Source organism: Pantherophis guttatus, chromosome 13 (genome assembly GCF_059756535.1).
Source record: "Pantherophis guttatus breed Tessera chromosome 13, ASM5975653v1, whole genome shotgun sequence".
NCBI lineage: Eukaryota > Metazoa > Chordata > Lepidosauria > Squamata > Colubridae > Pantherophis > Pantherophis guttatus.
The window spans coordinates 15,086,914-15,159,002 of record NC_142075.1 but is presented as its reverse complement, the minus strand read 5'-3'; the positions used below and the strand labels follow the sequence as shown (position 1 = coordinate 15,159,002).

The following is a 72,089-nucleotide window of genomic DNA, read 5'->3' as shown; positions in this document are numbered from 1 at the left end:
GCTTTCTGGAGAGACCAATAGATTTCTATACAGCAGCAAGCGCACTGAAAGCTCCCAGTGAGAGGGCCATAATCTCTAAATTGCCTTGAGAGCGGATCTGAACGGATGATAGGATCAGCCTTCTTCTGATTCACACTCTTCACAAAGGTTTATTCTCCGATGCATCCCGTCCTGTTGCCACAGGAAATGTGCACGTTTCCTTTGGGGGGAGGAATAACCTGCTCCCAAATATATCAGCACCAGTGGTAGGTTGCCCCTGGTTCGGACCGGTTCGCAAGTACTGGTAGTAAAACCGGTGGGAGGCCCCGCCCACCGCCCCAGATGTCGTCATCGGCAATCTGCTCATGTGCAGAAGGCGCGGCCATGAGCAAAGTGAGCTTGTGTGTGCGATCCCGTTGCGAACCAGTAGTAAAGGTAAGTAGAACGCACCCCTGATGAGCACCTGTGTGTGTGTGTGTGTGTGTGTGTGTGTGTGTAAGGGGTGGTATTCATTTACCTTCACTACTGGTTTGCAAATGTGAGCCCGCACATGAGCACGCTTGCATCACTCGCAGAACCTTCCACGCATACGCAGACGATGTCCGAGTGGGTGGGTGGAGCCTCCCACAGCTGCGGCTACCGATTCGCCCGAACCGGATAGAACCGGCTGAATACCACCACTGGTGTATGCGTGTGTGTACATTGGAGGCAGGCAAAAATGACTTTCTCAACATTCTCCTCTGACTCTTAAGAATGGGGTGGTGGATCATTCTTTCCCAATTCTACAAGGGAAGGAGAAATGATCCCTTCCCTTGTCAAGGATTTGATAAGGACGCTGAGCTTGTCAGCTGGAAAACTGAGAGCCCAGGTTCGAGACCCCAGCGCTGCGCAACGGGGTGAGAGCTCCCGTTACTTGCTCCAGCTCCTGCCCACCTTTTGAAAGCATGCAAAATGCGAGTAGATAAATGGGTACCACTTCAGTGAGAAAGTAACAGCGTTTTGTGCACCTTTGATTATATAACCATGCTGGCCACACGGCCACGGAAAATGTCTTTGGACAATGCTGGCTCCCTTGGCCAAGAAACGGAGCTCAGTATCACATTCTACAGTCAGACACAACTGGACAGGGAAACCTTTACCTTTAGTGCAGAGGGAATTGCCAGTATGGAAAATGTGGCATGGGGAAAAAATATTCTTAGCTGATCTTCCTTTCAGATTGAATGGAAATGTACAAAACCCTTGGAAAAAGGATTGCATGTTTAGACAGAGAATGGATGCATATTTGCACATAGGCAGCTGGGTCATCTTATTACTAAGAGCAGGGTTGGGCTGCTGGGGGTTCGGAGGGGTTCGGGAGAACCTCTTGCTAAAATTCTGTGCCGTTCGGAGAACTCCCAAATCCCACTCCTGGCTGGTCCAACCCACCTCACCCCACCTCTCCCAGGAGCCCCCACACAGCCTGTTTTGGATGCAGGCAAGTGCAGGTCACGCGCGGAGGCTCAGGGAGGGCAAAAAACAGGCATACCGGAAGTTTGGGAAGGCCGGAATTTAATTTAATTTAATTTAATTAATTCAATTTATATGCCGCCCGTCTCTCAAGACTCAGGGCAGCTCACAATACATTTTAAAAAATCATTATAACAAACATTTAAAAATTAAAAACATTAAAAACATTAAAAACTCATTCACGCCATTCATGGCCGGATCTCGCCAGATCACAAGAGCGAGATCAACGGCCCCAGGCCTGCTGGAAAAGCCAGGTCTTCATTGCTTTTTGGAAGGCCAATAGGGTGGGGATGGTCCAGACCTCAGGAGGTAACTGGTTCCAGAGAGCTGGGGCAGCCACAGAGAAGGCCCTTCCCCGTGGCTCATTTCCGGCCTCCAGAGGGCCTCTGGAGCCTGAGGAGGCTGTTTTTCACCCTCCCGGAGGCTCAAAAGAAAACCTCTGGAGCCTGGGGAGGGCAAAAATGCCCCCTCCTCTGGTGCAGGAAGCCGATTAGGCCACTCCCACCATGGTCACGCCCACCCAGCAACTGGGCAGAGAACCCCTTGCTAAAATTTTTGAAGCATTTCTCCAGAAAATCTTTCTCCTTGGAGACTGGGATTGCTGTATAATTACTCTCATTAATCAAGCCCTTTGTGAATCAGAGAAAGATGATCAAAATAAATAGGTAACAATTATACGGAAGGAAGGGAAGGTGCGTTGTTCATCATAGACTTGAATGTCCATAATAGTCCATTAAGCATTGTTTCATTTTCCTAACATTTTATTTATATATATATATATATATATATATATATATATATATATATATATATATATATATATATATATATATATATATATATATATATATATATATATATATATATATATATATATATATACATACATTATATATATATATGTCAATAAAGAAACTATCAGTATAAAGTTTTCTTGGCAATGGAGGTGCATTAAGAGAATGTCTGGCCAAAGCAGTGACTCATTTGTTGTTGTTAGTTGCGAAGTCGTGTCCAACCCATGGACAACGTTCCTCCAGGCCTTCCTGTCCTCTGCCATCCTCTGGAGTCCATTTAAGCTCATGCCGACTGCTTCAGTGACTCCATCCAGCCGCCTCGTTCTCTGTCGTCCCCTTCTTCTTTTGCCCTCAATCTTTCCCAACATTAGGCTCTTCTCCAGTGAGTCCTTCCTTCTCATTAGATGGCCAAAGTACTTGAGTTTCCTCTTCAGGATCTGGCCTTCTAAAGAGCAGTCAGGGTTGACCTCCTCTAGGACTGACCAGTTGGATCGCCTTGCAGTCCAAGGGACTCGCAGGAGTCTTCTCCAGCACCAGTTCAAAGGCCTCAATTCTTTGGCTCTCAGCCTTTCTTATGGTCCAACTTTCACAGCCATACATTGCAACTGGGAAAACCATCGCCTTGACTATATGCACTTTTGTTGGCAGAGTGATGCCTCTGCTTTTTAGTATGCTCAGTGACTCATACAGAGTTACAAAAGGAGCCTCCTTTAAGAATTGCTGCTTCAGATTCACAAGAGCCTTTCCCTTGATGCTCGTAGGAAAAAGTTGTGCATCCATACCAGCATAGCCAGACTTTTACGGAGGCTGTCACACAATTATCAAGAGTGGAGGGCTGTCCTAGGCTATTTATTTAACCGTTCGTGCTACTGCCGAAACCTGCACTTCACATGGCAATTTTAAATACAGATTTACAGCTCCTGGCATGCAAATTTATCATCTTTAATGAGAGGAGTAAGTAGATCAGGCATGCAAATTGTGCATCAAAATCACGAAACGGGTTACAAACACAGTTATACGAAGGCATTCAAAAGCTGAACAAATGGAAAGAACTTTAAAAAGAAACAAATGCTCCTTGCCTTGGGTACAAACAAACAAATGTGGTTTGATGAAGCATTTTTACTGCTGCTTTTCGGCTAGAAAGTTTTCCAGAACAGGTTACATGTGTTAAGAATAAACCATGCCTCTGACCATAAGATACAGCTTAAAGGAAACCACTAAATGAGAAAGGGAGGGAGAGGGAAAAGGAACTCCTTGGTGATCTCTGAGCTTGGTTGTTTTCTTGCAGATGTTTCATTATCCAACTAGGTAGTATCATCAGTGCTAGATGGGAATGGGGTTTGCTCTTATTTTTATATATTTGTGGTTTGCCCTGTCAATGTTGGTGGAGATGTTCTTGCTGGTTCCTTGATTAAGGAACAGAGCAGAATAGAATAGAATGAAAGAAATAATAGGAATAGAATAGAATAGAATAGAATAGAATAGAATAGAATAGAATAGAATAGAATAGAATAGAATGAAAGAAATAATAGGAATAGAATAGAATAGAATAGAATAGAATAGAATAGAATAGAATAGAATAGAATAGAACAGAACAGAACAGAATAGAATAGAATAGAATAGAATAGAATAGAAGAATAGAATAAAATAGAATGAAAGAAATAATAGGAATAGAATAGAATAGAATGAAAGAAATAATAGGAATAGAATAGAGGAATAGAATAAAATAGAATGAAAGAAATAATAGGAATAGAATAGAATAGAATAGAATAAATAGAATAGAATGAAAGAAATAATAGGAATAGAACAGAACAGAACAGAACAGAATAGAATAGAATAACAGAGTTGGAAGGGATCTTGGAGGTCTTCTAGTCCAACCTCCTGCTTAGGCAGGAAACCCTACACCACTTCAGACAAATGGTTATCCAACCTCTTCTTCAAAACTTCCAGTGTTGGAGCCTTCACAACTTCTGGAGGCAAGTTGTTCCACTGATTAATTGTTCTCACTGTCAGGAAATTTCTTCTTAGTTCTAGGCTGCTTCTCTCCTTGATTGGTTTCCACCCATTGCTTCTTGTCCTGCCCTCAGGTGCTTTGGGGAATAGCTGGACTCCCTCTTCTTTGTGGCAGCCCCTGAGATATTGGAAGACTGCTATCATGTCTCCCCTAGTTCTTCTTTTCATTAAACTAGACATACCCAGTTCCTGCAACCGTTCTTCATATGTTTTAGCCGCCAGTTAGACTGCTATTTATTATTATTATTGTCCATCTGTGTTGATAGTTACTTGATTGGGGTATGGTTTACATGATTGTTGGTCTAGTGTTAATCTTGGTGTTAATCTCTGCTCATGGGAGGCATTGACTGCTGGTGAGGTGGTGTTTTGGCTTTTGGACTGTCTTGTTTGGTCTCTCAAAAGAGACAGTAGATTTCCTCAAGGATGGGCAACCCTAGGTTTCTCAGATCCCAACTCAAGATTTCTTGAAAAGCCAATAACCATAGTTGGCAGATCCTTGGTCAATCCTGCTGGGCAGGACTGTGGTTTTCTCTTTTTTCCTGTTTATGGAAGGTTTGGGAGTGCTTTCAATCTCCAGATGACACAGTTTTTTGTTTTTTTTTAAAGATAGTTAAAACATGTGCCATGTCGCTCCTTTCTCCTCTTTCCCCCAACCTTCCAAATTATGCAAATTATGGCAAAAGAGGAAAGAAAATTACTTTGATTGGAATACTCTGTAACAGCACCTTGATTTGCTGTGAACGGTTAAAAAGAAGATGCAGAAGACTATAATAATCTTAACAGCTGGTTGTCTCTCTCTAGATTGTTCAGACCACAACAAAATTCCATGTGAGATATATATAATATCAGAGCGAGCGAGCAAGACAGCATACATTGTATACATACGCACACACATATATACAATGCACACATAATATGTTGTAAATATATAAGTGGATAGATAGATAGATGGGAGGGAGGGAGGGAAGGAGAGATTATGTACTATACAAAATGGTACAGCCCTACCAATGGGTGGGCGGAATCTTCAATATTTTAATCTGACTTTTTGGGTTTTAAGTTTTCCTGTGAAATAGATTGCGTCAGCTTGAATTCTGCAACCTTCCAAAGCTGGAATGTAAAGCGATGTGACTTGACAGGACTTATTTTAGTAGCATACACTGAAGTTCTGAGCTTCAGACACCTGACAACCTCAGCAACTTATAGCTGTGAGTTTATTTGCAGACCCAGAGGGATTCTTTCTTTCTTTTTCTTTTTTTGGTTAAACCTGCTGAAATAATTGCTCAAAGCTGCCTCATTCCTACTATTGTGATAATTGCAATGTATGACCTATCTTGGGCTCAACACTGTCAAACTACATCCTCATGACTATTACTATTAATCTTCTCATCGTTCCTATCACCCATCTCCTCCCACTTATGACTGCATGACTGTAACTTTGTTGCTTGTATCCTTACGATTTATACCGATTGTTTCCTAGTATGATTTGATTGCTTATTTGTATCCTATGACTATCATTAAGTGTTGTGCCTTATGATTCTTGATGAATGTATCTTGTATTTTTATGTACACTGAGAGCCTATGCACCAAAGACAAATTCCTTGTGTAAGGATAAGGAATCAAATCATATTAGGAAACAATCTATATAAATCGTAAGGATATCAGCAACAAGGTTACAGTCATACAGTCATAACCATTGTCCTACTTTTCCTATCAAAACATCCACAAATACAGCTCGATAAGGCTGGATCCTTTTGGTATTCTGCTTTTTACGGGAGGCGCCTTTTGCTAGAAAGTTGGTTTACCGCTTGCTATGTCTTGATTATGAAAAGTAAATAAAGGAAGGCGATTCAAGCGCAGCTAAGGAATTTTACCCCATGCAATTTTCTTAAGGGACTTCATTAATTCTATAGCTTTTGATTCAACTCTCTAAGTTCCTTTTTGATACATCATTTATGTAGCCAATGGTTACACGCAAGCTTCCTTGATGAATTATGTTTTATAGATCAGATCATAAGGAACCCAAACGCTCGCCTGCTTTTCTTCCTCCCCCCACCCCCCACATTTTCAATGTATAATTTACTATTTGTAACATTAAATATAGCTTTTTGAATTGGGTTAATAGCACTCAAACTTTGGCTGGAGGAATTAATTAGGCGGACGTCATAAATACATCTCCATTGCCAACCATCTGTACTTTGATCACATGACTGCCCCAGTCATAAGTGTGAAAAATGGTCATAAGTCACTTTTTTCAGTGCTGTCATAACTTTGAACGGTCACTGAACGAAGGATTGTAAATTGGGTTAACCCTACCCTATAAAATTGTATTTTATTCCAATTTCATTTTAAATCGTATTTTATTCCAATTTCATTTTAAATCGTATTTTATTCCAATTCCATTTTAAATTGTTTTTATCAGATTTTAATAATAATTTGTGTCTGTAACTCTGCCCTTTGATATGGCCCAAGGGCTAATCAATAAAGTAAAAGTAAAGTAAAGATTGTAAGTTGAAAACTACCTGTAATTTCTTCCTGCAGTATGTAAGATCCAAAAGGCTCTTCCTCTTACTGACACCTGCAATTGTTTTCAATTCTTGACAGACTTCTAGTCTCTCTTTCATCCCTCTAGTTGTGGCTGGTAGACCTCTAAAAATAAAAAAATTGCATCCCATTGAGTTTCGAAGATTAAATTCTGTCCCCCACCCCCACTCAGTCTCTCTCTGCAAAAGAAAATTTGTCCCTTCCATGCCCTTCCCTCCCTCTTGTATTACAATGGCTCACTTGTGATGTAGCAACCCACATCAAGAGCAGAGGTCTTTCCCCACCCCTGTTTTAGTTTCTCCCTTGCTTTTTCACCAGCTGCTCCCCAAATGTACCCTCTGGCTTTTCCATTTCCCCCATCATCTCAAGTTCAAAGATGGAAAGAACTTTCACTCTCCTTTGGGATTTCAGAGTCAGCTGTTGGCTTGCAAACCTTCGCTCCCTTCACTCCATAGATGCAAGCTGTCAAGGACACAACTCTAGTTGACAGCCCTGGGTGTGGGAGATAGCAAGGAGCTGCAGTGAATAATAAATTGCCTTTCTGCCACAAATTAACATCCCTGACGGCTCATGAGATGCCATAACCGGCCATGCTCTCCCCCATCCCCAATTCTATTTCTTGATGGGAATCTGAGAGGGAGAGTCAGGCCAGCTGCTGTTCATCCTTGAATATCTGGCTCACAGGAATTCAGTAAAATGAGAACATTAGCATTTAGAAGGGTGTGGTGCAGTGGTGAAATTCATTTTTTTTTTTACTACCGGTTCTGTGGCCGTGGTTTGCTGGGTGTGGTGTGGCTTGGTGGGCGTGGCAGCGGAAGGATACTGCAAAATCCCCATTCCCACCCCACTCCTGGGGGAAGGATACTGCAAAATCTCTATTCCCACCCCACTTGGGGGCCAGCCAGAGGTGGTTTTTGCCGGTTCTTCAAACTACTCAAAATTTCTGCTACCAGTTCTCCAGAACCTGCTGAATTTCACCCCTGGTGTGGTGTCTGAGTACAATGTGCATATTGGACCCTCACCCCAGTTAAAGTACTTTGGCTTCTGCACTAAAGAGAGGGCAACACACACAGCCCCGTGGTGCCACGCCCACCATGGCCACACCCACCCAGCAACCGGGCAGAGAACCCCTTGCTAAAATTTTTGAAGCCCACCCCTGTATATCTTCGATGGATACTTTCATTTAATTATATATTTATAGCTGTTGAGGCATCGGCTATTCTCTGCACATGAAAGAGTCTTTTTGTGTTTTAATTTCTTGCCTGTTGTACGTATGCGTCTTTGTGTTATAGAAAATACTAGGAAGGGGCAAAAAAAGAAAGTTGCAACAGAAAGAAAATGATATATCGCTAAATGTGGCAGTTGAGATACAATCTTACATTGCATCATATTCCAACAGGCTTCGCCAATCACATTTTATTTTAGGAAGCCGGTTAATGATCCAAGATAAGAGGCAAAAACGGAATAAAATTGTCACTAAAAAAAGAAAAGAGGAACACACTCACACATCCTAAATTATGCTGTTCCTTAAGGCAGGAAATGAGAGTTCAGGGAAGCGGGAAATACAAGCAGACTTGGAGAAATCCATTGGAGGTTTGCCATGTCTATCCTTAGATGCTCCTTGTCAGTGGTGGGTTCCTCCCGGTTCGGCCCGGTTCTGCCGAGCCGGTAGCGATGATGATATGACGAATGGATACCTCTAGGCACTAGGCAAGGACAGAACCCATCACTTATAAAAGACAGTCTTCTTTAAAAAAAAAAAAATAGAAATTGTGTTCTCTATATTTCTGGGACAGGAAATTTGGGAGGTGATAAAAGCTTTGAGAAAGTCAAAGGCCTTAAAGAATATTGGAACAAAAGACAGAAAGTACAGATGAGCGAGATAAATAAAACCCTGAAATTTGTTTACTGACCGAAAATGGACAAGGAATCTGGTTTTCTGATAAATCTGCAGATGCTTCAAGGTTAGAGGGCAATATTTCAAACCACTCTTTAAAATCTGCTTTTTTTCTTTTTCTTTTTTTTCATGTTGCCCTTCCCTAGCTATTAATGCTCTTTAAAAAAATAATAATAATAATGGGTTGTTTTTTACTCAGTTTTCACCTGGAGAAAGACAATGATTACTGAAAACTGCTTTGGGGCTTTTCCGTAATGAGAAGTGGAATAGAGGCACTTTTTATACATATATCAACAACGTGATTTCAGATTCCTCAAATGCTTAACAGTAGCAAACCAAGAATAAAACAAAATAAATGGACAACGGTGTTACCATGTTTCCCCAAAAATAAGGCCCTGTCTTATACTTTTTTGAACCCTGAAATAAGCGCTTGGCCTTATTGCCATGCGCTCAAAAGCCCGATTGGGTTTATTATCAGGGGATGTCTTATTTTAGGGGAAACAGGGTAGTTTACTGAAGGAAGAAATCAGAGGAAGAGTAAAACCCAAGCTGGAATCCTCAATGAAGCAACTGAATTACCGTATTTTTCAGAATATAAGACACATTTTTCCCCTCCTAAAAGAGGCTGAAAATTTGGGTGCGAGCCCCAACTAGCCCCAACCTCGAAACCAGCGAGCAAACTAATATGCTAGAGCTGACCAGGCTAAGGACTACTCAGATTAATATCTGGTAGCAGTGATGAAATCCAAATTTTTAACTACCGGTCTGTGGGCATGATGAGGCTTGGTGGGCATGGCAGGGGAAGGATACTGCAAAATCTCCATTTCCACCCCACTCCAGGGGAAGAACACTGCAAAATCCCCATTTGCCCCCCACTCCTGGGGGAAAGATATTGCAAAATCTCCATTACCACCCCACTCTGGGGCCAGCCAGAGGTGGCATTTGCTGGTTCTCCAAACTACTCAAAATTTCCACTACCAGTTCTCCAGAACCTATCAGAACCTGCTGGATTTCACCCCTGCCTGGTAGGCAGAATTTTTCTCCCCGTATTTTCCTCCCCAAAAACTAAGGTGCGTCTTATATGCCGAAAAATACGGTAGCTTTAGGGAACACAGCCAGTTTGCTCTCTCACTACATAAAAAGCCCAACTGAGAAATTTGTAGGAATCATCCTGTCCTAGTGCATATTTAATAAGGGTGCATGAATAACCTCTTATCTGAATTGTTGGTTTGGAGCATCAATCAGAGGCTTCAAATGAAATGATAAAAGTGACTGAATTTTGGAAGCTGATTTTCCTGAGCACGCACACACACACAAAACAGCTTTTCTGAATCCTCACATTGATTCAGGAGCATGCAATTCAATAATTTGTACCAAAACATTGGTCCAAGTCAGAGACCGATTTAAACACGATTTAGAATAGAATAGAATAGAATAGAATAGAATAGAATAGAATAGAATAGAATAGAATAGAATAGAATAGAATAGAATAGAATAGAATAGAATAGAATAGAATAGAATAACAGAGTTGGAAGGGACCTTGGAGGTCTTCTAGTCCAACCCCCTGCTTAGGCAGGAAACCCTACACCACTTCAGACAAATGGTTATCCAACATCTTAAAAACTTCTAGTGTTGGAGCATTCGCAACTTCTGGAGGCAAGTTGTTCCACTGATTAATTGTTCTAACTGTCAGGAAATTTCTTCTTAGTTCTAGGCTGCTTCTCTCCTTGATTGGTTTCCACCCATTGCTTCTTGTCCTGCCCTCAGGTGCTTTGGAGAAGAGCTTGACTCCCTCTCCTTTGTGGCAGCCCCTGAGATATTGGAACCCTGCTATCATGTCTCCCCTGGTCCTTCTTTTCATCAAACTAGACATACCCAGTTCCTGCAACCGTTCTTTGTACGCTTTAGTCTCCACTCCAAATTTGATTGAATTGCTTCCAAATCGAGTCTCCATATTTCAGCTTTGTAACATTGAGGGCTTTATTCAGAAATTGTATCTTAGAATTCTCTATTATTGGCAGAGAAACGGGGAGGGGGATCTTTTTATTGGCTATGTTTGCTCAGGAGTTCACAGGTTCAGTGGCCAAATAAATCCTCCCTCTCACAAGGCTTACACAAACAGGCTTCAGCAGTCGGAGTTGAGTGACAGCCTGTTGGCTACTTTGAGGTCCCCATCTTGCCAAAACTCAGCTGTTCCTTTCCTAAAAACAGCCTGTCACCTTGACCTTCCTTCTGTGCCCTTGCAGAAACCATATTTTGCAGGGCAAGAAGGCAGAATGCAAATGGCAGATGAATGGATGCCACAGAAGAAAAGGGAGAAAGGTGCGCACGCAAACCCACGGGAAGGTAAATAAATAAATAAATAAATGGAGAAAAAAAGCAGAAGGCTATTATGAAGAAGTGCTTAGACCAGGCTGTTCTTAAAGGCATAAGAAGAACCTGTGATCAGACTGATCTACTAAATAGCAGCTCCATATTTTTAATTTTTTTAAAAAAATATCTATGATTCTTGATGAACGTATCTTTTCTTTTATGTACACTGAGAGCCTATGCACCAAGACAAATTCCTTGTGTGTCCAATCACACTTGGCCAATAAATAATTCTGTTCCGTTCCGTTCCATTCCGTTCCGTTCCGTTCCATTCCATTCCATTCCATTCCATTCCATTCCATTCCATTCCATTCTATTCTATTCTATTCTATTCTATTCTATTCTATTCTATTCTATAAGGATAAGGATAAGGATAAGGATAAGGATAAGGATAAGGATAAGGATAAGGATAAGGATATGGATAAAAGGATAAGGATAGGACCAGGGGGAGGAGAAGGAAGAGGAAGAGGAAGAGGAAGAGGAGGAGATGTAGTTAAAAGGGCTAAAATGCCTCGGGGAGCAGAACTTGAGGTTCCATGAGCTTCTTCTTCTTCTGCCTGCTTTGCAGAAATCAGATCTCCAAAAAGCATTCTGTTTCAAGAGCTGCCACCCTACCTCCCTTCCAGGTCCCTGCCCCAGCTAACATTGCTTTTGAGACATTAAACTATTTTAACCACATTTAAAGTGATCTTCATCGAAGAGGGTAAACAGGAAGTTTTTATTTTATTTTTTAAAAAATTTATTTTGTCGAGTACATATTAGATAATATATATAAGTATAAGCATGAATACATAAAATGAATACAATTAACGGAAACATTAGGACAGGGACGGAAGGCACTCTGGTGCTCTTATGCACGCCCTTACAGACCTCTTAGGAATGGGGTGAGGTCAACAGTAGAAGTCTAAGGTTAAAGTTTTGGGGGTTTTGGGATAAGACCACAGAGTCTGATAGTCCATTCCGGGCATTAACAACTCTTGTTACTGAAGTCATATTTTCTGCAATCGAGTTTGGAGCGGTTCACTTTAAGTTTGTATCTATTGTGTGCTCGTGTATTGTTATGGTTGAAGCTGAAGTAGTCATTGACAGGTAGGACATTGTAGCAGATGATTTTGTGAGCTATGCGTAGGTCATACCGAAGGCGGCGTAGTTCTAAATTTTCTAAACCCAGAATTTCAAGTCTGGAGAAGCTGAGTGCTGGTTCCTTGCACTGTTGTTGTTGTTGTTTTTACTTCCAAGCCTGCTTCTGTAGCTCACATCGGTATTCTTCTATCGTAAAAGGGCAGATGATCAGAGCCCAGAGCTTTCCCTTGGAGCAGCCATCCAGCACAGATGAGGTACAAAGCCACCTAGGGAGCTCCAAGGGATGGTGGCACACAAATTTCCCGCACCGCCTTTGGCTTTTTGTTGAGCGCTCTGTGACCGGCTGTGGCCATTGTGGCAGATATTGATGTATAGATAAGCTCCCTACCATGACAGATGTTCAGCGAGAGCTTTCGCCACACACGCTCCACGTTTTTGATGCGTTCACTGAACCAAACATTTCGCTCTCCTCACTATTTCTGAAAGGCTGCTTAAGAGAAATTTGTCTTAAGTAGGAAGAACCAGTAGAAGAGAGAAATACTCTCTTTCCATAGGTAAAGGTAAAGGTTCCCCTCGCACATATGTGCTAGTCGTTCTCGACTCTAGGGGGCTCAAAGCCAAAGAGCCAGCACTGTCTGAAGACGTCTCCATGGTCATGTGGCCGGCATGACTCAACGCCAAAGGCGCACAGAACGCTGTTCCCTTCTCACCAAAGGCGGTCCCTATTTTTCTACTTGCATTTTTTACATGCTTTCGAACTGCTAGGTTGGCAGAAGCTGGGACAAGTCACGGGAGCTCACCCCATTATGTGGCACTAGGGATTCGAACTGCTCAACTTGCCGACCTTTTGATCGACAAGTTCAGCGTCTTAGCCATTGAGCCACCATGTCCCTCTGACAGGGTATACTAAGCATTATATGTGCTGGGCTGGAAATTTCTTGAGGGCGTCTAATGGCAAAACAGAGGCTGGGAGTGATGCATGCAAGCAGTGACAAGCAGCCATAGAAGCTTCAAGGTTTTGGTTACCACTTTTAGAGCGCTCCATGGCTTAGGACCTGGTTATTTACGGGTCCGCCTACTACCACAAACAGCCTCCCACCGGCTGGTATGCTCTCATAGAGAGGGGCTCCTCTGGGTGCCGTCAACCAAGCAGTGTCGACTGGCGGCACCCACGGGGAGGGCCTTCTCTGTGAGGGCACCCACTATCTGGAACGAGCTCCCCCCGGAGATACGGAGGATCCCGGATCTGCGCACTTTCCACCATGCTCTTAAGACCCTCCTATTCCAGCAAGCCGGCCTGGCTTAATTTTCTCCCCTTTCTTTTAAATTTTTAAATTGGAATTTTAATTTGTTTTAAATTATTGGGATTTTTAATTGTCTTGGGCTAAATTATTTAATTTGGTTTTAATTATGTTTCTAACTTTTGTATTTATGTATTTTATTCTGTGCCTGTTCACCGTCCTGAGTCCTTCGGGAGTAGGGCGGTATATAAATTTAATAAAACAAACAAACAAACAAACAAATGAGCTGGCAGTGAGCTCTTGCTGGACAGGGCTGTGGGTGCTGCCATTGTGAGGTGAGTCAGTGGAAGACGTCCCCCCAAAATAAGACCTGGTGCCTTTTTTGGTGGCCAAAAATACAAATAAGACTGGGTCTTATTTTCAGGGAAACATGGTATTTATGAACTTAATATCACTTCCATTTGGCTTTCAGCAGAGCAATCGCCAAATGAAAGGTAAAAATCTAAGGGCATCAAAATGTCAACTGAATAATCCTAAAAAGTGGAATTGAAAGATCAACTTTTGGCAGTAGAAGAAGCTGTGCACTATGGGGAAAATGGGATTATTTTATACTGGAGAAGGTGTTGATTGCAAAAGCAAAAGGCAGAAGCAAGAATCATTTTGCCTGCTGACTGTTTTGCTGTTGGGCTGCCAAGAAAGCGTATTAGCAAAAGGCGTTACTTAGTAAAGCCTTTGGTGAATGAAGTCTTTATGGAAACAAGATGAAGGATCAGCAAATGAATTTAGATGAGTTTGTCAACACTCCTGACAGAGCATCAGCTATCGCACCATCCAGAGCTCTGTGTCTGTCACAACTAAGACATGAGATCAGGGGTGAAATCCAGCAGGTTTTGACAGGTTCTGGAAAACCTTGGAGAGCCTTGGTAGTACAGTGGTCTAAAGCACCGTGTTATTAAGACCAGCTGCCTGCAATTACTGCAGGTTCGAATCTCGCCAGGCTCAAGGTTGACTCAGCCTTCCATCCTTTCTAAGGTAGGTAAATTGAGGGCCCAGTTTGTGGGGGCAATAAACTGACTTTGTATAAATATACAAAAGAATGAAGGCTATTGCTTAATGCATTGTAAGCCGCCCTGAGTCTCCGGAGAAGGACGGCATATAAATCAAATTAAAAAAAAAAACGGTAGCGGAAATTTTGAGTAGTTCGGAGAAACAGCAAATACCACCTCTGGTTGGCCCCAGGAGTGGGAAGAGAATGGGGATTTTGCAGTATCCTTCCCCTGAAGTGCAGTAGGAATGGAAATTTTGCAATATCCTTCTTCCAGGAGTGGGGTGGGAATGGAGATTTTGCAACATCCTTCCCCTGGAATGGGGAGGGAATGGAGATTTTGCAATATCCTTTCCCCCAGGAGTGGGGTGGGAATGGGAATTTTGCAGCATCCTTTGCCCAGGTGTGGAGAGGGAATGGAGATTTTGCAGTATCCTTCCCTTGCCACGCCCACCAAGCCACACCACGCCCACCAAGCCACGCCCACAGAACCGGTAATAAAAACATTTGAATTTCACCATTGCATGAGATACATCAAATGTTCCTTAGTTGGCACATTTTGGTCTTCAGCCTTCAATCATGTAACAGGTGCAGATTAATGTAGAGGCTCTCGTGTCCATTTGAGAAGGAGCTGAGTTCATATCTTCTCATCCAAGGACATCCAAGAATTTTGAAGAGTCTACAGTACGTCCTCTTGGTTTCCTCGCAAAACAAAGCAAGAACCAGAAAAGAAGGTCCTACTCTAGGGATGCCCAGGGAGCACATTAAAAAAAAAAAGAAAGGGTAACCTTACAATCGAGGGGCAACAATCGAAGATCATTCACAAGGTCTACAATGGAATGCATCGGGGCCAAGCAAGGTCTGGAGCTCAAAGATCAGAGATCTCAACCCATGTGAGCTCAGACATTGGATCGACATGAGTGGCTCTTGGAAACTGGAGATGTGCATAACAGGTGCAACCCAAGCTCCATCTACATTCTGTCTAAATATCAATCATCATCTTCTTTTAATGGCCCCATAATCCCTTGCGGGATGGAGTCTGGGCAAGTGAATGGAGCTAGCAGAGTGTTTACTGGCTGGATGCCTTTCCTGTCACCAATGCGGAGTTTTGTCCAGCAGATACGTTCTCATTGTGCCCAGAGAGAGAACTATCTGCCTCTACCTAGGATCGAACTCACAGCCTTCTGATTGTGAGGTGAGAGCTCCACCTCTAGGCCACCACACCACTCCTCCCATCTTGATAGAAATGTCATAAACTATTTCCTCTGCTGATGTTTGACTGTGTTACGCAGTTCAACATGGGCTATTTTCAAGGCAGATCATCTCCTTTTCCAGTGAAAGCAATACATTAGAAGCCTCTGTCATTGTTAAAGGCACTGAGGAATCTGGTAAGAAAATATCTCTGAAATGATGAGTCATGGGGCACAGGTTGTCTTGTTGTAATTAAAAAATAATAGGTTCAAGTAATTAATGGAAATTTATGGGATGACTTTTTCATACAGCACAATAAAAACGCAAAAGGGAATCCAGAGAAGACACATGAACATAATAACCAGATTAAATAAGTGATCCAAATGTTACCATATACAATATGAATATTAATACCAAGACCCTGGGAGGGAAATCTTCATTAATGGACTGCAAATGAGAACTGTTACGTTTCCTAGGCAAGTCAGCTTATTTTAGTCTCTTTTTTTTTGGGTTTGTGTGTGGGTGGGTATGTGTGTCCAGCAAAACTGTGAGCTCCTGCTGAGCAAGCCAGAAGGTGAGAGACTGGTGGGAAGATGCTACAAGCAATTAGCAAGTGTGTCACGTCAGATCAGCGAAAATGGGCTTAAGCAGTACTTTGGACAGTTCCCAGTATAATTTCCCAGGAGAGATGGCTATGACTTCAACAATAGTCTAATTGCAACCAAATCCTTAAATAAGGTCTAAAACAAGGCTAGGCAACGTTGTGCTCCTAGGCAACAGTGCATCTAGGGATCCCATTCTTGGAGTTCTTCTTGCCCCACTGATTGATCTGTCTGTCTGTCTGGCTGGCTGGCTGGCTGGCTGTCTATCTATCTATCTATTTAGCTATCTATCTATCTATCTATCTATCTATCTATCTATCTATCTATCTATCTATCTATCTATCTATCATCTGTCTATCTGTCTGTCTGTCCGTCCGTCCTTCCGTCCATCCATATCTATCTATCTATCTATCTATCTATCTATCTATCTATCTATCTATCTATCTATCTATCTATCATTTGTCTGTCTATCTATGTATCATCTATCTATCTATCTATCTATCTATCTATCTATCTATCTATCTTCTGTCTATCGTCTGTCTGTCTATCTGTCTATCTGTCTGTTTGTCTATCTATAGTTATCTATCTATCTATCTATCTATCTATCTATCTATCTATCTATCATTTGTCTGTCTATCTATGTATCATCTATCTATCTATCTATCTATCATCTATCTATCATCTGTCTATCTGTCTGTCTGTCCGTCCGTCCTTCCATCCATCCATATCTATCTATCTATCTATCTATCTATCTATCTATCTATCTATCTATCTATCTATCATTTGTCTGTCTATCTATGTATCATCTATCTATCTATCTATCTATCTATCTATCTATCTATCTATCTATCTATCTTCTGTCTATCGTCTGTCTGTCTGTCTGTCTGTCTGTCTGTCTGTTTGTCTATCTATAGTTATCTATCTATCTATCTATCTATCTATCTATCTATCTATCTATCTATCATTTGTCTGTCTATCTATGTATCATCTATCTATCTATCTATCTATCTATCTATCTATCTATCGTCTGTCTGTCTATCTATCTCTACCTATCTCTATCTATCTATCTATCTATCTATCTATCTATCTATCTATCTATCTATCTGTCTATCTCTATCTCTATCTATCTATCTATCTATCTATCTATCTATTTATCTATCTATCTATCTATCTATCTATTTATCTATCTATCTATCTGTCTATCTCTATCTCTATCTATCGTCTGACTGTATATCTGTCTGTCTATCTATCTGTCTATCTATCTGTGTATCTATCTATTGTTTATATATATTCCCTAAACAATTCCCCTGGAGGAAATGCAAGGTATAAATTTTCATAATTGAAAACTTCTGGCTTCCCCAGGAGACCAGAGCAATATAAACATAAAAATAATGATGGTGGGGCTGATGTTTGTTTATTCATCTCAGAAGCATCACCATTAAAATAAGCCATACTATGTGACATAAAATTTAAAATACAAAATACAAGATTAAAATACGTACAAATTAAACAGACCTTAATTGTGTTCTTTTGTGCTGCCATGAGGTATTCAAATATACACTGATCTGGGCACAAAGGGCAGGTATATACATATGTGTTGTTGCCTGCATGCCACCACAATCACAAAGAGCAGAGGCAGCCGAATAGCTCCATTTGTTCAGAGTGTCTCTGGATCTTCAAAAGTCATCCTTGAAGAACTTCAGACGAGTAACTTTTGAACACATGCATGAACATTTGGAAACATATAGATTATTGCTGCCATCTTGAGAATACATGGCTATCCAATCCAAGTTGTTTTAGCAGTGGTATCTCTTGAATACATTAGGATTGGCAATAGCCATTACACTTACATACCACTTCATAGTGTTTTACAGTCCTCTTTAAGAGATTTACAGAGTCAGCCTCTTGCCCCCAACAATTTGTGTCCTCATTTTACCGATCTCGGAAGGATGGAAGGCTGAGTCAACCTTCAGCCGGTCAGGATCGAACTGCTGGCAGTGTGCAGAGTTAGCCTGCAGTACTAATCACTAGGAGGGAAGGAAGGAAGGAAGGGAAGGAGGGAGGGAGGGAGGGAGGGAGGGAGGGTAGTAGCACAAAGACCTATATACCGCTTCACAATGTTTTATAGCCCACTCTAAGCTATTTACAGGGTCAGACTATGGCCCCCAAACAATTTGGGTCCTCCTTTCACCAACCTTGGAAGGATGGAAGGCTGAGTCAACCATGAGCCTGTCAGGATCGAACTGCTGGCAGTCGGCAGAATTAGCCTGCAATACTGCATTCTAACCACTGCGCCACCATGGAATGATGTCATGTTGGGACAATATTTTAGAACTATATGTTTTATTTTCTCTCAGAGTACCCATTAGCAGCGCTGTGGAAATGTTTTAACATAATGAGAAGATTTATCCTTTTCAGCCCCTGATCAAGCAGAATGGAATTCTTTTGTTGGCCTCATTGTATTGCAGATTTTTCCAATCCATCTAATAGTAATACCCCGTAGTTTGCACTCATTTGACATTTCCTGCACAGGGCTATTTGCTATATTAATAAAGAAAAAAGAAAAGAAAAGAAAGCAAGACAATTCCAGTAGCATAGCAACTAGAAATGCTAGTCATGAATTATTCCATTATGCTGAACAAAAGATCAGTGGGATAATTTACAAAGCCAACTGCCTCCTATTTTTTAATTACACCCAGTCACACCAACAGCAAAGATACCTGCCTGTCATTTTGAGATGGACTTGGCAGACTCTTTGAAACAGCTAGAAGATAATAGCTCATTGGCTAATTGGAGGGGTTGTGTTAGTATAAGAGTGTGTAAGTGTCTTTGGCCTAAGGCCAAACCCAGTCAAAAGAAAGTCTTTTCTTGGCAAAGGTTGTCAGGTTATACCTTACAAAGATCTTTTCTAGAAGGGCATAGTTAAGGCATTGATGATGTCATCTAATCTTGTATTTATTCATTCATTCATTCATTCATTCATTCATTCATTCATTCATTCATTCATTCAATTTATATGCCGCCCTTCTCCGGAGACTCAGGGCGGCTTACAATGCGTTAAGCAATAGCCTTCATACTTTTGTATATACCTGCTTAGTAGGGCTTTCGCCCCGCACCCCCACCCCCAAGCGGTGTTCTTTTTTTATACAAAGTCAGCTTATTGCCCCCACAATCCGGGTCCTCATTTTACCTACCTTGAAAGGATGGAAGCCTGAGTCAACCTTGAGCCTGGTGAGATTCGAACTTGCAGTAATTGCAGGCAGCTGGTGCTAGTTAACAGCACTTTAGTCTGCTGCGCCACCAAGGCTCTTTTTAAAACATCTGCAAGAAAACATCGAAGCACAGAGAAACAAGAACCCCAAAGTTCTTGATCCTGAGCTACATATATTGTTTATTATGTTAATGTAATCTTGCACTATTTTTGTTAGCCTTCACTTTAATGCAGAATAATTTTGGAGGAAATTCTAAGACTATTTCCAAATCAATCCAGATAAAGTTTTGTAACACAGAAAAAAATCTCCCTCCCTCCCTCCCTCCCTCCCTCTCTCTTTCTCTTTCTCTTTCTCTTTCTCTTTCTCTTTCTCTTTCTCTTTCTCTTTCTTTCTCTTGCATTCTTCTAACTGACCTGATGCAGCTAAATCATTCTGAAAATTAATTTGTGGGAAACCTTGAAAAATCCTTGTTCAATCATTACTTCTTGGATGTCGCATTTTCCATCCTTTAAAAAGAAGGAATAACTATTTAACTACTTGTCAGAAATAGAGATAATTCGATGGCCACAAAATCTATTGAAACTTTTTTTTTTGAAAGAGACAGAGAGAAAGAACAGACCCTGAATCTTAAGCACAGTGCAATCTTTCTTCTAGGAAAATGTTTTATATTTATGTCTGCCTATTTCTATTTTTATTTCCCGTGAATCAAACCATGTCATTATGATAACAGGTTCACAGACCTAATTTCTGAAGTAAAAAAAGAGAGCATGCAAGAAGGAAGGGAGGGATGGATGGAGGGAGGGAGGAAGGAAGGAAGGAAGGAAGGAAGGAAGGAAGGAAGGAAGAAAGAAAGGAGAAAGAAGAGAAAAGAGAAGAACCATCCAAATTGTTGCTTCCATGTAATAAACAGCTGAGCAAAGCAAAAGACAAAGTAGTTTCTATAATGTCAAGGACCTGGATATTAATTGGAAACACCTGTGTACAGGTGTACAATTGAAGCCCAGTCCTTGGTTAGCTCAGCGGGGACCATTCCATCAGAAATGATTATGAGCCCAAGAAATTTATTATGTCAGTAGCTGAGCTGTGGTTTGTATCCACAGCTGTGAGCTGTGGAAAGTATTCAAACCCTGGCATCTGGGTGACCTAGAAGGGTAGTTTGTGTGTTTATATATGAGTGGGGGCACAATGACTCAGCCATTAAGAAGGTGGGTTTGAGACCCAAGCGTTATAAGATGGGGTGAGACCCTCTGCTTTGAATAGTTTGAAACATGCGCATGTGAGTAGATAAATAGGTACTTCAGTGGGAAAGTAACAGTGTTCTGTGTTTTGTCGCATGCTCTGTGCTGTGGTGTGATATTATGCTGGTCACATGACCACAGAAATGTTTTCAGACAATGCTGGCTCCCTTGGCTAAGAAACAGAGGTGAGTGCACCGGCCTCTTAATTCAGACATGACTGGATAGGGAAAATCTTTACCTTTTTCTATACTGTATATGAGACAAAGACTCAAAATACACTAGGAGGGGTGCACCAGTTCTTTTGCAACGAGTAAATCATTGCTGAAATAAATAGAAATAATTCCAAATGCCTTTGGGTTTCCCAAAATGCGATTTACAAAACTAACAAATAATACGCCCATTTTCAGCACTTGCAACGGGAGTTACAGTAGGTGCAGGTGTCCAGGATTGCACTTAGTCTAATAAGTGGATGATGATGATATATGGCTGAGTTAATTTTATCCATTTAGAGGTAATGGCTGAAGACAGGTAATCATCTACACTGAATGGAGCTCCTATAAGACCTTTCAGATGCAAGAGGACTGCACCTTGGCGAATGTAAATATTGAGCGATTCCTCAACAGCTAGTGTAGATCATCCTCATGGTTAATTCATGAAGCATTACTCTAACATTCAAATGATTTATTTACTACAACTGAGATAATCACACGGGCAAATCTCATATCCTTCAAATCGCATCCAGTCTTTGATGTCTCTATGGACCAACTTTCTCCAGCCTGGTACCTTCCACTATGCTATGGAGGCTCCAATTCCAATAATCCCTGTAGGAGACAAGCAGGCAGAGCTGGAGTGGCGGAGTTAAACACGTCATCAGTTCAGAATCTTTGCACGGCCACAATAAATCAAAGTCCAGGAGGCCCCTTTGAATTCCATTGTCTTTTGCATAGTGCCAATTTAGTGCTGATTATTAGTTGACCTGAAAGTTGGACCATAACAAAGGCTGAGCACCAAAGAATTGAGGCCTTTGAACTCTGGTGCTGGAGAAGACTCCTGCGAGTCCCTTGGACTGCAAGGCCATCAAACCGGTCAGTCGAAGAGGAGATCAACCCTGATTTCTCTTTAGAAGGCCAGATCCTGAAGATAAAACTCAAATACTTTGGCCACATAATGAGAAGGAAGGACTCACTGGAGAAGAGCCTAATGCTGGGAAAGATTGAGGGCAAAAGAAGAACGGGATGGCAGAGAACGAGGTGGCTGGATGGAGTCACCGAAGCAGTCGGCGTGATCTTAAATGGACTTCAGAGGGTGGCAGAGGACAGGAAGGCCTGGAGGAACGTTGTCCATGGGGTTGTAATGGGTCGGACATGACCCATTTGCAACTAACAACAACAACATTAGTTGACCAAATTCTTGTATATAGATTTCAATAAACCATTTATGTTGCAATGTACATGAATGACCTTCTTTCTTCTGGACAATCCCTATCTGATCAACCGAGGAGCTGTAATCTAGCATATCTGAAGAAAACCTAGTTCAAATATCTACTGGACAAACTACTGATTCCGGATCCCATGAACTAACCACAGAAGCATGTTCAAATGAGGAGTTGAGGTAACTTAAAACATTAGAGAAAGAGGCACGTTGTGTTAGTTTTTAATGTCATGCATTTGATATATTTGAGAATGATTTCTTTTGGCCAATCCATTTATATTTAGACCAAGAGATTCCTGGATAACTTTTGAAACCAACCAGTCTTAAAATAATCAGTCTACTGAAATATTCTCATGCTGTTCTGTTCAGCAGCCTCTCCAGGAGCTCTGAATCCCCTTGCAAGCACCTATTATTATAAATCCATCTTTCATCAGCTTCAGCTTTCTGATTATCTCCTTGACGCAAGTCCCATGAAAAAAATCCTGCCAAGTCAAGACAGAGTATGCCTTTATCTGGACTATTGTAATGCTCTCTACATGGGGCTCCCCTTGAAGAGCACTCGGAGGCTCCAACTGGTTCAGAATGCGGCTGCGCGGGTGGTTATGGGTGCACCTCGTTACGCCCATGTAACACCTCTCCTGCGTGAGCTGCACTGGCTCCCAGTGGTCTTCCGAGTGCAATTCAAGGTGTTGGTCACCACCTTTAAAGTGCTCCATGGCATAGGACCAGGATATCTACGGGACCGCCTTCTGCCACCAGTAGTCTCCCACCGGCCAGTTCGCTCCCACAGAGAGGGACTCCTCAGGGTACCGTCGGCCAAGTTATGTCGGCTGGCGACACCCAGGAGGAGAGCCTTCTCTGTCGGAGCTCCTGCCCTTTGGAATGAATTGCCCGCAGATATTCGTAACATCTCTGACCTCTGGGTCTTTCGCTGTGCCCTCAAGACCCTACTGTTCTGACAGGCGGGGCTGTCCAACTGAATGATTTTAAATTGGGTTTTAATTCTGGGTTTTAAAATTCGGCCAAAACTATTTAATTATTTTAATTAATTTTAACTATGATATTGTATATTTATATTTTAATTCTGGCTGTACACCGCCCTGAGTCCTTCGGGAGGAGGGCGGTATATAAATAAAATTATTATTACTATTATTGGTTAATCTTTAGTGAGATTCACAGCCTTTGAGGCTGGTTAATAGCTCAGCAGCTCGAGTCCTAACCAAGGACCTAGGAACTATTAAGGTATCATCGGAGGATGTAAGCTGTTCCGAGTAAGGTGGTTTTTTGTAGAGTCAAAATGTCCAAGTCTGGCAAATTTAGAATTTCTAAATAGCGGGGTAGCCCTTTGGGTATTGCTCCAAGGGCTCCAATTACAATCGGGATAACACATGATTTCTTTTTCCACAGTTGCTCAACTTCAATTTGCAAGTCCCGGTACTTTGTGATTTTTTCTTGCTGCTTATCTTCAATCCGTGCATGACCAGGTATTGCAATGTCAATGAACCATACTTTTTTTCTTACTTTCATATTTATTATTATTATTATTATTATTATTATTATTATTATTATTATTATTATCATCATCATCATCATCATCATCATCATCATCATCATCCAACCTTCCCTACCATTCACACCTGCAGCTTTGTGTCTTGATGTCCCTGGAAACATTATCAGGTGATAGGGTGATAAATGAATTGTTCTGTTTCATTAGGCGGACTTCAAAGGACGCATACAATTCTTCAAGTTTATTTGATACTGTATTTTTCATGAACTAAAAGGCCACGCTGTACAGTAGCTTTATAAAACAAAGGCATCATTGCATCTGACAAGTAACCCAATGCCCCAGTCCAACAAACAAACAAACAAACAAATAAAATAATCTCAAACTGGGGTGTGTGTGGGGGGTAAATCAACGTATTCCTGTTTCCTGGCTCTCACAAGCAAAGTGAACAAATGGATCTAGCGAGACTTTGGTGCAATTGTCCCATTGAAAGGAATAAACAGAGGTGAATGCAATGGGTTTTCCACTGAACTTCACTGGGATTACATGCATTCATTGCGACTCTAACCATAAAGGAGGATCGTATGCAGTATGTCAGTCTTTCACAGCTTGGACTTCAATTTCCACAATGCCTAGTGACTGAAGTTATGCCAGCTGGGATAATGGGCATCCACCATATTTGGAGGTCATCAGGTTAGAAAAGGCTGCTATATCGATTCACTCAGAAGTAAGTCCTCTTCATGTCAATAGCACATAATTCCAGAAGTGGCAAGGGTCCCAATTTTTTTTTTATATGACTTGATTAACTTTTCATGTTACCTTTTTATTCTGTGTTTTATTCATAAGGCATATATACAAAAAAAGAAAAAAAATATGAATATGCTTGGCATTATTGTCTTGAGTAATATTGTCTACTACATTTTTCTTTCTATTACACTATGGATTATAAAGTATTTATAGCTGTATTATTACTGTTGTTGCTGATATTATTGTTATTCACGTCATACAAAAGTCTATTTATAGAAATTATATATATATATTATAATACATTATATATATGTATATATGTATTATATAATACATATATATATATAGTATATAGTATATTTGTTTATATATATATATATGTATATATATATAGCAAATGGTACATAATACTAAACACAATGTATGAAAGGCAAGCTACTGCTGCCAAATACTTTTACTATGCAAAAATCAAATAAAAAAAATCAAGATCCACCTTTCCTGAATTTCAAATCATGGTGGAAAGGTGAATTTTTAGACATCCTACTACGGTATGTTGCCACCTTGATCTGGATGTGGCCCAACGCAAAGTCATCATTTTAGATTTGAATTGTCCAAAGGTACATCGACTGAGTAGCAGGGACTGAGTGGGACAGCCTCTCCAAACTAAAAACATTTCTTAAAAGTTGTTGAGATGACAAGAATATGGATTATGTTTTGTTGGGAATTGTGGAAAAACCTGAAAGTCATCAGGTCAATTTGAAAGTATCCCCACAAGAGTTGTGGTACACCCCCCTTTTTTTTAGTTGTCATGACATTGCACACCTCCCAAACAGGCAGGTATGATTTATAGCAGGGGTCAGCAACCTGAGGCTCTGGAGCCACATGTGGCTCTTTCACCCTTCTGTTGCGGCTCCCTGTCATTCAAAATATGCGTCACAACAGCCAATGTGTGACGCCCGCTGGCACATGATTTATTGAGCTTCTCAACCCCCAGTAGGCCAACCATGGATAAATCCAATTCAGAAGAAAATGGAACATTTAATTCAACTACATTTGCTAGTTTTGTGGCCGCTCAAGAAATAGTCAGGCACTGGAAGGGTTTTGTGGCTCCCGGTGTTTTTTTTTCTGTGGGAAACTGGTCCAAATGGCTCTTTGAGTGTTTAAGGTTGCAGACCCCTGCTTTATGGTATGACAATGCCCTGCTGCTTTGGTCATTTTGATAAAAGCATTAGGAATTCGCAGATGACTATGTTTTCTTCTCTTTAGAAGAGGCAAAGGAAAATAACTCTTTAAAAAATGTAACACTCGACGAGGACTAATAACATGCAGATCTTTCCTGCGCAGCATTAATTCCTAATGAAGTGTGTACCGTATGAATATCAACATTTCCCATTTGTGCTTGAAACTTGGGTCATTAATATAAGCAACCAGCAACTTATGCATTTCTGTGGGAACAGATAGCAGAAATTAGAACACTTCGCAGGATGAGCAGGCCGTGTGTGCGACAACGGTGGAATAAAAGCAAATCTCCTTGAAAGCAAATATCTCCTTCCCCGTTAACCTCTTCCACCTTCTAGTATATATGGTACCTCAATAGTAGTAACTGTGAGAGGGATATTGGAGTCCTAGTGGACAACCATTTAAATATGAGCCAGCCGTGTGCAGAGCTGCCAAAAAAGCCAACACAGTTTTGGGCTGCATTAACAGAGGGATAGAATCAAGATCACATGAAGTGTTAATACCACTTTATAATGCCTTGGTAAGGCCACACTTGGAATACTTCATCCAGTTTTGGTTGCCACGATGTAAAAAGGATGTGGAGACTCTAGAAAGAGTGCAGAGAAGAGCAACAAAGATGATTAGGGGACTGGAGGCTCAACCATATGAAGAATGGTTGCAGGAACTGGGTATGTCTAGTTTAATGAAAAGGAGAACTAGGGGAGACATGATAGCAGTCTTCCAATATCTCAGGGGCTGCCACAAGGGAGAGTCAAGCTATTCTTCAAAGCACCTGAGGGTAGAATAAGAAGCAATGGGTGGAAACTAATCAAGGAGAGAAGCAACTTAGAACTAAGGAGAAATTTCCTGACAGTTAGAACAATTAATCAGTGGAACAACTTGCCTCCAGAAGTTGTGAATGCTCCAACACTGGAAGTTTTTAAGATGTTGAATAACCATTTGTCTGAAGTAGTGTAGGGTTTCCTGCCTAAGCAGGGGGTTGGACTAGAAGACCTCCAAGGTCCCTTCCAACTCTGTTATTCTATTCTATTCTATTCTATTCTATTCTATTCTATTCTATTCTATTCTATTCTATTCTATTCTATTCTATTCTATTCTATTTCTAGAGTCTTGTAACTCTTTCTCTGCTGTGCATAGTTATGGCTATAAAACATCCCAATCCCTACATTGATTCAATGGAAAAGACTCAAGCTAAAGCTGGTATGGAACCAAAAAAAAATGATAGTTAGACTGCAGGTAATGTTGTTTTCTGGTATAAGCTGTACCCGGGAAATGTAATATGTTAAATCCAAATGTGCAAACTTTTCCATGCTACCACCACTTATGCCTGGGATGAAAATTGGCTGGATTGTTAGCTGCATTTCCACAACTCAAACCTAGTTTGCTAACAATGACTTTCCAAAGCACCAGAAGGCAAGGCAAGAAACAATGGATGGAAACTAAATAAGGAGAGACGCAACCTGAAATTAAGGAGAAATTTCCTAAGAATGAGAACAATGAACCGACGGAACGACTTGCCTTCAGAAGTTGTGGATGCTCCATCACTGGAGGCTTTTAAGAAGAGATTGGAGAGCCACTTGTCTGGAATGGTGTAGTTTCTCCTGCTTGAGCAGAGGGTTGAAGACTTCCAAGGCCCCTTCCAGCTCTATACTGATTGATTGATATTGAATGAATTACAGCTGGTTGACGTCTCCCCAAAACACTAAGCCATGAATCATGGTTTTTGAGCCACCTCCAGTCTGCACAAGACTCTAAGGCCAAAGTAAACAAATGTGCTTCCCATATCAGAGAAACTCAGCCATAAGTGGGAAGGGATACACTGCACATAAGAAGAGCTTGATGGCAACTACAGCATGTTTTAAATATTCCAGCTGGACTTTGACGAATCAGGATTAAAAAAAAAATAAAGGGAAATTTTCAATTAAGAAACACGGTGCACGATCCCCAATCTTGGTTCTGACTCATGGGCATTCACATGGGAAGTGGGGATGACAACACAAGAACCTGTGTTGTCCCTTTGATGTCATCATGGCTGTTCTCATTGGTGCCCTCAAGCATGCTTGGAATCTGCAACCAAATGAAAACACGGGTTCTGCACACCGGTGCAATCAAAAGAAATAAACAATGAATAACCAAGAGGGCAGAAACTGTTTGTCCACCGATTTGAGTTCATTTAGGAACAGCCTTGGAAAACGTGGTATTTGGATACCGTTTGAGGTCCATGGAGTATTTGGTTGATTTATTCTTGGTTTATTATACATAGATCTTGAACTAATGTACAGTAGCCTCTGGAATCAGGCTTTCAATATCATGTTTCCCTGAAAATAAGACCCTGTCTTATATTTTTTTTGAACCCTGAAATAAGCGCTTGGCCTTATTTTTGGGGAGGTCTTATTATTTTGGGGTACATGGAGCAAGATGGGGCTCCTCTTGTCGTTTTACCTGATTTCCAGCTCTGTCTCCCTAACCCTAACCAGAGGAAATGGCGGGGACCGGCTGCACATGTGTTTAAATATTTTCAGGGAGGGCTTATTTTAGGGGTGGGGGCTTATTTTAGCGCATGCGTTCAAAAGCCCAATTGGGCTTATTATTCAGAGAGGTCTTATTTTCAGGGAAACAGGGTATTTTGGCAAGGAACCATATGAACAACAACAAAAATATATTGCTTGGCAGAAATTGCCTAATATTTCAGACAAAAATTCTCTTTGGAGATCCTTGGGGAAAATGTACCACTGTTTCAAGCCTTTGTCTGCACAACTGCCAAGCCATCCATTACAAATTTCACTGCCAGCTAGCAGAGAACATAGATTCCATCCTAACAGCTATAGACTGAAGTTACCTCTACTGCTTCCACTGAGGAAGGTCATAGTCTTAAGCCTTTCCTAAGTATTAAAAGAACTGGGCACACGCATCAAGAAAACGTCTAGGCGACAATAGCTATTTCTGTATCTCTCTGCTGTGATTTAGAGTCCATCTGGGTTTTTGCAGCCAGATCTTGGTGGTCTTGGCCTGACCAATAACCAGGGCTAACCAAATACTGGGCAGTTCCTGGAGAAAATGATTGGGGACTCTATTCCCAGATGATGGGTTTGGATCTAGTTACAGTGATTGTTGCAAGAACTATACTATGCACCAAGTGTTTTGACGTGGTCAAATGTATGGTGTGAACACTTCCAGTAAGAAGGACAGTCTTGGAATTTAGTCTGCCCTCACATATGGTACTTTGATCATTAATGGTTCACATAGGTATAAAAGAACTCAGATGGTGGTTATACTGGAATTAAGGAATGAGACACCTGTTTTTCAATGGTGGTTCCACTGGAATAAATCAATTGGATGTTGACATGCATTCGAATTCACATTATTCCCTTTGTTTACCACTTCCACGGGCATCCCCTAAAAAGAGGTAGTAGATGACACTCTATGTATTATGACATCATGGTGTGGAGTAGGCCTTTTGCATAATGATGTGGCTAACACAAATGACATAATTTGCGTGGTTGGTTGATGACCCCATAATGCACACCATGTCTTTTTTATGGTTTCTATCACACCTCCGTGCAACCAGAACAATTTGCACAACCAAGCAGGCTACAATGGTTTGTGTTGCTCCACTCTGAACCCGGTTCAGGGTTTCAGAGTGAGCTAAAAGCTAGCCTTGCCTCAAATCCTAATTGAAACAATAGAACTTCTCATTCCTAATTTCGCTGGGGTGCAGCAAAGAAAAGTTGAGAAGTAGGGAGTGTTAACACACTGAAGATAGCAGTTCTATTGGCCAGATTTCCATTGCTCCATAACTAAGCAGGCTGAAATGGCAGTCACTTCACAAATTGTTTGCAATTAATCCTAGTTGGCCATCAAGTTTACAATCAACCAAAAAAAAATTGCAAAGAATCTAACAAGCATCTCTCTGCAGATTCATCTTCCCAAAATAAGTGGTCTACTAAGGTGCATTTTGTTTAAAAAAAAAATCAAATTCATCTAAGAGTATAAAGAATACAAAATATGCTAGTTGGCTCCCAAGGGGGTCGTATTGCTAATCTGATCCTGGCCTGCATTTGCCTGTACATGCTTAACCTGGTGACTGGCTTAACCCATTTTTGGGGACTGACGCAGTTACCTTAGCCATTAAGGTGAACTTGGTTAGCTGTGTTGTGTCAATATCAGTGGTGGGTTGCTACCGGTTCACCCCGCATCGGGTGAAACGGTAGAGGCAGTGGCGGGAGGCTCCGCCCACCTGCCCGGACGTTTCTGCATGCCCACAAGCGAACTGGTAGCAACGGGTTTTGAAACGCAAGTTTTGTTATTTTTGTTTTTTAAAAAATGAAAACCTGGTGGCCAAATGCACGCAGACACCACTACAATCCTATTGGTTCACATTTCAAAAGGCACAAGTTGTTTCTTACAGAAGAGGGATTCAAATGAACATGTTCAAAAAAACGCATTGGAGAAGCACCCCTTTATGCCCAGCTGCAGAATACCTTGCCAACCTACTCATAGCCAGGTGTTATACATATCTGAATCAGGGCTTAATATACATATTTTCAAAAATGGTCCAAAATGAGCTTCGTATAGACTCTTATGACAGATGACCTGCTCCTCTGTACTAAGGTGCGAATTATGACTGTTTGTTTCCATTGTGTACATACACAATGGTGCTACAGGATAAAATCTGGGTCGGTCATCGGGACTAGAGGTTTTGTCTTCCGAACTTTCGGACTCGTGCTGAAGTGCGCTGGCCTCTCTGCTAGAGAGAAGTACCCCAAGGATGGGCTCCAGCACAAGTCCGATTCAGAAGCCGAAACCTCTGGTCCCAGTGACTGACCCAAATTGATCCTGCAACATTATCCCGGGACACGTATATTCGCCTTCACGATGGTGCTACTTTAAACGGCCTCTTTCGACACGTAAAAGGAGCGAGGGTGGATTTTTGTAACTTTGCTGCTTATAGTTCCAAGAATGCATCAAACCCAGTGGTGGGATTCAAATAATTTAAAAACCGGTTCTGTGTCATAATGAACAGCTGGGTAGGCATGGCTTGGTGGTCATGTGACCATGTGGGCGTGGCCAACTCAACATCACTCAGGTCGACTGGTGCTTCGCCTTAGCTGTTACAATGTGATAAGGGTTAACCCGAGAGGCAGTTTCTGTAAGCAGGGCAATAAAGATTAGGCTAGAAACACCACCAGAATGTTTCCTTCCTGCCTTCCTTACAGGATTAGCCCTGCAAAGTGGAAAAAAAACAAAATAAGATTTCTTCCAACAACCGGTTCTCCGAACTGTTTAGAAAGTTAACAACCTGTTCTCCCGAATAGGTGCAAACTGGCTGAATCCCACCACTGATCAAACACCCCCCCCAAAAAAGCCACTTCTTGGAAGTCATTCGATTTCGAGATGGCCGAAGCAGGACATTTAGGTACCATTTGTGGAGGTGAAAAAAAAAAGTCAAAGGACTGCGGAGCACATGCCAGGTTCGTTTTGGAAATGTGACATTTATGCAAATGTTCCCTTTCTGAAAGGGCTTGTTCAACACAACCTCTTTTTTTGGTCTACAGCAGATGGCACTTGACCTCCATACCCTGGGATGATCTCAAAGGAACTTTGTAGGGCGAGATCAGATTACAAACAGCCCTTATTAATTCCAAGGGTAGGAACACACAATTTCTCTCCAAGGTCACACAATCTGTTTTCGAAACTTAACCCATAAGGAACGTGTAGCAAAAAATGGGATGCACAATACATTCAGATTGTTTACATTTCGGGGAAACGCTAAGGGTCGCTCTCTGCCTGGTAAATGCATATTGTACAAGAATTAAGAGTCATCTATATATAATTCAATATAAAAGTACAGGAAGGGAAAAAACACACACCACTTTTTGCTCTTCATCCATTTCCAGTTACAGGGAGAGGGGAAAATCCACTTGTAAAAATTTAAACCGAGGCGCCTTTAAGTCTGCTAGGCATGTTGCTGCTTTAAAAGGACGTTGTACTTTTTTTTCTCTTTAAAATAAATACATTTTTTTTTTAAAAAAAAACAACACCTAAAATTCTTTGCATGCTTGCTTGTTGGGATCGTCCGACGTATCCTTCCCAATTAGTGGAACGTTTTTGTTTTTATTTTTATTTTTTTGCCCTATGGTGGTAGGTTAAACATCAGTGGAGTATCCAAAGCAAAAGTTCTGTACAAGGCAGGTGTTGATTCGACCATTATGGGATTCACGATTTCATAGTACATATTGGAACCACGATGACCAAAATAACTGTGCAGGCCGCTGCTGCAATTAGAGCAGATATTTTACACACTTTCGCTCTTCGGAATTCAGCCTCCTTACGCTTTATTAATGAATCGTATCCTGGGGTGTAGATATCCTCCATCCAATATTCTAAATTGTTGGGATTCAAAGATTCTTGAGTCTGAAATTAAAAACCAAAGAAAAAGGGGAGGAGCATTAAAAGACAGTTTCTCCATCTGTTAGATTTCCTCTCTATAAATCATCCACTGCATACCTCATTAGCTGGCTGAGCAAAATATGCTAACTTCACAATCTGGATAGATCTGATCCCAGCATGCTAGGCTGAAATATAGTTTGTGTGGTCCTCGGTGCTCTCTGAGCTTGGTTGTTTCTTGGTTTTTTTCATTACCCAACTAGGTAACATCATCTTTCATGACAGTTAAAACTACTAATCAGTGGAACAACTTGCCTCCGGAAGTCATGAATGCTCCAACTCTGGAAGTTTTTAAGGACAACCATTTGTCTGAAAGGGTATAGGGTTTCTTGCCTGAGCTAGAATACAAGTATATCGCAGTAAATGCATTGCCAGAACTGAGAATCATGCAGCAAAATCCCTAAATTCTTTTCCCTCCTTTAACAGCCTTCAATCACTGACACCCCACCCCCCAATGACCAACCAGGTTCAAGCAAGATGTTTTCAGAACGGACATTTCAAACATAATACATGTGCAGCTGCATTCTTCTCCCAGTAGGTTGACCTTGAAGCAGCATCTCAGGGAGATACAGCAGTTACTACTTTCGCTTTCCCCCAAGCATTCTCCCCTCCCTAGAGTTCAGGGCAGTGAAGCACACAAGTAAGTGTAAGGTGGCAGTTGACAGGGATGTTTGCTGATGATGTTATCTAGTTGGATAATGAAACATCTGCAGAAAAGCAACCACACTCAGAGAGCACCAAGGACATCATAGTCCGACCCTAAACTACAAATATTCTCTTGCGTTGTTGGTTTTTTTTACTGGTTTTTGTTGGTTTTCTTTTCTTTTGTTATTAAAATGTTATTGTTTTTTTTTCTTTTGTTGTTAATTTATTGCATGTCATCTGGAATTGATTGGCAGTTGAGGTGGCTTATACATGAATTAAATAAACAGCTTTTGTAAAAAGCCAGATTTCCCCATTTCTCTTTGGTCTCCTTGCCACTAAATAAGTGGAAAGATATAACAGTCTCCAAAATTCCTCTTTACTGAAAGAAGTATAAAAACATATTCATTTTCACCCAATGCAATGAGATGTGGAGGGGGGGAGGAGAGAATAGGATTATTTATTTATTTATTCGGTTTTTAAAGCCACCCATTTTCCAAGCAATTCTAGCCAACTAGGGTTAAAAGCAGTGGTGGGATTCAGCCAGTTTGCACTTATTCGGGAGAACCGGTTGTTAACTTTCTAAGCAGTTTGGAGAACCGGTTCTTGGAAGAAATCTTATTTTGTTTTTTCCCCACTTTACAGGGCTAATCCTGTAAGGAAGGCAGGAAGGGAACATTCTGGTGGTGTTTCTAGCCTAATCTTTATTGTCCTGCTTACAGAAATGGTCTCTCTGGTTAACCCTTATTACATTGTAACAGCTAAGGTGAAGCGCCCATTGATGTGAGTGGTGTTGAGTTGGCCACGCTCACATGGTCACATGACCACCGAGCCACGCCTACCCAGCTGGTCATTAGGGCAGAGAACCAGTTGTTAAATTATCTGAATCCCACCACTGGTTAAAAGTATCAAATTGCAAAATAAGGTATCAATAAAATCACAAAGCACCAGAGACAATTAACTCCGAAAGTGCAGATGTAGTTCACGTAGCATCCTGGCTTAGTGCCTGGGAGAAAAATAGAACTTCAAAGCCCCCCTACAAAAGTGAAAATAATTTATTCTGCACGATGTTGTTGTGTTTTGGTAATCAAAGGACTGTGATTTTAAAAACAACAACAACAACAACATCAGAGGGAGTGAAGATCTGTTTATCTTATCGCCCTCTATTTCCAGAGATTCCCAGTATATAATTCCAATAAAATAAAATTCAGTTATAATTAAATCTGATTTACAGTCGTAGGCAGCATGAGTTTATTGCATTTGTTCCCCATTTTAAACATTTGGTGCAATTTTTAACTTTAAATATTAAACGTTGGGTTTGCTTTTCCTTTTAAGATACATCCATAAGAGGCATAACGTTTGCCTGAATTGTTTAATTTTCAACCCGAAACGGACAGAACTCTGGGAAAATCTAAAGGAGCGGATGGGTTACCATGGATCTGAAGGCTATTATTATTAAAGTGATCAATTTTTTTACAATAAGAAAGAGGACACAAATAAATTGAAGAAAAAAAAGAAGTGAGTCTAATGCATGCGTGTGTGCCGTGTCGTGTTTCGGTAAGAAGTAAACAAAGCCACTTGCACGCAGCCCACTCTTTCAAAACAATTCTCCTGTGCGGAGCACATGCGTCTCATAATCGCGTCTCACCGCACTGTACCGTGTGATGTGACGTATTTGTATTTGACATGACGAATCGTCATGTCAAATACAAATACGTCAGATCAGTGGTGGGTTTCAAAAATTTTTATTATCGGTTCTGTGGATGTGGCTTGGTAGGCATGGCATGGCTTGGTGGGCGTGGCTTGGTGGGCATGGCAGGAGAAGGATACTGTAAAATCTCCATTCCCATCCCACTCCAGGGGAAGGATACTGTAAAATCTCCATTCCCTCCCCAATCCAGGGGAAGGTTACCACAAAATCCCCATTTCCTCCTGATCAGCTGGGACTTGGGAGGCAGAGACTAGATGTGGGCGGGGCCAGTCAGAATTTTTACTACCGGTTCTCCGAACTACTCAAAATTTCTACTACCGGTTCTCCAGAACTGGTCAGAACCTGCTGAAACCCACCTCCGCGTCACATCACACGCAACGGATCGGATCGGCATCGATCGAATACGGAGATTTACAGATTAGTCTTCAAATATCGAAAAGGAGGACATGTAGGATAGGACACTTTTTGAGAGAGGACCGAACTTTCAAAAGGAGGACTGTCCTTCCTAAAAGAGGACGATTGGTCACCTTATTATTATACTACTGTGATATTGATAGCAGCACCATGGGCCAGTCCCGAGGGAAGGATGACAGTTAACAGGATGGAAAGGAGAACGATTCTATTTGAAAGCTTTCTGATTTATTCGGAAGAAAAAGAAAAAGAACTCAGGCTGGCTCTGGCAGCACAGAGGTAGGTAGCTCTATCATTGACAGTTCCCTCGACTCTCCTGCCCCCAAATTTTCCAAGGCGGGCAAGATAGGCTCCATTCTGAAGCTGCAATCTCACGCTCCCTTTTGTTGCAAGGTTTCTTTTGCTTTTCATTTGGCAGCGTTGCTAAAAACAGCTGACAAGATGCCCTCGAGTCAAATCAGAGCAACACCTTGTGACTGAACCTTTCCACCACTCAAGTCTGTTGGGGCTCCAAGTGGCTGATTAATTCTGAATCTTGACACCTGAGCAACAGAAGCTGCGGGAAGTAACTTGTCTATAGGGAGATCAAAAAGAAGATAACTGCAGTTTCAACAACCTATATATATATATATAAAGAAATATATATATATATATTTCTTTTTCATAGGCTTTTATGTGCATATTCTTTCTAGCCAGGTTTTACCTACGTAAGCTAAGATGTTCTACAGCCCTAGTTCTGTGAAATCTCATTCACAAGTTTCTGGGCTTTTTGTATCTTGCTGACAAACAGCAACTCTGTGCTCCCAAATTGCAGCACAGAGTTGTTGCTTTTCAGCAAGATACAAAAAGCCCAGAAACTTGTGAATGAGATTTCACAGAACTAGGGCTGTAGAACATCTTATATATATCCCCTCTGGAATTTGGGATGACAGCAAACCGGTACACCTGGCAAGCCACCAAAGCCTTGGTGGCGCAGCAGACTAAAGTGCTGTTAAGTAGCACCAGCTGCCTGCAATTACTGCAAGTTCAAATCTCCCCAGGCTCAAGGTTGACTCAGCCTTCCAACCTTTCGAGGTAGGTAAAATGAGGACCCAGTTTGTGGGGGCAATAAGCTGACTTTGTTTAAAAAAGAACTCCGCTTGGGGGGGGGGCGACAGCCCTACTAAGCAGGAATATACAAAAGTATGAAGGCTATTGCTTAATGCATTGTAAACTGCCCTGAGTCTCCGGAGAAGGGCGGCATATAAACCTGATTCTACCATCACCAGGGCCTATCAAGACTCTGTATCCTGACATCCAAGGGCAGCTCTCAGGGTTATTCATCAAGAGCCCAAATCAAAACATGGGCCAAATTTGGGCTTTAAAAAAAAATGAATAGGGGTGGCACAAATTTATTAAAACAGCAGTAGCTATAGCCCTTAAGACTTATATACTGCTTCATAATGCTCTACAGCCCTCTCTAAATGGTTTACAGAGTCAGCCCATGGCCCCCAAGCAATCTGGGTCCTCATTTTACTGACCTCGGAAGGATGGAAGGCTGAGTCAACCTTGAGCCTGGTGATATTCGAATGGCCAAATTGCAGGCAGCCAGCAGGCAGCAGAAGTAGCCTGCAGTACTGCACTCTAACCACTGGGCCACCACGTCTCCTGAAACCTAAACCTGGATCTCCAATCCCAATGCAACACTTTAACTCCCATGCTACACTGTCTCCCACACTTCATGACCAACATGCTTCCTAATGATTAAATTAACCCTTCATCCGTTTTGCATGATGCATTAAACCCAATAGACTAGATTCATACAAGATGCAAAACTAGAATAGCAATAGCACTTAGACTTATATACCACTTCATAGTGCTTTACAGCCCTCTCTAAGCAGTTTACAGAGTCAGCCTATGGCCCCCCAAGCAATCTGGGTCCTCATTTTACCGACCTCGGAAGGATGGAAGGCTGAGTCAACGTTGAGCCGGTCAAGATCGAACTTCTGGCAGTGGGCAGAGTTAGCTTGCAATATTGCATTTTAACCACTGCACCACCATGGCTCAAAAAAAAAAAAAAAGCCAATAAATAAATAAATATGTGTCCTATTTAATAAGCAAGGTAGAGTTCTTCCATAAGATCAGAGCTGGACGGGGCCATCAAGGCTATGCAGTCAAATTCTGTGCTCAGTGGAGAAGTCCAAATTGAAGTATACATCCCTATCAAAAAAAAGAGGCCCTTGCTCTTCTTTTGAATAAGAAAAAGAAGCTGTCACTTCTGTTTAATATTGGCTCTATGGTTTTATCTGCTCTTATTCTTTCTGGTTGGGAATTGCCTTTTCAGAGCAACCATAACAAGACCATTCTTCTCGGATGATAGAAGTGGCTATAGACGTCTTCTGCGTGACCCTCTTTTGATGCTTGAAGAGTCCCACTCAGTGGTGGGTTGCCCCTGGTTCAGACCGGTTCGCAAGAACCGGTAGTAAAACCGGCGGGAGGCTCCGCCCACTGACCCAGATGTCATCATAAGTGATCTGCGGTGGGAGTGATGTGAACCATAGTAAAGGTAAGTAGAACCCACCCCTGGTCCCACTGTATCACCTCTTCTCAGGGCTAAACAGTTTTTGTTCTTTCTGATTCTCTTCCTCAGGCTTAGCTTCCACTCCAGCAATCATCCTATTTGTCCTCCTCTGAACCTGTTTCTGTTTGTTGACTCCTTGTTAAAACAGGGTGAAGCTCTGAAGTGAGTTCTCATCAACGTAGCAGAGAATAGAACTATTGCTGTGATTGGGATTGACACCCCAATCCACAGGCAGCACATGAAATCACGCCCCCTCTGGTCCATGGAAAAACTGTTCTCCATAGAATCTAATGTAAATGAAGTGGGCTCTGATAGATGACCACTGGATAACTTTCTATTCACTCTATTCTAAAAAGCAATGCATCCGGTTGGAAAAAGTACAAACTCAGCCAAAATCCTTTTGGTTCCTCTAGGAGGCCTCTAAGTTGTCAGAAGAAAGGAACATTCTAATGACATACAGTTTAAAGGTTGGTTAGGTCAAGGGGATCCACATGAGTTAAAAGTTGTCTATCGTCAGAAGATGATTTGAGTCTATGCTTCAGTAATCTACAAAAAGAATTATAACTGTTTTGCAAAGAAACTCAGTAATTAGGAAATGTCAATTAAAAATGACAAATGTATATGACCATATGAATTGCTGAGTTAACAGAATCCTTTGTCTAGAAGGGTATAAAACCATTGTACCTAATTTCTGTCTTTGTTCAACGCTTCATGTACAGAGCCTTGAACCTATTGCGCAATATATAAATTGTCTCTGATTAATCCAAAAGTTGTGTTTGTCTTATTTAATCCACAACAAATCAGTCCCTGGTGCCCCAAAGTTTGGGGGCTGCCGGCCTGTAGGCAGAAGCGGATCCCCAGGAAGAGGAAAGAAATGTCTCACCTGTAGGTCCAAAGAAGCCAGCTTCCCTTTCTCTCCCGAATTCCTTGTGTACTCCTCAACAGTCCACGAAGGCTGGACTCGTTTCACTTCAGCCAGCTCTGTCAGGCGCATGTCTGTGTAAAGAGGGTTGTTCTTCATATGGGATTTGAGTGATGCCGGATAAGGGTGTGGGCTAAAGACTTGCTCTATCAGGAAACCGTCTTTGGGTGGTTTGGAATGGCGATATGGCTGAGGGATTTCGTACTGCCGATCGGCCTGCAACAAGGTGTGAAAGTTGGGTGGGTATCCTTAGAAGGCCCAAAGCGGATTCGGATCAGACAACAATGGAAAACATGCACGCATGCTGGTTCTGAAGGGGTTTAGCATTAAGGGTTTGCTGTGCAAAGGAGATCTTGCATACACTTTTTCACATTTTACAAACGTGCCCATTTATACCCAAAGAGTTTGGAGTAGAGGTTAAGGCAGCGATGGCTAACCTTTTTGCCATCACATGCCAAAAGTGTGGAGAGCGTGGGGGGGGGGTTGCGTGTGTGTCTGCCCACACTTATAAATCAAGGACACCCTGCACCCCCGTGCATGCGCACGCGACTCCCTGCGCTACCCCTGCTTTTGGCACATGATGGCAAAAAGGTTAATGGTGGGCCCAATAATAGTAATAATAGGCCCATTATTTGCCCTCCCCAGACTCCAGAGGCTTTCTTGGAGCCTAGGGAGGGTGAAAACAGCCTTCCCCACCCCCCCACCCCCAGAGGCCCTCTGGAAGCCGGAAACGGGCCATTTCCTGAGTTCCAGCAGTGGGCGTGGAAGGCCCAAAAATAAGCTGGCCGGTGCGCACATGCGCGCTGGAGCTGAGCTAGGGCAACACTCGTGTGCCCACAGATATGGCTCCCGTGCCATAGCTTTGTCATCATGGGGTTAAGGCATCAGGACAAACAGGAGACTGTGAGTTCTAATTCTCCTTTATGCACAAACTCCAGCTGGATGATCTTTGGCCAGTCTTTCTCACCCCAAGGAAGGAGACAATGGCAAATCACTTCCAAAATCTTGCCCAGAAAACTACAATGTTTAGCTGCCAGGAGTCAAGACTGGCAAACATACATAAAAATTACACCCAACCTTTCATTGTTTTAAATGTCTGCTTCATTAAACAGACATAATAATAATAATAAAAGGAGTAGCCTCATTATCTAGAAAAGCGTTCGAGACCTGTTGCTGGGTGGGGTGAGCTCCCGTCACACACTCGGGCTCCTACCAAGCCAACAGTTTGAAAGTGGGCAACCCCCAGTAGATAAATGGGTGCCACTTTGATTGGCACCTTCATCGAGATGTGAAAAGAGCCCCCAGTTGGGCATTGGTGATATCAATGACAAATCCTTTTCGGTGCTTCAGACACAGGAGTATTAGTATTAGGAGCTTATGAGAACATCTCAACTGTAAGGTAAAGGTAAAGGTTCCCCCGCATATGCATCCTAGTTATTCCCAACTCCAGGGGGCGATGCTCATCTCAGTTTCTAAGCTGAGGAGCCAGCATTGTCCAAACACATCTCCATGGTCATGTGGCTGGCATGACTAAATGCCAAAGATGCATGGAGAGCTGTTACCTTCCCACCAAAGTGGTCCCTATTTTTCTACTTGCATTTTTTACATGCTTTCGAACTGCTAGGTTGGCAGAAGCTGGGACAAGTAATGGGAGCTCACTCTGTTATGCGGCACTAGGGATTCGAACTGCTGAACTGCCGACCTTCTGATCGACAAGCTCAGCATCTTAGCCACTGCGTCCCTTATCTCAACTGTACCTCTATGCAAAAACATGAATATATTACTGATTGAAACTGGGGGGGGGGAGAAAAAAGGAATTACCTCTTTGGATTTCCGGTGCCAGTCTTTGTTTTCATTCCCACTTCGGTCTTTCATCTCTTCCTCTGTGATGCCAGCTTGGTTGGTATAGGTGATTGCACGCCAGTCTCTAGGGGAGTTGGAAATGCTTGCAATCTTAGATTCGGTGGCACTATTTTCCTCGGTTAAAGATCGCGAGGATCTCCTGGTGAATAAGCTTTTTTTCAAGGCTTTGACACGAAGGCTTTCGCTGTTACTGCCACTGGCGTCAGAGCAGCACCAGTCTGGGTTATTCTCCAGTTTGCCCCCATGCGACGAATTGTGACATGAGAAAATCCTGGGGGAGGTGCTGTCTTCCGATGGGATCTCACTGGTCAAGGAATTAAGATCAAGCTGGACACTCACATTCTCTGGCTGCTGGATCTTTTGGTCCAATTTGTTTAGCTTCCCCAGGACCTGAGAAATTTCATCCCTGACACCGGAGAGGGATTCCAGTTTCTTTTCAATTTCCCCAATCCTTAGGACTAGTTTGCAGACGCTAGTTTTCAGCTCGTCGTCTGTGCTGCTGATCTCCAACCGAGACATTTTGTCTAAGTTGCTGCCAGCGTTTCCATTGGAAATTTTAGCTAAATGGTGTTCGGGGGAGCTATCACAGTCAGATTTGTGGATCTGAGAAAGTGAGCCAGTGCTGTTATAACAAGAAGATTGGATCACTCCTGTAGACCCGGAGACGCTCAAGTCATCCAGAAATCTGAAAATATCGCTAATGTCATCGCTGACGATTTCAGAGTCATCATCTGATTGCTTCAAGGAGTGCCTCTCGCCATACTTACTTTGGTTCGGGTGGGCCATCTCCTTGAACTTTTTGTGTTCCAGTCCTTGCCGATCTGTCTGTGTCCCAACGCTACTGGTTTTATCAATGCTTTGAAGCTGAACAGCAGTGCAATTAATACTTTTGTCTTTAAATTTTTTGATGGGCTCGTGCTTGTCGACTTCTAAGATGGAGGGGATGTCTTTGGATTTATGCCCATTTGATTTGACCCCATAATTGGGCTGCATCATGGATTGTTGTTCTTTAGAGCTGAGATATTGTTGATGCCTCTCAGAAGCCGAAAAATTGGCTGGCTGGCTCTGGGAACTTTGATATTGCATCTTCTCTTCTGGCTGTTTCCTGTTAAAAAAGGATCTTTCAAAATCGGGGACTTCCTCTGTGTTCAAACTCCAACTCTTGACTGGCCAGGGAGTTGATTTGCTTGGCTTTCCCAACCATCGTTTTGTCTCTTGAGGCCCAAGAATAGTCGTTGGGCCAAAATACGTAGAAGCTTGGAGATCATCTAAGCTTTCATGCTTGGCTCGCTTCTTCTCCGGAACAGGAGAATAAATTGGGTTCAAATACTGGTTACTGTAAGGTATTTCAAAGCTGTGGTTGAAGAATGTCTGTTTGGAGGTTTCTTTTTGGCTTGGGGGTTCCCCAAGCTCATCATCCACTTTGCCTGGTGGCGACATCAAGCTGGGCGAAATGGTGATGAGGTTATGGAAGTCTTCCTTGAAGATGTTGCGCTTCTGCATGCAGGACTGCATCAAAAAGGGCTCGTCACTTGGAATGAATGATTCCTTCATGCTCGAGCTGGGAGGCAGAGATTCCTGGTCTGAGATGGAGTCAGTTTCAATGTTCATGGGGAAGTAAGTGCTCTGCATTTCACAGGGGGGAGAGCTGGCAATGGTGTAGGTGGCCAAAGCTTGCAACCGATCAAGAGAAGCTGTTCGTCCTTTGACATCTTTATCCATCCCCAGCAAAATGTTCATCTCCGAAGTGGGTACGAATGGAGGACAGTCTTTGCAATCCCCTTTTCTGCATTTGGAAGCCCTCTTGCTGGAATAGCCCCTGCTGAATTCTCCGTCTTGCAATTCGCAGTTCACCACACAGTCCACCATATTACACACCTCGTTGTCTGATCGGCAGGAGTCCAGCGACTCTTTTTTTCTTACTTTCTCCCGGGTGGTGGGCAGCTTCTCCTTCGCCAGGCCCCCATTCATCTGTATGAGGTTGAAGATGGTCACAATATCAGCTGCGACCATGATCTTCTTTGACTGCTGGTTGTTGACGTTACATCTCATTTTGTCCTTGAACAAAGTGGCTGGGAAATTGGGATCCAGACAGGCCGTATAGAAAAGCACACTCCTTAGCTTGGCCAGCTGGGACAAGTCAAATCGAGCACATAATGATTTGCAAAGGTCCTGATAGGAAACGGAGTTCTGCTTAGTATCCAGTTCCTCCAAGATGTTCATCAGGAACACGGAAGACTCCTGATGGGCCTCCATGGTCGGTAGGAAGTGCTGTGGTTCGCTTGGAATGTTTTGCTCCAGTTCTACACCGATTTATAAAATAAAACAAAACAAAACACAAAAATGTAGTTATCACAAGCCATTGCATCTCAACAATCTACTAGTGGCAGACAAAGAGAGGGTGTTGCAGGTAGAAAAACCACCTCTTCCAAACTATTCAAAGTTTCTCTTTTAGAACAAAGGGGCTCTGAAGGATGATTAGGCAAACAAATCAGAATAGAATTTAACATGTTCTATGTCTCTTCTGAAGAGTTTAGAGCAGGGGTCAGCAACCTTAAGCACCCAAAGAGCCACAAAGGTCCTAACTGGAAGCCCCTGTTCAATTCTGGAGCCGACCGGAAGTCCAGTTCTCCCACCATAGAGTCTCCTCCTAGCACGGCATCCTTTTTCATCTGCTGACTGGAAGTCGATTCCCCCACTATAGAGTCTCCTCCTAGCACGGCATCCTTTTTCCTCTTCCTGTCCTAACCGAAAGCCCTATTGATTGTGGAGCCGACCAGCAACAGGGAGCCACAGCAGAGGGATGAAAGAGCCACATGCGGCTCCAGAGCCATGGGTTGCTGACCCCTGGTTTAGAGCAATATCTATAGCTCCCTCCCTCTCTCTTTCTCCCTCCCTCCCTCCTTCCCTCCATCTCTATCTGTCTATCTCTCCATCATCCATCCATCCATCCATTCACCCACCCATCCACCCATCTATCCTTCTATCATCTCCCAGAATGTATCCTTGTACACACAGATCACAAGGCTAGCTTTTCACAAGGCTACTACATCATTAAAAAAAAATATTAAACAATTCTTTGAGCATGGCTGCTAGCAAAGCCAGAGCTAGGTGTCTTCTTCACTCAAGCTCATCTTAATGGCAACCCTTTTCAAGGGGTAGAGCTCAACTTAAGGATCTGCCTTCTGACAAATCGGTCTTTTGTTAATAGACACGATCTATTATGGTAGCCATTTTGTGAGAGTGTTTTCCCCCCCTCTCAAATGACTCCTAATCTCTTATTGGGCCAGGCTACAAATTTATGTAAATTCATCATTTCAACCCTCTGAATATGTCCTGTTGATTATGTCCCAGATTCCCCACCAGGAAATAATAAATAAAACAACTTCGCTATCATGAGAGGGCTACAAAAATCCAGACCACTAGATGGTAGACAAGAGACATAGAAAGCCAGCTCTTTGCTGCCACCTAGGAGCCATCTCAATTTAGGCAGCCCGGATATGGTAACCCTACTTTAGCATTAATCCCATTTTACTTTGCAAGATTATATTCACAATTTATTTGCTTGCAGTTACCCTTTGAAAGAGAAAAGAAACAAAAACAAATCTCTAAACCCCCCCCACCCCCTTCCAAAACAGACCAAGCAATATTTGGTCAACCTGCGTAATGTGTTCCAATTACAGAATAAAAGATTAATTGAAACGATTGCAGAATTGCAAAGTATAAAATAAGGACACAGAACGGAGAAGCAGCTCCTATAAGCATTTGTTATTAATTTGATCCAAACTTGTTGGGAGAGTCATGTTTCAAACCTGTTCTCATAAGCCTACCCATTCCCCAATCTCTAAGCCTTGGATTTAGCGAGCCTTCCTTCTTCTATAAAATTGTCTGCTGACATACCGTATATGTGAAAAAGTAACTTTACCATATGTAAACAAAACCACCAGGTTTTTTGCTACTGAATTCGTCAAAGGAGAAGTCCCGGTTTTCCTAGATTCGTAATTTACGTACTTTACTATCAGTATTACTGCTACAATTTCAGCACCTTCTGCTTTCAAACACTTTATCTCCATGCTCTGTGATTCAATGTTATCAATTCAATTCTCTATTTTGGACTAAGGTTTTTTTTTTTTCCCCTGCAGATAGGGGTGCAAGGGAGGGAAGAAGGATAGCTTGCTATCCGTCCTTATTTGACATGATTGAAACTGTATTTGTTGCCATGGCTGGGGTTACAACAGGGCAAAGATTAGTGGTGCAGTTTTCCACACGTTTGCGAAGAAGCCATGCTCATAGCACACACAGACACAAACACACCCCAAAGGTACACAGAATTCAACTGAGCAAGCTAAATGTGAATCCTTTTGTAGGCCATCCCATGCTATGCCCAATCCGTACGTGATCTCCTGCTAGAAACACAGATATACAGGTACACAGGGGAAGAAAAAAAAACAACCCAATATAAGCAGTGAGGAAGATTCTGCCATTCTAACTCTACCACCCTGCCTCACTGTTTACATACCCCCTCCTTACCACTGCATCCGATGTAGATCTTTTCGCTAACTGTACTGAATGCACCGTGGCTGTCACCACACATGTACAGGAGTCATATTAGCCTTTTAAGTACTGTAATAACAAGAAACACCCCCTCTGTCTTTCCGCCATCCTTCCGAAGGCAATGATAACGGCTCATACCTCCTGGCTCAAAACCGTTCCATGAAAACTGATATGGACACTCGAGGAAGCTCATTCCTAGAATCAAGCTGAAAGCCCGTTCTCAGATAAACATGCTTGGCTTTGCTTGTCTGGAGATGGTGGAAGGAGAAAGAGTGTATACACACACATGTACACACATATGTGTGTGTATAATTCAGATTAAAATGTAGATCATACAGAAAACAGATATTTTCTTAGGAGGGGGAGGGGAGTGTTGTACGGTACCCAAACTGGTTTTTCTAAGGACTCCTCCTCTTCTTCCTCCTCTGATCTTACAGGATAAGAGTGGAGAGAAACTGGAGTTTTGGTTCCCACCGGTGTGTTTCACAAAGACACAAATACTTGATTGTTGGGGGGGGGGTGGGGGGGTTTCTTGAATCTCTGCATTTCTGTAAATCCCAGGGCAGGTAGAAGATAGTAAGATAAGTAAGATAAGAGCCTTGATAGTACAGTGGTTTAGTGCACCCTGTTATTAACACAGCTGCCTGCAATTTCTGCTGGTTCGAATCTCTCCAAGGCTCAAGGTTGACTCAGCCTTCCATCCTTTCTAAGGTAGGTGAAATGAGGACCCAGTTTGTGGGGGCAATAAGCTGACTTTGTATAAAACATACAAAAGAATGAAGGCTATTGCTTAACGCATTGTAAGCCGCCCTGAGTCTCCGGAGAAGGGCGGCATATAAATCAAATTTAAAAAAAAAAAAAAAAGATCTTCTGCTGGCAGCCGTCCTAATGTGATTTTTATTCACTCTTCTCAAGCCATTGGGGAAACAGAAGGGAGGAGGGACCCAACATAATTTCCTAGGGGCTTACTCATCAGCTCAAGTCCAGCATTTACTGCAAGCCTGCAATTCTCTGCATTTGGGGGCGGGGGGGGGGGCAGGAAGAATCCTTAGGAAGCGATCTTGGCACAGGCATCATGTCTACTCCAAGCAACAGCACAAATCCAAAGGTTGATTCATGGGGTGTGGGGAAGGAATGGTGGCAGAAGTTGCTTCTTTAGTTTAGAATGTGTGGCTAATAAACTTAATGTAGACCTAACTTTCCAGAAGGAGAAGATTAGGCCAGGTTGACAGGCCTGGCCACACACCAGCTTGCACACACCTAGGGTATCCAACTTTCAAGGAGAACGGACTGCTTTCCACCATCCTAGACCATATTGGCTCACTGTTGAGTTTCAGCCAAGTTTGAAAGACATCCATGGCTGACCATCATAACGCTTCCCCTTGCAAATCACCACTTTCATGAAACACCTTGGGTCATCATTATTATGCAGTCAGAGCATCAGGTAAGTAGGGGTGAAGAAGGGAAAAATATTGGGTGGGAAGAAGGAACCCAAAATTATAAGGGCCAACAAAAAGAGAGAGGAAGAGAGAGAAGCATCCAGATTTATGACTGCAGCACACATGCTTGCAACTATCCATCCAAGATCACTGGCAGAGAGGGGGGGGAACCCCCCCAAACACAGCTTCACAACAGAACGGTTTGTAGGTCCAGATATTTTTTTTAAAAAAAAACATGCCCACCTTGTGGTTAATAAAAATGGAGGACCTTTAGCAGGGAACCAATGCAAAAGAACTCAAGAGCCCTTTGGACTAAGGATGCCCAAGATTGCTTCTCCCTCTGAGGCGCCTGCTGCTATGGATCTGCTTCAAGAGAGGGGTGGGGGCAAAACAAAACTGAGGACTTTGTCCTGAGGAATTGCGAATTTTATTCCGCACAAGTTTTTTTTTTTTAAAGAAATTCTGAACGGGTCTGTGAAATTGTCTCTCCGCTTCTGCCTTTTCCAAATTCTGAGGAGCTACATACACACCACACAAACACACAAACACACACACACACACACACCTCTATCTATTGTCCTAAAAACAAACAAAAAAAACCCCACAAAGAAACAGCAGGCTATATAAGCAGTCCCCCCTCCCCCCTGTGCCATCCATTTATCACTCGTCCCCATGGGGGCTTAGAGAGTACAAGCAGACCCAAACCTCTCTTCATTGCAATCAATTTGTTCTATCCAGTCAATCTCTCTCTCTCTCTCTCTCTCTCTCTCTCTCTCTCTCTCTCTATCTATCTATCTATCTCTCTCTCTCTCTCTCTCTCTCTCTCTCCTCTCCCTGCCCCCCTCTCTCTCTCCTCAAGGAAACAAGGGAAAAAAGGTGGAAGCCAAATTCAGTGCTACTGGGTGGTAAGAAATCCAGGGGAGGGGGCTAAAGGCAAGATAGGACTGATTCCCTCTCCTTCTCCCTCTCTCCCTCCCTCCCCCCCTCTCTCAAACACACACCCCATGATTTACAGCTATGCCTTATGGTCCTCCACTTCCCCTTTTCATTCATATAAAACCAGGCTGATTCCTCCAGCAACTGTCCTGCACCATGCTGTTGCCCAGAGATCTGACTACGCTTTGGAAATCCAAAGAGTGGCTAAGCTGGAGAATAAAACAACAACCCACCACCACCATCAGAATCCACCAGGACAAACCTGGGCTGCTTCCTTCCCACACAGCATCATCTCCCACCCAACCTGGCCAAATTCTCCCAACTACTTAACTTGGGTTTTCCTAGAAGGGAGAGATGATGACTGACTTCTTTCCCCCCTGGCTGGCTTTCTTTTCTCTTTCTTGGCCAAGATTTTCCGGGAGAGGAACATTAGAGGGGCAGTCAGTCCCAACAAGACGGCCTTTGATGGAAAAACCAACGCGGATCCCCCCACCCCGATCCTAAGCCCATCCCCGCCCAGTCCCTCTTACCTCCAACTTTCCTTTGAAAGGGCAGGGAGGAGAAACGAGGAGCGGCTGCAGATCTGGGGGTTGATGGATTGTTGTTGTTGGGGCTTTTGATTTGTTTTGTTTTTTCCCCCGTTTGGGGGGGGTCTTCTTTCGCCTTCCTCTTGCCCCTCACGTCAGGCTCTTCTCCCGCCACTGCTTATCCTGCAGCCGGGACTTTTCCAGCAGGAAGAAAAGAAAGCAGGAGAAAAAGATCTCCCAGTACCGTTTTCCCATGGCGCCAAGATTTGATTTGCAAGAAAAAGAGAGGAGGAAGAAGAAGAGGAAGAAGAAGAAAAAGAAGAAGAAGAAAAAGGAAGGAAGAAGCCACCGGGAAGAAAAAAAAAAAACAACCCGATGCAAACGCGATGCCCAAATCCGCCAACCCAGCACACTGCGGAGGTCGCTGGGGATGCTTTGCGCCGATCCAACCGCTCAGCCCTTCGCCTTCCTTCGGGAGCATCCCTGGAAGGCTACGAAGACGTCAGCGGCTCAGCTCCGGACCCTCCTCGAGGCGAGGCGATGGGTGAGCCGGGGACGCTCCTCTGCCCAGGCTCGGAAAGCAAACATTAGCCAAGCTCACCGGGAGCGCGCGCACGGCGGCGGCGCGCGTTCTCGCTTCCGAAGCCCCGGCCCCTTCCCCTCTCGCTCTCCCCTCCGAAGCGCCTGCTGGTCCATCATTGGCCCAGCTTGGCTTCGGGGAGGAGAGAGAGAGAGAGGACCAAAACCCACCTCGAGCCCCGAGGATGGAGAGCCTGGTTTTATAATAGGTATTTTTGCGATCCTAAAACCCGGCAAAGTGGAGGGACTGCAGAATGGCCGATTCTCCCCTTCTTAAGGATTCTCCCCTTTCTTGGCGCCTCCTTTCTCCAGTTTGCAAGGACGGATTAAAAACAGCCTCGGCTGGTGGTGGTAGGGGATGCGATCCTAAAGCCGCGCAAGTGGCAAGCGCTGGCGGATGAATTTGAAGAACGGATTGAAGTCCAAGCCTTTCGTTGCCTCTTTTTCTCCTCCCCTCCCCTAAGAGTGGGGAGAGTGGGGTTCTTGTTCAATCCTAAACCAGCTGCAGATAGGAAGAATTGGTTTTGACTTGATTTCACGCCTTTCCTTTAATCTTGCCCCCCTCTCCCTCCCTCCCTCCCTCCCTCCCTCTCTCTCTCTCTCTCCCCCTCCCTCCCCCCTCTCTCTCACACACAGACCTCCCTCTTCCCAATCTCCAAGGTGGGAGAATTTGCATTTAACAGCAGCTTCTCTTGTAGGCTTTGGGTAAGGATTGAACTGAGCATATTCTGAAGCTGGAAAAAAAATTGCTCCAAATATATGCTTTTAAGGTAAAGATAAAGGTTCCCCTCGCACATATGTGCTAGTTGTTCCCGACCTTTGGTGCTCCGTTTCAAAGCCGAAAAGCCAGCACTGTCCGAAGACGTCTCCGTGGTCATGTGGCCGGCATGACTCAACACCAAAGGCGCATGGAACACTGTTACCTTCCCACCAAAGGTGATCCCTGTTTTTCTACTTGCATTTTTTTTAACGTGCTTTCGAACTGCTAGGTTGGCAGAAGCTGGGACAAGTAACAGGAGCTCACCCCGTTACGCGGCACTGGGGACTCGAACCCCTGAACTGCTGATCTTTGAGCCACCATGTATATGCTTCTAGCTCTCTCTCCAGAAGTGGGGAAAGGGTAGGAAGCAGGAAGATTAAAAAGTGGTGCTCCACCAGCGTGAAAACCATAATCCATATGGGAAGATGGGACGGGACAGAAGATGAAGGGTCTATACTTGAGCTTGAGCAGAGGGTTGGACTAGAAGACCTCTAAAGTCCCTTCCAGCTCTAGTCTGATTCAACGATTCTGATTCAAAGATGAGGAAGAAAAGCCAGCAGAAAGAACAGACCATGTTTGTTTGTTTTTTTAAAAAAAATACTGTACAGGTAGTCCCTAAATTTCAACCATTCATTTAGTGACCGTTCAAAGTTACAGCAGCACTGAAAAAAAGTGACTTACGACTGATCCTCGTGCTAATGACCACCGCTGTAGGCCCCCATGGTCATGTGATCAAAATTCAGGCACTTGGCAACTGGTACATATTCACAACAGTTGCAGTGGGATCTGGGATCACATGATCCCCATTTGCTTAACAACCGCATGATGCCACGAACGGGTGCAGTGATTCTCTTAACAGCCGTGGCATAAAAGATTGTAAAATTGGGCTGCCTTGCTTAGCAATGGAAATTCTGGTCCCAATTGTGACTGTAACTTGAGGACAGCTTATAAGTTCATGGATAGCAATAGCACTTAGACTTATATGCCGCTTCACAATGCTTTCCAGCCCTCTCTAAGCGGTTTACAGAGTCAGCCTATTGGCGCCCAACAATATGGATTCTCATTTACTGACCTCGGAAGGATGGAAGGCTGAGTCAAACTTGAGCCAGTGAGAATTGAACTGCTGGCAGTAGGCAGAGTTAGCCTGCAATAGCAATAGGACTTAGACTTATATGCCGCTTCACAATGCTTTCCAGCCCTCTTTAAGGAGTTTACAGAGTCAGTCTCTTGCCCCCAACAATCTGGATCCTCATTTTACCCCCCTCAGAAGGATGGAAGGCTGAGTCAACCTTGAGCTGATGAGAATCGAACTGCTGGCAGTAGGCAGAGTTAGCCTACAATGGCAATAGGACTTAGACTTATATGCCACTTCCTAGTGCTTTACAGCCCTCTCTAAGCAGTTTACAGAGTCAGCCTATGGCCCCCAACAATCTCATTTTACCAACCTCGAAAGGATGGAAGGCTGGGTCGACCTTGAGCCCGTCGGAATCGAACTCCAGACTGTGGGCAGAATTAGCTTGCAATAGCGCATTCTAACCACTGCACCACCAGGGCTCTGGGTTCACAGACTAAATTCATACACCTTGCCAAGCCACACTTCCTTGATGAAGCCACAATTGTGTGGGCTCATATAACATGCTTATGATTTCCAATTCAGTGTCTGGGTTCAGGCATCATGTTTAGTCGAAGTCAAACAAAGCACATGCTCAGTTAGCACACACATGAACCCAAGCAGTTCAGTTTGTAAAAGATCTCCCAGGTCATCCTTAGTGTCCTATTCCAGCGTTGATTGCCAAACTAGATAATTCATATTCAGGAAATTGTTGGGAATTCAATAATCAGGTTGGATTATCCACACTGGATGGCAGTTTTATAAAGCTCAACAATTCTGGAAGATTATTCATCACAGAATAAAATAAAATGTAAATGAGTAGGGTGGTGGCCTAGAGGTAGAGCTCTCATCTCACAATCAGGAGGCTGTAAGTTCGATCCTAGGTAGAGGCAGATATTTCTCTCTGGGCACCCTGAGAATATATCTGCTGAAAAAAACTCCACATTGGCAACAGGAAGGTTATCCGGCCAGTAAGCTCCATTCAGTTGCCCAGACTCCACCCCGCAAGGGATTATGCGGTCGTTAAAAGAGGATGAATAAAATAAAAAGTAAAGATATGCTTTCCTTTCTTGCCAGTTCTTTTGGCTTGTTTATGAAACCTTAACTAAGCCTTATATTCCTACAGAAATATGCCGAATCAAACCTGTATATGATAACAGCTGCTAGAACATGTTAAGCTTACTGAAATTACGCATAATTCTTTCTTGAGAAGAATGAAAGACTGCTCTATGAGAGTTTGGATCCATATCAGCAATAAGCTCGCATCAGTCTGATACCACAATATAACTGTCAGGTTTCGATGTCATCTCAAATGAATTGCACTCCAAAACAATTCATCTTTGCTGAAATATTCCATTTATTGAGTACGACAGATCTGGCCCCGACTTCGTCGTAGCTGATACTAACCCTCTGACCCCCAAACCCTTCCCTTTCCGTTCCCCAATTCTCATCTTCTCATTGGCCATCTTCCAAGTCAGTCTCCCCAGCTTCTGACCTCAGCCCACAGGAATGTCTCCCTCCCATCCCATCTCCTAGGGGATATTATCTACAGAGAAAATAAGTAGGTGAAAAGTCAAGCCTCGTCTCCTCCTTTTTATGGCAGCATCAGAATGCTGACAATAACCTGGAAACAAGTTTTGTAGATTATAACCCCGTGCATCGATTGGAACTACATCTAAACTCAGGTTCCCTTTGACACAGACTTTAAATATTAACGTTCTGACAAATGTTTGATTTGTTATCATCAGGATAGACTTTCTCAGATCACACAGAAACTTAATTTATTCTGCCTGGTTTTTTTGTTTTTTGTTTTTTTAATCATACTGGCTGCCTTTGTTAATTACTGAATATTGATTTTCATAATGGATTTAAAGTCAACATTGATGCAAGATCACTTTCATAGGCGGTAGTAATGTGACGTTGCTTTGAAAATTCTCAGTCCGTTTTACGCAGCTTTACAAATTCTTTCTTTCCTAGCTGTGCTTTTTTTTTTTATTAACAGGAAGGGAGAAACAAAACTCTTCCCCTTTAGTCTTTCTATTTTGTCTTGTCTCCTGGGACAACTCTTCAAGATTTGAAGGATTTACAGTGTTTTCTTCTCTGGGCTAAACATCTCCAATTATCTTCAACTTCCCCTGCAGGACTTTCTCTGAGGGTATGCAGAGAACTGTGTTCTGACACCTATTTATTCACTGTGTTTATATCCCATCCAGAGGTGGTAGTCGCTTACCTTGGCTACCAGTTCGCGAATGTGAGTGCGCGTGCTCCTTCCGTGCATGCACAGGGCCTTCTGTGCATGCGCAGAGTGTCAAAAACGTGGACTCTTTGATTGCACTAAACCCAAATCAGATGAACTGCATATAATGCGAGGGTTTAGAGCGCATTAAACCATGAATTTTATTTTGCAATCTTCCACAAGTCTTGGATCCAAGACTTCTGTTTGGCTGACTGGCTCTATGAGCAAAATCTGCTTTCGTTTCACAAAATCCAGTAGGTCTCCCTACACAAAACCCAGAGAAACCCAGAAGTTCTAGCTTCTTCTTGAGATGTTTGCAAGATGCACACACCATCAAAGTACATGGTAGATATTTCCATAATAATGAACAATACGCAGGTAATAATAATACATTAGTAATCAGTTTTAAGGAGAGGATTAGGTATGGTGTCCTTTCACTGTAAATCCTAACTTTTGTGTTGTTCTCTGCACTGTAATTATATTTGACAATTGATTAAAAGGCTTCTGTTTTCAGCGTTGACCCTCCAGTTTTTAATATCGTCCCGCGCAGTAAATGAATGCTAATGTAATCCTCTTTCTATTTATAACAGGGGGCAGCAGTATTCAGTGCAGTATTCAGTATTCACAATGTCACAATGCACTTGTAACAGCCGTGATTTGCTGAGAAATTAATTCATCAAGATTTTAGAGGCGCCATCTTGAGACCAAAGGTGGATCGACTTTTTTTCTCAGTCTTGAGCTTCATATTTGTTCTGCCCCAGCTACGGACCCCAAAGAACGCAACACACACAAAGTCTGTACAAACCTTAGTTTACTAGAATAAAATCAGGGTTTTTTTTTTCCAAACAAAGGCTGTTAATTAACTTTCTTAACAGCCTGCAAGAATCCAAAGAATAAATAAGTAATCTTACTATGGTTAGCAGAAAGCCCAGAAGCAATTTGCAGGAAACTGATAAGAGAACTAAGATCAGGATGTGAAGGAGAGTGAACGAAGTTGTTCCCTGCAAATTTCCTCAGTCGTCGTCCTTCCTTAAATAGGCTAAGGGAGTGGCCGATTAGCTCCCAAGCCTTATTCTCGAGGAGACCTCCTCCTGAGGAGCTACTCCTGCCTTTTGGCAGCTCTGCGCACCCATGCATCGAGAAGAGGCTCCTCCTCTTCATCTTCTCCACTTAAGGGAGCTTCTGGAGGTTCTGAAGGCCCTGGCTGAATCCCTCCCTCTGGCCCCACATCTTCTCCAGCCTCCTCATTATCTGACTCAAATGCCAGCTGCACAGGCTCCTGGCGCAGCACCACATCAGCCTCCTCGCTGTCCGAATTGGCCACCAGCTGCACAGGCCGCGTACGGGCCACAACAGTATTATGGACAGATGAACAAGGCCTTATCTGTACATTATATCACTGTGATTCTCCCTATTTGTTTACATTTTTCAGTGGGTTTTAGAGCAATCGATAGTTCCCTTCTTCCAGTTCCCAACTAGAAGAAAATATAGCACAGAATGCAAAACAAACATTGCTTCAATTTGTGTTCCTCAAAGAAGATCTATCTCTTCCATGATGGACAGACTTTCTGTTCATACGCCAAACAGATACCATGTCCAAATCAGCTGGCAAAAGTGAAATTTCAGATAAGAACAGACTGCCACGGTAGCTCATCATCCACTATATCTGATGGATTACCATGCCCATAATCCCCAATCAGTAGGGCAACAAGTTAGTAGCTGATGCGAAAAGCTGAACTCCTTTCATGGAACACGTTAAACCATTGTGTGTGTTTGTTTTTTTGATTTAATGGGTTGAGCAAATCCAGCCACGTTGGATTGTATTGATTTAGTGTGACTTGTGAACCCCATCTTGTTATCTCTACTATCTGGAGGATTTGAGGATTTGTAGGAGACGGTAACCTGGAAATTATGGCAGTTGGAGTAAACCATTTTGCAGAAAGCTATCTCAGAACGTATGCGTCCAAGGGACTAGCTCCAAATTGGCCAGTGGATTTCCGTGGCTAAGAAAGGAAGGAGTTGAACCTAGTAGTCCAACAAAATGGCCATTTCTTCTTTGTAAGGGCAACTTCAGAATATTCTGATTTCAACATGTATTTACCATCCCTGCCTCACTGTGATGGAATGTCGTGAGGAGGTCGCTTCCTGGGGAGGAGGGGGTGTATATCATATATTTTCTTGGCCTACCGAAGGGGTCGAAAAACTCAATAAATCATGTGCCGGTGGGTATTGCACATTGGCGGTTGTAACGCATATTTTGAGTGACCGGGAGCCACAGCAGAGGGATGAAAGAGCCGCATGCAACTCCAAAGCCGTGGGTTGCTGACCCCTGGGATAAGATTATAGTGTATATTTTTTAGCTGTTATAAAAGAAGAAATATAAGGGGGGGGAATGGTCTCTGGGGGTGGGGGTAATTTATATTATTTGTAATTTTTTTCTTTTTCTTTCTTTTTTGTATTTAGATGTATATTATATGTTCGTATTGTTTGCATTACTTGTATTTAAAATAAATTTAAAAACTTTTTTAAAAAAAGATATTACGCAACTTTTGTTCCAGGGCGAGTTGGCCGTGATGAATTCTCCCACGGTCAGTTGTCCATGCCAACTTGGTTGTGATGAGCTTGCCATTGTGAGTGACCGTGTCGAGTAATCCTAGACCTCTCTATGCCACCTCTTTGCCAAGCAGCGATCAAGATAGGGAAGGATGAGCAGAGCAAACTCAATGAACAATAAAAGGACTAGATAAAGGAGATTGGAATGCAGTTCGCTTATCCTTTAGTCAGCTCCTCTTCTTGTTCCCTGCCCATTTTTTTTTAAGAAAAAAACAACTTCCCCTCTTGCATATCAATATAATTAAGTAATTTATTTGCTTCTTTCCTTGCTCGCTCGCAGTCAGGGTACACAAGTCTTGTGCCTACAAAGTTGCGTCTGCAAGCTGGCGGTGGCAAGCAACAAATGACTGATGACAGGCACAAATTCTTGTTCAGCTAAAGGCTTTTTGGCACCGAGGCTGCCTGGGAGAAATCAATCCATCCTTACCAGATGCGCTGATGAAAAAATATACCAAATTAATGAAAGGTATCAGACAGGATGCCAGAGCCAGCCTGAAACAAATGAGCCTTCTGAGCTTGATTTATGAATAATGCGGGAGCCGATAACATGGGAACGAGGGAAAACAGCTCGGTCGCCTGAGAAGGTTGGGTTGTGCTTGGTGGTTTGCACGTGCTTTTCTTAGGCCAGGTTTTGTGCTTACTTCTTAGTGCAGCCCAGAAGAGGAACAACAGAATAACAAAGTTGGAAGGTCTTCTAGTCCAACCCCAAGATGATCCTTTACCATTCCAGACAAAAGGCTATCCAGTCTCTTCTCCAAAGCCTCCAGTGATGGACCACCTACAACCTCTGGAGGCAAGCAGTTCCACTGGTTAATGGTTCTCACTGCTAGGAAATTTCTCCTTAGGTCTTGGTTGCTTCTCTCCTTGATTAGTTTCCACCCATTGTTTCTTGTCTGTTCTGTCCCCAACCACACACGCACACACCAACAGACGTTCAAGAGTTAAAGACCAAACCAGCCGGCAAAATCCTTTTCCTTATGATAATGGAACTTGGCAACAACCTAGTGGCTGCCTGCCAAGAGTTTATTATTTACGAAGAGGAGAGATAACTTCTCCCCACTTCTGATACATCAAAAGAAACAGCTCAATAATTACAGAGTTAATCAAGTGCAGAGATAATCCAGCAAAGTCTATAGCAAAAAGTCCGGCAATGCAGAATGGTGTGGAAGCTTTCAGCTTTGTTCGTCACAAGGTTTGACTGGCCACCACACTCCCTTTTAAATCCTGTGGGGTGTGGTCCAGTGACTCAGCCTAATCTCGGGCACGCCTTTTCTTCTGTTGCGCGCGCTTATCTCTGCGACGCTGGCGTGGATCCAGCCAAGACTCATTACCCTCATCACTGTCCATCTGTGGCTGCGTGGACGTGCTTGGCCCCGGCCCTATCTCTTGCCCTTCGGCGGACACCGAAGGCATTGCCAGAGAGGAGGGTCCTGGAGAGGGAGGCCTTGCCAACTCCTCTCCTTCACTCTCGGAGTCCTCTCCTGCCGATGACACAGACTCAGATAACGGAGCCACAACATTGTCTTGCCCTCAGGTGCTTTGGAAAATAGGTTGATCCCCTCTTCTTTGGGGCAACCCCTCAAATATTGGAACACTGCTATCATATCACCCCCCAGTCCTTCCTTTCATTAAAGTAGACCTACCCAATGCCTGCATCCATTCTTCATATGTTTTAGCCTCCGGTTCCCTATTATACTACATTGTATTATTTTTATATTATCCTATACTAGCCACGAATATTGAATCTGTGTGCCTGTATCTTATGCAGGGATGGGCTGCTGGAGGTTTGCAGGGGTTCAGGAGAACCTCTAGCTAAGATTCTGTGCAGTTCGGAGAACCCCCAAATCCCACTCCTGGCTGGCCTCACCCCGCCCCTCCCAGGAGTCCCTGCGTGACCTGTTTTGGATTCAGGTAAGTGCAGAGCATACGTAGAGGCTCAGGGAGGGCAAAAAACAGGCCTACCAGAAATTCGGGAAAGCCAGAAAGAGGGCCTCTGGAGCCTGGGGAGGCCGTTTTCATCCTCCCAGTGGCTTGAGGAAAGCCTCCGGAGCCTGGGGAGGGCAAAAAGCCACACTCCACCCTGCTGTGGTGCAGGAGACCGACTAGGCCGCACCCACCATGGCCACGCCCACCCAGTAACCAGGCAGAAACCCCCTTGCTAAAAAGCCCACCCCTGATCTTATGAGATCTGATTTGCTGTTAAGCTTTTCCATTGCTTGAAGGTTCTCGAGACGCTTTTCCAAAGTTAACTGGAAATTCTGCAGTTCCAACACATCTGGAAAAAGCCATTCTAATTCCACTCTAGAGTAAAAAAAATAAAATAAAATAAAAATGAACGAACTTGGTATGAATATGAATTAGTTTTCAACTATGCCCCTGGTACAGATAGAATGCTTTGTCCAGACAGGTTATCTCTGATCCCTGCAGTAAATGTGGGAGAAATATGTTGTGCAGCTTATATTTAAAAGGAACCTCCCCCCCCTCTCCTTCTCCCTCTCTCTCTCTCCCTCTTCCCCCTCTCTTTTTCTCCTCTTAACCAATGCAAGATTGAAGACTTAAGTTATTCAGTAGGCATGCAAATGCACTCTTAAAGAAAAAGATTGTGAAGAGCATATAGATTAGGCCAAATTACAAATCAAACGTTCGTAGGTTTAGAGACATAAAACGTGCACGTATTTTAGTGCATTTTTAAATACAAATATTCTCAAGTTTGAGGAACTGAATCTGAATTAAAAATGAGTCACTAAAATGAAAACAAATCTGAAACTGACAGAAATTCACCCATATAAACACAGTACTTTTTGGTACGCAGCATTTTGGGAAGTCAGATTAGGTCCATACCATCTAAACAGCACATGTAGCACAGCAAGAAATACAGTCTACAAGCTGCCTGTGATAGAACCTGTCCATTTGTGAGCTAATACTATTAACAGCAATGTACAACCATTTTATTTGATTTAATACATGCACAAATACACCAGAGATCCAACTGTAATTCAACTTCCCCTCTTTGTAATCTTTCTCCTTTTTAAAAAAATAATAATAATAATAACCTACCCCGTAATGGAGCTAAGTAGTTCTAAAAAGCTTGGTGGTCGACAAGAAATATCTGAAACCTATTAAATGCATAAAAGTCCTTCTAAATTATTTATGAAAATAGCCACTTCCTGGAATCACCTTAGAATCCTTGTCTACTGTACTTCTTACTTGTAAACCTATTCCAAGTATTATAGGAGCCCATGTGTCCCCTCTATTAAAAAAAAACCTTACTCATATTGATTCTTGAATGTTGATTCTCTTCAAAGTTGAAGAACATCAACTACAAGACTTCAAAAAAAAAAATCTGAGTAGAAATTTCTAAACATATGGCCATTTCTTCTTGGTTCCAAGAATCTCATAGAACACAGAATCATAGGGCTGGAAGAAACGTCAAAGGTCTTCTAGTCCAACCCTCTACTTAAGACAAGAGCCTTATACTATTCCAAATAAATGGTTGTCCAGGCTATTTTGGAGAGCCTCCAGTGATGGAACCTGGTGGTATTAGCAGAAAATGCTTTGGGCTATAATTTTCAGATGGCATGGGTTAACATACATGTACATAGCTGAAATGGGGAGATCTGACTGCATTTTTTTAAAAATTTGATTTATATGCCGCCCTTCTCCGGAGACTCAGGGCGGCTTACAATGTGCTAAGCAATAGCCTTCATACTTTTGTATATTTTTATACAAAGTCAGCTTATTGCCCCCACAAACTGGGTCCTCAATTTACCTACCTTAGAAAGGATGGAAGGCTGAGTCAACCTTGAGCCTGGCAAGATTCAAACTTACTTTAATTGCAGACAGCTGGTGTTAAATTATAGTGCCTTGTCTGCAGAGCTATCCAGGCTCTTAATTTGAATTCAATGTGAAGAAGGCAACTGAATTCAATGCCTTGTATTCCTGAGACTGCAAACCTAGAAATATTCGTCTCTGGAGATGCTCAATCATTCAGGTCATGGTTGTCCCAAAGGTGTTTTTTTTTTTTTAAAGGCAATTGGACTTTGTTTTTCCTTGAAGCTGTTTTGCTTCTCATCCAAGAAGCTTCCTCAGTTCTGAAGCATTGAACTGAACCAAAGAAGCTTCTTGGGTGAGAAGTGAAACGTCTTCAAGGAAAAACAACGTCCAGTTGCCTTTTGGGGAAAAAAAAAGCACCTTTGGGATCTAGAGAATGATCAGATAATGGATCCCATTCAGCAAAGCTGGCTATTGGCTTAAGACAGGAGTCGGCAACCCGCAGCTCTGGAGCCGTATGTGGCTCTTTCATCCCTCTGCTGCAGCTCCCTGTTGCTGGTCGGCTCCACAATTGATAGAGCTTTCGGTTAGGACAGGTAGAGGAAAAAGGATGCTCCGCTAGGAGGGGACACTATGGTGGGGGAACCGGACTTGCGGTCAGCAGAGGAAAAAGGATGCTGTGCTAGGAGAAGACTATGATGGGGGACTTCCGGTTGGCTCCAGAATTGAATGGGGGCTTTCATTTAGGACCTTTGTGGCTCTTTGAGTGTTTAAGGTTGCCGACTCCTGGCTTAAGAGGAAGAGGGGCATACAAGTCTTCCAGCATGTTGGAGCAATCCTTTTCTAAGCTCATGACAAAGCAGAGATGATTTCCCCTGGCTGCCAAGCAACCAAATTGGAGACTCTGACAACAATAACAACTAGACCATTGTCATTTGCTTTAATTACACCTCCCTCTAATTAAGAGCCTGTAGCACAGTGGACTAAAACACTCTTATTAACATCTGCTGCTTGCAATTACTGCAAGTTCAAATCTCGCCAGGCTCAAGGTTGACTCAGCCTTCCATCCTTTCAAAGGTAGGTGAAATGAGGACCCAGATTGTGGGGGGCAATAAGCTGACTTTGTATAAATATATAAAAGTATGAAGGCTATTGCTTAACACATTGTAAGCCGCCCTGAGTCTCCGGAGAAGGGCGGCATATAAATTAAAGCAATATATATATATATATATATATATATATATATATATATATATATATATATATATATATATATGTATGTATATGTATATATAATTTGTATGTTGCCTGCAGAGGCAACACCTATTGATGTACGCTTTCTTTCACACAAAGAAAGCTACTTGAGCCAATGAAGGACAGCTCACCGATTCCTCAAGTAATATAGCATATGGCCAGGCCATCATGGAAAAAAGGATTAATGCTGATTTCTGGATGCTTACTTTCTCGTGAACTGTCAAGTTTCTTTAGTGAGCTGCATTGATCACTGAGTTCAGGCCAAGAAGCCAAAAAAAAAAAAAAAAAAAAAAGCTGTGTGAGGGAGCAAGTGAGGATCTGCAAGGAAAAATTGTGTATCCTTTTTTTTTTAACTAATCCTGCCTTTTGACTGCATAGTAGCCTAGCGTGCAGAAAGAAAGCATATTCTTTTTCCAGATATTGGAAAAAAGAAATATCCTAGAATTTTCAAACTTGGAAAGTCTCGGGAGAGATTGAATTCAACCCTGGACCCAGTGCACAAATCTGGTAATTATAACAGCCCTGGCAATTACTTTCTGTTTTGATGGTTGTTTACTATCAAACAGATTGTAGAGTTAAGATAAATCTTCCAATATTTAGCTGAGATCTGTTTTCCTGCAGATTCAACCCCATTCATTACAATCTTGCTAGACAGATGAATAATTTCTGGCAGGGGTGGGCTTCAACAATTTTAGCAAGGGATTCTCTGACCAGTTGCTGGGTGGGCATGGCCACGGTGGGCGTGGCCTAGTCAGCCTCCTGCACCACAGTGTGGGGGGGGGGAGCCTCGATAGCCCAGGCTCAGGCAACGGAGCCACAATACTTTGATTCAGTGGTGGGTTTCAAAAATTTTTACTACCGGTTCTGTGGTTGTGGCTTGGTGGCATGGCATGGCTTGGTGGGCATGGCAGGAGAAGGATACTGCAAAATCTCCATTTCCTCCCGATTAGCTGGGACTTGGAGGCAGAGAATAGATGGGGGTAGTGCCAGTCAGAATTTTTACTACCGGTTCTCCGAACTACTCAAAATTTCTGCTACCAGTTCTCCAGAACTGGTCAGAACCTGCTGAAACCTACCTCTGCATCAGATGCACCAATAGGTTCAGCTAGATTTTTGGTCCGTTCCTGCACCACTGCATTGTTTAAAAAAAAACAAAAAACAACTGAAAATATCCGTTCTTCCAAATCAAAGTTGCTGTGGCTGATTTTCTTTTTTGTTCCCAAAGACTGTGCCCCTCCATGCTCTGCTTTGTTTCTTGCAAATGTCTTCTGTCTTATTTATCAGGAGCCAATTGATGACCATGTTACCCAACACATTCATAAAAACATTATTTTGGGTTTGTTGTTTGCTTTCCAGGGCATGATACATCAGAAAGGTCAATGCCTCTCAACTAATTCAATTACAACAGGCTCATCAATCATACCAGTTCTGCAAAACCTTGGTTGGCTCGCAGCTTTTTTTTTTTTGACAAACGGCAAATGCCTGAGTCTGCATATGGACTGCTTGGCTTTAATTACTGGCCTTGTGGATGCAGGGGAAAAAAAAAAAAAACCAGGGCTACAATGCCTTCGTTGCTTCAGTCTTCCTTTATTTTTTCCTGTACGCTTGTTTCAAATCTCCTTGGTAGATGCCAAAACTGTGGTGGAATAGAGCCTGGATTCCCAGGAAGGAGGGGCTGAATTCTGAGTTGGGCTTCAAAAATTTTAGCAAGGGGTTCTCTGCCTGGTTGCTGGGTGGGCGTGGCCATGGTGGATGTGTAGTGGTGGGATTCAAGTCATTTAACAACCGGTTCTCTGCCCTAATGATTTCTTCCAACAACCAGTTTGCCAAACTGCTCAGAAAGTTAACAACCGGTTCTCCCAAAGTGGTGAGATCCCACTACTGTGGACTTGGGTTAGTCAGCCTCCTGCACCATGCCGGGAGGGAGTTGCCCTCCCCAGGCTCCGGAGGCATTTCTCGAGCCTCAGGGAGGGTGAAAACAGCCTCCCCAGGCTCCGGAGGCCCTCTGGAGGCCGGAAACAGGCCCATGGATCACTGTTATCTTCCCAATGAAGTGGTACCTATTTATCTATTCGCATTTGCATGCTTTTGGACTGCTATGTTTGGTGGAGCTGGGATGAGGACGGGAGCTCACCTGTTGCGTAGCACTCGGGTCTCAAACCTGGGCTTACCAAGCAGAAATTTATTAAATATATTGGGAATACTCATTTTAGGTCTATCTACTTAATTGTTATGAAGTGTAAATATAACTCAAATGAAAGATAGCTTTTATTTTGGCCTCACTCTTGCCTTCAAGTTGTGTCTACTTTTTAGAGTGCAGTCATGGGTCAAGAAAAGTTGTCCACCTCTGCTTAGGAATTATGTGCTGGGCCTGCCTGTAATGTAATTTTTCAAAAAAAACAAAAAACAAACAAACACCAAAACAATCCTTGGTGAGCCTTGGTAGTACAGTGGTCTAAGGTACCCTGTTATTAAGCTGGTTATTAAGACCAGCTGCCTGCAATTACTGCAGGTTCGAATCTCGCCAGGCTCAAGGTTGACTCAGCCTTCCATCCTTTCTAAGGTAGGTAAATTGAGGACCCAGTTGTGGGGGCAATAAGCTGACTTTGTATAAATATACAAAAGTATGAAGGCTATTGCTGAGCACATTGTAAGCCGCCCTGAGTCTCCGGAGAAGGGCGGCATATAAATCAAATTTTAAAAAAAAATCCCTTGACTGGTGGCTGCTATTGATTAAATAACCCTGCAATGTCTAAACAAGATGGACAGATAGTTGACAAGTTCTCTAGTACAATGGATGCATTATACAAGCTTAGATGAAAATCGTAAGAGCAAAAGAAACTTCACAAATTTGAATAACATCTCGGAGAGAAAGGGACAGAAGGACATTTAGTGTGAGGAGGCACATAGATGAAACACACCCAGGAGCAAAAGCTAATTTTATGCCCTCGTTTCAAACTGTAATGAGGGAAGCTTTCCAACTTAGTTGACCTAATTCCTTACCTCACGCTTTGCTTATGAATGTTTGACATTTTGTCGGCAACCGTTCAAACTTCAGCAGAAATCATGTCTCCAGATCAATTAGCCTTGATAAAGCAGAATTGAAACAAGTCCGAGGACGGTGGTATTTCTCCTCAGCAAATGAAAAACATTTTCTTTTTTAGGTTTTATTTATAAAAATGTCCTCTGTATCAATGAAGATGTCAGAGTGTGCCCAATGTGACTACTATTTTGAGACTACCCATGAGCAAAATACAGGACACAGGTTTTGTCATTACAAACAGTGGTTTATCTAAAGCAGGAGAGAAATGCTACCGGTTCGGACTGGTTCGCCCAAACCGGTAGCGATGGTTGCAGATGGTTCGGAGAACTGGTAGCGATGGTTGCAGGTGGTTCGGAGAACCGGTAGCAATGGTGGCAGGTGGTTCGGAGAACTGGTAGCGATGGTTGCAGGTGGTTCGGAGAACCGGTAGCGATGGTGGCAGATGGTTCGGAGAACCGGTAGTGATGGTGGCAGATGGTTCGGAGAACCGGTAGCGATGGTGGCAGATGGTTCGGAGAACCGGTAGCGATGGTGGCAGATGGTTCGGAGAACTGGTAGTGATGGTGGCAGGTGGTTCGGAGAACCGGTAGCGACGGCAGTGTGAGGCTCCGCCCACCCACCCGGTCGTCGTTACAACCAGGAAGTAACCTGTTTTTTACCTTCTACGCATGCACAGAAGGGTTTGCAATGTGCAGAGGGTCCACACACGCATGTGACGCATGTGCGCAGCGCATGCACTTCCGAACTGGTAGGGAAGGTAAGTAGATTTCACCCCTGTCTACAAGTAATATATATATATATATATATATATACATACACGTGCTAAGCAAAGCCAGACAATCAATTTTCAACTCTACACGGAGCAATACACGAAGAGAATGAGATACGAGGAGAGAGAGAGAGAGACGCCCTCTAATGGCCTCCCTTATATAGGCAGCTTCTTAAAGGGCAGTAACCCTGCTGACTCATCCTTAGTTTTAAAGGGCTGGTCAGCTTTAAATCATTATTACCCTGACACTCCTCCCATTTAAAGTTGAAACAGCTGAATGCTTTACCATATTCATGATGCTCTCTGTTTCCATTATGGCCTTGCCTCCAGCTTCGGTTCCTACTCTCATTGCTACACACGCTACTAATACCTTTACTACTATAACTGCTGGAATGACATTATCTGTACACTCTGTCCCATTAATCTCCATTACATCCTGTTTACCATCTCTTGCCTTGGTGGTGCAGCGGACTAAAGTGCTTAAGTGCTTAAGTTAAGTAGCACTTAGCTGCCAGCTGCCTGCAATTACTGCGAGTTCAAATCTCACCAGGCTCAAGGTTGACTCAGCCTTCCATCCTTCCGAGGTAGGTAAAATGAGAACCCGGATTGTGGGGGCAATAAACTGACTTTGTATAAAAAAGAACACCACTTTGGGGGGGGGGCGAAAGCCCTACTAAGCAGGTATATACAAAAGTATGAAGGCTATTGCTTAACGCATTGTAAGCCACCCTGAGTCTCCAGAGAAGGGCAGCATATAAATCGAACCAATAATAATAATAATAATAATCTTGGCCAGATACCTTTACTTTCCCTTTTAACTAGCTCAGTTTCCTCAGTTTGGTTTATCTGCCTGCCTGGATATGACCATATTTGCCCGTTATTATTATTTTTTTTACTGCATCTATTTTTTAATTGGTGTCTGATTCAGCTATGAATGCCTTTTATAGTGTAGCACTCCAATAAACAAAGTGGCAGTGGGAAATTTGTCACTGGATTCCAGGAATGATAATAAAATTGTAATTCAGCTGCATTTGGAGAAGACTACAGTACAGGTTCCTCACAACTGATTTTAATGAAGGCTTCAGACCTAACTTAGAACTCCTCATGCTTCAAAATGAACAGATGTAAATTTTTTCTACAAGCGCTCCATTCTTCTGAAGTATGAAGAGCAGCAATGAAGCAGATTTCAGGACTGCCACAGCTATGCTGGTTGGAGCTGTGGGAAAAGGAGGAGGGAATAGAGATAGCTGGTGTGTCAGGTTTTGATGTCATCTCAAATAAAATAAATTGCATTTCCAAACGAATAGTCTTTGGTAAAATCTTTCATTTTATTAAGCATGACAATCTGTCCCCGATCGTGGTGTAGCCAACTCTGACTTCCCAACCCCAAACCTTCCCTTTCCGTTCCCCAATTCTCTGCGTCTCATTGGCCTTCTTCCAAATCACTCTCCCCATATCTATTACTTCAGCTCCCAGGAATGTCCCCCCTCCCATCTCATCTCCTAGGGGATATTATCTTCAAGGAAAATAAGTAGGTGAGAAGTCAAGCGTCCTCTTGCCAGCTTCCCCCTCTTCTCTTCTTATGTCAGCACTAGACTAAATTTAGGTTGAAGCGCTCCATTCTTCTGAAGTATGAAGAGCAGCAATGAAGCAGACTTCAGGACTGCCACAGCTATGCTGGTTGGAGCTGTGGGAAAAGGAGGAGGGAATAGAGATAGCTGGGGATTTGTAGCCAAAATAAAATTCTTTATCTTGGGAACCAAGCAGGGGTGGGCTGCTGGGGGTTCTCAGGGGTTCGGGAGAACCTCTAGCTAAGATTCTGTGCAATTTGGAGAACCCCCAAATCCCTGGCTGGCCCTGCCCACCCCACCCCACCCCATCCAGGAGTCCCCACACGGCCCGTTTTGGATGCAGGTAAGTGCAAGGCGCGCACAGAGGCTCAGGGAGGGTGAAAAACGGGCCTATCGGAAGTTCAGGAAGGCCGGAAACGGGCCCATTTCTGGCCTCCAGAGGGCTTCCAGAGCCTGAGGAGGGCAAAAAGCACCCGCCCCACTGTGGTGCAGGAGCCAAGACCAGAAGTTGGCAAACTGGCCATTTTCAGCTTCCAGAGGGCCTCCGGGGGGGGGGGAGGCCATTTTGGTCCTCCCAAGGCTCCTAGAACGGCTCTGGAGCCTGAGGAGAGCAAAAAACAGGCCTTCCGGTCCCACAGGAAGTTGGCAAATGGGCTGTTTCCAGCCTCCGGAGGGCCTCTGGAGGGCCTCCAGAGGGTGGGGAAGGCCGTTTCCTCCCCCGGCTCCTAGAAAGGCTCTGGAGCATGAGGAGAGCAAAAAACGGGCCTTCCCCACCCCCACCAGGCCCTCCGGAGGTAGGAAACAGCCAGTTTCCCTATTGCAGGTAGGCCCAGAAGGCCCGAAAATCAGGTGGCGGAGCTGAACTCGCGTGCCCACCAATATGGCTACGCGTGCCACCTGTGGCACGTGTGCCATAGGTTCGCCATCACGTTTCTAGGGATCCCTGGAATTTGTAGAAATAAATCAAAGGCACAGACCGTTCTAATGCTCATGGTAAAGGAGAGCAGGAAACTGAAAGAGGTCAATATTCCATGTTCTAAAAGTCAACACTTGCAATGTTATATTTTGCTGAATCTCCATATTACATTGCGGTGCAGCCAGGAACTTCTCATGATCAAGCAAGTCCTATTCCCAGAGTGTTTCTGACTTGGAGAAGTGTTATCTCAGCGTAATTGGATCAGAAGATCCCTCCAATACATAATAATTGAATTGTAGTGTTTTCTGCTCAGCCTAGCTTTTAGAACTGCTAAAATATTCTTTTTTTTTTTAGAAAATTGTAAGATTATGAGCTAAGTGGCCTTCTGAAAAACATCCAACGCAATGTGGTCAGTAATGGAAATCGTATTTCCTACATCAGAGTTTTGCTTATTCTAGAACAGGGGTCAGCAACCTGCGGCTCCGGAGCCTCTTTGGGCCCTCTGCTCTGGCTCCCTGTCAGGTGATCCCACCATTGGCTGGCCCCACCCCTCGCCCTCCCATCCCAGTCACTCCTCGCCTGGCCTGAGAAGGTAAGAGCGACGGTGAGGGATGGAGAAGCGGCAGGGCAGAGACAGGGAGATACAGAAAGAGGGTGGAGAGACAGAGAGACAGAGAGAGATACAGAGAGAGAGGAAGTGGGGGAGAGAGAGAGATATCAAAAGGATTTTGTGGTTCCCGGTGTTTTTTAACAACAGGTTCTCTGCCCTAATGACCGGCTGGGTAGGTGTGGCTAGGGGGGGTCATGTGACTGCTGGAAGTGAGTGACATCGAGTTGGCCACGCCCACCCAGGTTTTGTGGCTCCCGGTGTTTTCTTTTCTGTGGGAAACAGGTCCCAATGGCTCTTTTGAGTATTTAAGGTTGCAGAGCCCCGTTCTAGAACAACAGACAATCTTCCCTCGTTACGGTTAACCAAAGCAGTCTGGAGATTTCTTCAAAGGCCGACTTATTTACTTATTCATTTATTGTTACCAATAAAGTCCTCCAATATGAAATATGAATTGGAGATTCTTGCAATCTCTCTTATGGAACAGAATTGAATCTTCTTCTCGATTCTCTTATATCCTTCCCTGAGCAATTTGCGTAACTATTCTACATTTTATTTATTTATTTGCATCCTGCCTTTATTATTATTTTTTATAAATAATTCAAGGCAGTGAACATATCCAACACACCTTCCTCCTCCTATTTCCCCCCCCCCATAACAACAACCCTGTGAGGTGGGTTGGGCTGAGAGAGAGTGACTATCCCAAGGTCACCCAGCTGGCTTTCACAGAGAAGATGGGACTTGAACTCATGATCTCCCACATTCTAGCCTGGTGACTTAGGTAATTTGGGTGGATGAAAATGCCTTTAGACTTAGACTTATAATAACGTTATTGTCACTTTGAATGCACACTCATCGACATACATTAAAATGAAATTTCGTTGCATACAGCTCTCAAAGGGTCTCCACCTTTAATCATAATCATCATCATTGTTTAACAACCGCATAATCCAGTGGTGGGTTTCAACATTTTTTACTACCGGTTGTGTGGGTGTGGCTTGGTGGGCATGGCAGGGGAAGGATACTGTAAAATCTCCATTCCCTCCCCACTCCAGGGGAAGGTTACTGCAAAATCCCCATTTCCTCCTGATCAGCTGGGACTCGGGAGGCAGAGAAGAGATGGGGGTGGGGCCAGTCAGAATTTTTACTACCGGTTCTCCGAACTACTCAAAATTTCTGCTACAGGTTCTCCAGAACTGGTCAGAACCTGCTGAAACCCACCTCTGCCATAATCCCTTGTGAGGTGGAGTCAGTGGTGGTAGTCACTTACCTTCACTACCGGTTCACAAATGTGAGCGTGCACGCGCCATCTACATATGTGCACAGAGCATCAAAAATGGGACATGAAGACGTATGGGCGGATGGGTGGAGCCTCCCGAACACGCTAGAAACAGCTGAATACTACCACTGGGTGGAGTCTGGGCAACTGAATGGAGCTAGCAGAGTGTTTACTGGCCGGATGCCTTTCTTGACGCCAGTGCGGATTTTTGTTCAGCAGATATATTCTCAGTGTACCCAGAGAAAGAAATATCTACCTCTACCGAGGATTGAACTCACAGCCTCCGGATTGTGAGGCGAGAGCTCCACTTCTAGACCACCGCACCACTCGGTCTCCTCCTCTAATATAGACTACATAAACATGACAAAATAAATAAATAAATGAATTCAAAGTTATGCATATACCTACATGTATTACATGACACGGAGAAACAACACAGTCTGGTTCGGATGCATACATGTACATGGTGAGAGAAACCACTATTCTTGCCAGATTGACCTCTCTGCTCACCTGCAGAAGTCATGGAAATAATTCCCTCTACATTTGAAATGGGATAGGACTGCTTTGATGCAGAACGGACATGGTGGGATCAAAAAGTTTCATTCGAAGGAGTGCAGCAGTCCCTCTGCAGAGTTTCAAAGAGTCAGAAATTTATTGGATGAAAAGATGAAAAAGATCAGCAGAAGGACATTTGTAGAAAACTGATTCCAAGAACTCCAGCGAGTGAAATTGGAAAGAAATCCCTCCCCCGCCCCACACACACAATCAAAAGGATTTTGCAGTGGGGTGGAAAAACATCCAAGAATCTGCGAGCCGATTTCGGTAAAGCATTTTGTCAAACGGTACCACTGAGGCAGATGAGCGAATGGTATGGAATACCTGCAATAAAGGTCACACATGTTATTCATTACTGGGAGGAGCTGTTGCGTTTCACGCTTGCTGCCTGTTGACGACGTTACTCCATTCTCATCTGGTGGAAAAATGTGTTCCAATTAATTTACAACATTTGCCGATTCAGACCGTTGCTTTTTGCCCTGTTCATGCGCTGAAGTCTAATCCAGAATGGATATTTATTTGATGTATTTACCATTACGGTGGCTTACTGTTTTGAGGACAAATGAGCACGTTATTTCAAATCCTTTCTCTTGACTCTCCCGTCCCTGTTTTTGTGCTTTTACATCCGAATGGTACAATACCATGGAGGGCGGGTGATTGTTGCTGTTTGTCGGTACGGTGTTTTGCATTTAAGGAGCATAACATTTCTCGCTTATTGCAAATGCAAGCATATTCTCCCAAGTTTTCCCCCCAGATTGTTTCATTACCTGGAGCGTAGCAACTGTTTCTACATCCATTCCTTGAAAAATGTGCACCTGTCATAAGAAGCTTTCTCATTTAATGTTTGCGGGTGAACCTGTCACTGCAACATTGGCAAAAAATGTAAAATCCTACTCTTATCCCATGAAAAATGATGCAATTCTGATCAAAGCTCCACTTTCCCTTAGACGTCCAATTGATATTCTGGCTAATCTATTTTTATTTAGCAACAAAGGTTGTGGTCTTACTCACATGTCGTGGTGTGGTTCAAGATACTTCTGACTCTTCATGAACCCATGGACATCATTTTGCCTGGTTAAAGGCAGGGTGAAATCCAGCAGGTTCTGACAGGTTCTGGAGAACTGGTAGCGTAAATTTTGAGTAGTTCGGAGAACTGGCAAATACCACCTCTGGCTGGCCCCAGAGTGGGGTGGCAATGGAGATTTTGCAATATCCTTCCCCCTGGAGTGGAGAGAGAATGGAGATTTTGCAATATCCTTCCCCTGCCACGCCCACCAAGCCACACCACGCCCACCAAGCCATGCCCACAGAACCAGTAGTAAAAAAAATTGCATTTCACCACTGGTTAAAGGTAAAGGTATTCCTTGTCCAGTCATGTCCAAATCTAGGGGATGCTGCCCATCTCAGTTTCTTAGCCAAGGGAGACTCTTGTTTATATATAAACTCTTGTTGAATGAAAGTTAGATTGCTCACAAGGCTGGTTTGTGGCACCCTTTAGCCAGGGGTGAAATGCTCCCGGTTCGAACCGGATTGCCCGATCCGGTAACGATGGCGGCAGGTGGTTCGGAGAAGCAGTAGCAAAAATCCCTGCCCCGCCCCATGCCCAGCTGAGCCGCGTGATCATCAGAGGCTTCTTTTTTTTTAATTTTTAAAAGCATTTTTTTCTACAACCTCTTCAGCCGAAAAAAATGCTTTAAAAAGTAAAAAAAAAAAAAAAAAGCCTCTGATGATTGCGCGGCTCAGCTGGGATCGTCAGAGGCTTTTAAAAGCATTTTTTCTACAACCTCTTCGGCCGAAGAGGTTGTAGAAAAAATAGTTTTAAAAGTAAAAAAAAAGTTGGCCACGCCCGCTCAGTCACATTCCCCACCCACCCAAGCCACACCCACAGAACTGGTAGTAACAAATTTTACATTTCACCACCGCCTTTAGCCCGCATATGGCTTTTAAAACAGTTCCCATCCTTTGCCTTTCATTCACTGAATGCATTAAAAAAAAAATTGGCATCCTGCAACTTCAAGAAACGAGCCTTGGATTTCACTGCAGGTACTTGAGGGAGTCTTAGTGTGCTTGCTCTATTGATGATAGACCTCTTCCAAAGCAAATCAATGTAGGTTTTTTTATTCACAGCAGAGAAGTGGTTTGATAATGTTTTCTGCTAAAAGGTTATTGATTTAGAGGATTTCAATGCTGCCCACCCCCTAGGCAGCTCAGGGACTTCCCAATTTAGCTTGCAGGCTAACCCCCTTGTAGTCTCCCATTCAAGTTTGAAACAGGGCTAATGCTGCTTAGCTTCCAAGCCTAGCTGAAGGCAGGAAGCACTTTGAAGTGATAGACGCTCCTTGATGCTTCTTACCTCCTCCAACGATCTGAGCTTAACAGCTGTTTACGTGATCAAAAGGATCTGCTTTTATTGTCACAACATTGAGAATGTTTCCCTTTGAAGGCATTGGCTTTTTTCAAAAGCCATCCCAGATTCTACATCAGACGCTATCACAGTCTGCATCACGGCTGTCTCTTCCTCAAAGGAATGAAATCATGTGCTATTGAGTGGCATTGACATCCTCAACGTTTAGTTATTGCTGTTCAAGAGAGCACGCCTACTTTCCTGGAATGAGATCAACAAAAATCATTTTTATACGATCTTCGAGAAATGAAATGGCTCCAGCTAACAGCGCTTAAGCAGAAAAAACATGGACATTTAGACAGAATGCTTTACTGGCCAAGTGTGATTGGACACACAAGGAATTTGTCTTTGGTGCATAGGCTCTCAGTGTCCATAAAAAGACAAGATACATTCGTCAAGAATCATAAGGAACAACACTTAAATGATAGTCATAGGGTACAAATAAGCAATCGAATCATACTAGGAAACAATCAGATAGATAGATAGATAGATAGATAGATAGATAGATAGATAGATAGATAGACAGACAGACAGACAGACAGACAGACAGACAGACAGACAGACAGACAGATAGATGATAGAATTCTTTATTGGCCAAGTGTGATTGGACACACAAGGAATTTGTCTTTGGTGCATATGCTCTCAGTGTCCATAAAAAGACAAGATACATTCGTCAAGAATCATAAGGAACAACACTTAAATGATAGTCATAGGGTACAAATAAGCAATCGAATCATACTAGGAAACAATCAGATAGATAGATAGATAGATAGATAGATAGATAGATAGATAGATAGATAGATAGATAGATAGATAGATAGATAGATAGATAGACAGACAGACAGACAGACAGACAGACAGACAGACAGACAGACAGACAGACAGACAGATAGATGATAGAATTCTTTATTGGCCAAGTGTGATTGGACACACAAGGAATTTGTCTTTGGTGCATATGCTCTCAGTGTCCATAAAA

The 72,089-nt window shown here is 43.0% G+C and overlaps 1 protein-coding gene and 1 long non-coding RNA gene across 6 annotated transcripts; one reads left to right on the top strand and one right to left on the bottom strand.

Moving 5' to 3' along the window:
• Positions 1-23,549: 23,549 nt before the first annotated feature.
• LOC148112167 (uncharacterized) lies at positions 23,550-24,552 on the top strand. The gene is made up of 2 exons (XR_015729805.1): positions 23,550-23,627; positions 23,858-24,552. It is a non-coding gene; the product is annotated as an uncharacterized LOC148112167 (long non-coding RNA).
• A 5,365-nt stretch (positions 24,553-29,917) lies between these two features.
• MINAR1 (membrane integral NOTCH2 associated receptor 1) lies at positions 29,918-48,776 on the bottom strand. Of its 5 annotated transcripts, none has more exons than XR_015729804.1 (5): positions 47,649-48,776; positions 40,148-42,492; positions 38,288-38,542; positions 31,504-32,047; positions 29,918-30,857 (listed from the first exon to the last, which is right to left on the bottom strand). XR_015729804.1 is itself a non-coding variant. In XM_087878199.1 (5 exons), the coding sequence occupies exons 3-5, from the start codon at positions 42,443-42,445 to the stop codon at positions 31,850-31,852; spliced, it is 2,751 nt and encodes a 916-aa protein (XP_087734325.1). In that variant the 5' UTR covers positions 42,446-42,492; positions 46,426-46,545; positions 47,649-48,776; the 3' UTR covers positions 31,106-31,849. The 5 variants fall into 5 exon arrangements, 4 of the variants coding, with proteins under 4 accessions (XP_087734325.1, XP_060549299.1, XP_060549300.1 ...); XM_087878199.1 differs by lacking the exon at positions 29,918-30,857 and adding an exon at positions 46,426-46,545 and having other exon boundaries at positions 31,106-32,047; XM_060693316.2 differs by lacking the exon at positions 29,918-30,857 and having other exon boundaries at positions 31,106-32,047.
• Positions 48,777-72,089: the final 23,313 nt, after the last annotated feature.

Excerpts from the sequence above, each read along its gene's own strand:
- MINAR1 (XM_087878199.1), bottom strand. The coding sequence starts at position 42,445 with ATGGAGGCCCATCAGGAGTCTTCCGTGTTCCTGATGAACATCTTGGAG. Across the intron at positions 38,543-40,147 it reads GGCACCGGAAATCCAAAGAG|GCCGATCGGCAGTACGAAAT; the intron begins GTAATTCCTTTT and ends ACCTTGTTGCAG. Across the intron at positions 32,048-38,287 it reads TGGCTTCTTTGGACCTACAG|ACTCAAGAATCTTTGAATCC; the intron begins GTGAGACATTTC and ends TTTTAATTTCAG.